Raw genomic sequence first — 72,089 nt, 5'->3', positions numbered from 1 at the left:
TGCTATTGCTGTTGCAATTTTGCTAACTGCCATTTGCTCTTGGCTTCTAACGGCTTCGTCAAGTGCACTCTCCCTCTCCCTCTCTCTCTCTCTCTCTCTCTCTCTGTCTTTCGCTCTCGCTCTCAGCTGCTTGCTCTCTGCTATTGCTGTTGCTGTTGCTGTTGCTGCTTGCATCATAGACAAAGCTTTGTCCCTCTTTTGCAGCCAATGCATCATCCTGCTCTCTCTCTCTCTCTCTGAGTGTGTGTGTGTGTGTGTGTGTCTCGCTCTCTTTGACCCCAACACTCGTCAACTTTTGCAGCGCTGTTGCTTAATCAAACAATGTTGCAGTCATCCCAGTCCCCCTCAACCCTCCCCGCCCCCGTAGCCTGCAGCGAGCAGCGTCCCTTGCGTCCTTCGGTCCGTTCGCTGTTTGGGGCGCGAGTCAACCAACTTTAGAAGGTCATGTGGACTTAGTGCAGCCGAAATATCCTTGGATGATATTGGAATTGCACTCACACATGCAAGTGTGTATATAGGTGAATGTATGTGTATGTGTGTGTGTGTGTATGTGAGTATGCTTCTATGCTTACCTAGAAGTCGCCAAGGGAGCTGAGCCAATTGCCTCGTTGTTTGCCACCTTTTTGTTGTCATAGATACCCACACACACACACACACACACACACACACACACACACATATATATATATATATATACATATATTTATATAGTATATTAAATATACCATACGTATGTGGCATATGCAACGTGAACAACTACCAAAAATTGCTCACTTAACGGAAACTTCGAGCAACATTTGCATTAACTAGCATAACTGTATAAAAGGCCGTCTGCCCACATATTATATTATCGACTATCCTTCTTGAAGGTTCTGTTTTATAACTTCATGATTTTATATTTGCAATATTTTTATCTTATTTCGTTTTTATTTGAATTTCCAACGATTTTAGTTTTAATATAATTTAATGATATTTACAATATTTAAATCTGTCATTAATGATATAATGTACGAATTGTTTTTAGCAAGAAGAACATATATGTATATATAAAGTATCATATATTTACTTGAAATTGTATTCCTTTTTATTGAAATTTTAAATATCGTTAAGCTTAGAGTTTGTTTACCAACATTATCTCTAAAATTAATTTTATTTTGTGTTATTACTGGCTTACTATGAATTTTTAAAACAATATTGTGTATTTAATAAGAATTGTTATCAGGCGAAGGAATTTATATAAACCGGAGTTTTTAGAATATGTAAATTTGCATCAGCAAAAGGAACTTTGAATAAACTCTAAGCTTTTGGAGTGTTTTAATTGGAAAATAGTTAAATCTAAATATTTAAAAATATAATGAATCTAAAAATAACTCTTGATGTTTTTATTGTGTATTTCATTGAAGAATATTATTTTATTCTAAGTGAACTTAAATGGCTTAATTTTAATTCCATTTTTGAATGAGATCAGTTATTTTATGTATGAATAAGGAAATGGGGTATTGCTTCAAACTAGATTTTAAATTAATGCTGATACTATTAGATTTAATGTTTATAGATTATTTCAATACTCGATTTATATATTTTATTTAATTTTTGTACTGTCTTGTTATGATTTTTTAGAAGGATTTTTGGGATATATATATTTCAAGTTAACATTGATAATAATTTTATTGAAATAAAAATGAAATTTATTTCACTCGTTGTAAATATTGCGAGTTTGATGTCGATTAAACATTTCATTCAAGAAAAGTTGTTATCAATTCTCTTGACTATTATAATTATATAGAAAAACATATGAGTGGAGTGTGAGAGAAACATCATAAATATTTATACACGAGCGTGTGTGTGTGTGTGTGTGTGTGTGTGTGTGTGTGTGAGTACTCTATAAAATGCACACAAGTTGCAGTTGCACTCTAATTGCCAGTCATGAGGTTCAACAACTTTCACACAAAAATCCTTGAACGCCATTTGCATAAAAACCCCAACAGCCAGCTGAACAACAGCAACAACAACGACAATAGGCTGGCAGAATAACAACAACAACAACAACAGCGACAGCATTAGCAACAAGATTACGTATACGCCACCATTGCGACAGACGTTGTCGGGGTAGTTGGGCCAGTGCAGACAACGTCGTCTATTAACCGAGCAGCGAGTGGCGAGTGGCGAGTGGCGAGTGGCGAGGTGGCGAGGGGGGTCGAGGGGAGCGAGCTGTGGAGGCGAGGCAGGTCGCGTCGCCGCTTTGTAGAATGTGGTAGAAGAAAAACAAAAAAACAACAAACAACAACAAGAGGCGAGAGTTGACTTAACGGTTGTTGTTGTTGTTGCTGCTATCGTTTTTCTTGCTCCGCCAAAATTCGATCAAATTGGCGTTTTGGTTTTTGCGGCTCGCAACAAATGTCAAGTGGAAAAGCATAAAAGGAGACGCGAGGAGAGCGAGGTGGCGAGACATTCGACATTCGACAGTCGACCACAAACTGAAGCGAAGCTGGAAATCAAACCCGAATTCGAATTCGGATTCGAATTCGCAAATTCGATTTAAAGGCAGCGACACAGCAACGATGACGACGGCGTTGAATGTGAGAGAAGCCCATGACTCTGAGTCTCAGTCTGACTCTGACTCTGAGCCTCAGTCTGAGTCTGAGGTGTGCGATTTTTGTAGTAAAGTGCAAAATGCTGACACTTGATTGTTGCTTTTATTGCTTTTGCTATTGCTATTGCTATTGTTATTGTTAGTGTTATTGCTATTATTGTTTTGTGAGCCACTCGCGTAATGTTTCTGGGTCATAGATATTTGTACATACGACACACAAACACACAAACATACACACACCCTGAAACTCTCACACTCGCTGTGACAAGTTGTTGCAACTTGCAACTCAAATAGGGTTTACAGTGCCTTACCGGCACTGAGGTCGCTGATAATCCCAACTACAAAATATATATCGAGTAGGCCTGCATCAATCTTGGCAACTCGAATAGATTACAGCTGACTTTCAAGTACTCAAGTGCAGTTGGCCCAATTTGCTGTCAGAGCCTTCTGCTGGTAAAGCCATCAACTCTTCAGCTTTGAGGGCTTCTTGCTTTCCACATGATTGTGATATATTCGACTAGTTCAACTCTCTCTATGTTACATACCATATGAATAACAATATGTTGGAGTAATAAAATGCATACAATTCCAGTATTTAGAATACAACCTTCTTTGGTGCTACCAACTTAAATGCTATATGAATAGCCCTTAGAGAAGAATGCATTTCATTGTTACTAAATACATAATTTTTAATGTTTGAATAATTAAATCCATACAGTTCTCATATTTGACAATCTAAATACTATGAAATAATAATGCATTTCATTCCACTATTTAGAATACAACCTTCCAAGGTGCTACCAACCTCCTTATATACTATATGAAAAGCCCTTAGAAAAGAATGCAGTTCATTGTAACTGAATTCTTAATTTTTTATATTTGAACAATAAAATTCATAGAGTTCTAGTACTTAGAATACAATTTTCTCAGGTGCTACCAATATAAATACTAATGCGCTTCAAAATCATATGAATGTCAATATATTGAAAAAATAAAAGGCATTCTCAGGTGCTACCAATGTAGCAACTAGAAGCGAATACAGTTCGTTGATACTGAATTCATCATTTTTTTTTCGGGATTTATCCATAAGAAGCTACTACATATCAGATTAGAGTTGAGCCGTACTCACCTTATAAAACGAAAGTCCAACGCTGCAAAAGAAATGCCTGCGTCATTCCCTCTAAGAACTGCAAGTAGAGTAAGAAGAAGAAACACACAAGATTAGCATAAAGTGTATAATGGGATGGGCTGCATTTTGTGAGGTTATGTGCACCTTATGCAATGCACCGTATGTACATATATAGTATTGGATATGTTGCTATCGGGGGCCTCTGCATAAAAATAATTTATATCGAATTTGGGTGACCATTTGACTTGACTTGTTCCATATTCTTATCTCCGGTTTCTTACACACATCGACCGAAGGCGAGGGAGAAAGAGAGAGAGAGAGAGAGAGAGAGAGAGAGACTGAGCGAGTGCATGAAAAGGGAAGGGAAGTGGAAGGGAACTTTTCAGGTGGTGCTGGCAGCTATCAAGTTTCTACCCGGTGCCGTGTTGCTGCTGCTTTGCTGCGCTTTTCTAAATTCGAATTCGACTGCTCGTTTGGCCTTTTTTTCATTTTTAGGTCAATTTTGACAGTTGCGTCGACAGTCGGACACTAAATGACAGCAGCGGGCAACAGCAACAGCAACAGCAACAACAACAACAACAGAAACTACGGCGGCGGCAATATGAAATCCATAAAGACGAAGATCGATTCGCCCTCTCGTCAGAAGCACAAGAAGCTACAACAACATAATCATCATCATCTCATCATCAGCATTGACAGGCGTCGGGCGCTGGGCCAAGAACTTGAAATTGTGTGTGTTCTTCATGTCCGTCTGTCCAACAGTCTGTGTGTGAGAGAGTGTTTGTGTGTGTGGGTGGATATGCAACTGGCAGCTGTTGCTGCGGCTGCTGCTGAAGCAGCGAGTACAAGGTGTGTGCGTTAAGGCAAATGCTACTCTTGAATACTTTCGACTTATCTGCAAGCGCTCGAAGATCAAAAACACTTTAGTTGGACGTTTGAGACACTGACACAAAATACTAAAGTATTCTATACAAATAACGAATGACAAATAGTATATATTTCTTCTTTAAATCGATAGATAATGTTTTCAAGAATAGCTTCACAGTTATACAAACGATTTCTTACTTATTTTAAAAGGTAAAGAAATTATTTTGGCGACACAATTGTACGTGTAAGTACACAACATTTCTGAGTAATTCAAATTAAATTCTCTTAATTCTATGTAAGAATTAGAACCTATAAAAAGCCATTCTTAAACATTTATTTTCTCTGTAGTGTATTTTCAATGTTATAGTATATTGATATACTAAATATATAATATAAAGTATATTGACATAGTATTACTTTCAAAATATATCATAGAATATAAATGTAGTAGTATACTAAGCATATATATAGTTTATTGATATAGTACTGCATTCAAAATGCATCATAGAATATAAATGTAATAGTATATCGATACACTAAATATATATAGTATATACCATTAAGAAAATAAAACCAAATGTAAGCAGACGTTTCTCCCCATTTAAAAGTATTTCTTAAATTTCTTCTTCAATTTTTATCTAATTGCAATTACATTAGGTATCGCAATTACAATATTTATTATTGTATATACCAAAATTCGCGACTCTAGCTATAAATTTACTTTTGTTGCGTTGAAAAAATTTGAAACAAACCGATCTGCGTGCAAACATAACATGTCGAAAGAAAATTATATCTCTATCTCTAATAGTCCCTGAGATCTAGCTCTTCTTATGAACGGACGGACAGACAGACAGTTGAAACCGATCAAGCATATATAGTATGTACATATATACTTTATGCGGTAGGAGATGAGTCCTTCTGAATGTTACATACATTTCCTAGAGACACAAAGTTATAATAAATGTAATCACAGATCTAAAAATATGGAAAAATAAAGCTTAAAAAAAGGTTAGTAAAAACTCCGCATGTTACTTAAAAATGATCTCGCTTAACAGTAGAATTTAAGCAACACAGGAATATACGAATGTATTGAGATTATATTAAGAACTTTAGCAACGCATTGAAATGAATTCATCTTATAAAGTATTTATATTTTTGAAATTACTTCGAACAAGTGGAGCGTTATTATGATATTTAAATTTGGTGTATGTTCATTTTTGTATTGCCTCATTTTCGTTTCTCATTTTACTATTAAGGATGTAATTATCTTAAAATGCGTCTTCAACTTGATGAAGATGAAGGTCATAAATGAATTTATGTTTTAGTATATATTTTAATTGTGCAGCAATCGATTTTTCTTTTTTTTTTGCTTAAAAGATAGTTTAACTATCATAGAATAGAGAATACCTCATTTTGGATTTAGTGTATTGGCATATCAAAACTTTAAACGCTCCAAAATCTAGGATTACAGTGTAAATCTAGGATTACTCTTAAGAGTAAGAAATTAAGTGAATTTAAACAAGTAAGAAAGTTACAGTGGAATGTGCTCGACAATGAGATACCCGTCATTTTGAATAAAACCGTATTCTACAAATATATCAAAAATATACCACAAAAAAACCTAAAATGTACCCACTATGAATTTTTGATTAAATCATATTCTACAAATATACCACAAAAATACTGAAATATACCGAATGCTATTTTTGGTATATTGATATACCTTAGAATACAATTTTTACCAGATTGTCAGCCAAGGCAGTAGACGTTTTTTACCATTCAAAAGCATTTCTTAAATAATTTCTACAATTTCCCACTGGCACAACAAAAATGTTTATTTCTCTCTGTCTCACTCTCTCTCTCTTTCTCTTCTTTTATTTACAATCTGTCTGTTTAAACAATAAGTAAATTGTACAATTAATATTAAATTTACAGAAATATCAGTTTTCCAATGAGCCCTGCTATTACATTATTATAACATCTGTTCAGTTAGTTGGATTTATGTATCGGGAAGATCAAGTATTGGGTATCTTTTCAGTCTTCTTACTGATAATTGTTTTCTACTAGACTTAAGGATAAATTATGTTCGTGGTCATGGCGTCTATCGGTGTATTTCTTAATAAATTTCTTTATATCTTCTTTTATGGTGGAATATGTGGAATAGAAGAGTGTAAACTATATAGACTAGATAATTCAAGATCGATGTGATCTCACATGAATTTCTCGCAGTGCAAGCAGATGTGTATAGGGCGCGTTATTTATGTTTGCTAGTGACCTATATCCCACACACAGCGACAGCAGAGAGAGAGAGAGAGAGAGAGAGAGAGAGAGAGAGAAAGATAGAGGGGAGAGAGAGAGGACAACAATGGGCAGCACTAATTACCAAAGGTACGTGCTGAGCAATATTGTAGAACGATCGACGCTCGCTCGTTTTCATTTCACTTCTGTTCGCTTCTCTCGTGTGTTATATGGAAATGTTTCTCGACTGTCTGTCTGTGTGTGTGTATGTGTTATCGCTGTATGTGTATGCGTGTGTGTGTGTGCGTGAGTCGGACACCTTCAACACATCCCTGGACGCGTATCAAGTTGAAGGTTTATTTTTGTTTACAATCATTTTCGAGCGGCAGCAGCAACAACAACAACAACAACAACAGCTCAGCTACCCCAACATAGACCGCCGCCTATCTGCGGTCCACCCCTCACCCTCCACCCAGCGCCTTCCATAACCTCTCTCCTCCCCTTCCCCCCTGCCGAATGCCACACGCCCACACATCCAACAAGTAGGTCGCCATCGTCATCCGCAACGTTTCGAAATAGAGAAAAAAAATGAAATAGAAGAAAAAAATATGTTTGTGTGTTTGCTGTTGTTGTTTTCTTTCATTCGTTTTTTCTTTCTATCGTTTTTTTTGTTTTGTATTTGGTGCGTTTTTTACGAGTGCTTTTTATCTTATCGGCCGACAGTCATCGAGTCGAGTCGAAATTCTTTCTTTTTGCTTCTCTCTCCCTCTCACTCTCACTCTCTCTTTCTTTCTTTCTTTCGTTCTTTCTTTCTTGCATGCGTTCTAAGTCAACAACAAATGTTCGAAGCATATTTTGTTTGTCTTGCTCTCCCGCTCTCTGTGTATTTGTTCATATTCTTCGCACCCGGCACAACAACAACAACGACAACAACGACAACAACAAACAAACACAACATTTTGATTAAGTCACATTGACTTCCACACGCCCTGCACTGCCACGCCCCCACGATCAGCTGTGGCGCACTCATACGCCTCGCAACTCGGTTGTAGGGCATCCAGCCAAATGAAATACATAATTTTCTTTCAAAGATAAAAACAAAAACACACGAAAAAACAAAATCGAAAAAAAACGAAGAGAATATAAGAAGAAGCCATTTGAAATCTGGGTCAAACTATTTTACGTACGGAATATATTCCGCTGTCTATCTCGCCTCCCCTCTCTCCCTCTCTCTTCCCGTCTCTGTCGTATATTTGCTCTTGCTTTCTTTTGGCCAGCACAAAAAGACAGCAAACAAAGCGAAAGAGCAAACAAACATATGATCTAACTACAGATCCTTTGTTGTAGTGCTCTCGGAGTACATATTTACCTACTCGCTCACCACCCCCTCACTACCCACATACTATATAGCTGCCATATACGATTGTTGACTGACTGCTTGGCATCTTTCGAGTGTCCCACAAAACTATTCACGATAATGGGAATAACACTCACAACTAACTCGACGTAATTCCCATTTCGGAACTGCTCCCGATTTTGTTAGTGTTTTTCTGCCTTTTTTGCGAATACAAAACACAATTCAGACAACTATCAATATATTCCATATATTCATTGAAAATATGCCACAGATAATTCATTTCACTTTACTATATATTTGTAGTGAGAGAAATGAATACGCATTTTAAACTCTGATTTTATGGTACTTTCTTTTTGTTTGAAACCATTTCAAATATATTTCATGCCAAATTGCTATTTATGTTGTACTTATTAGGAAATCAATTCTATTTATTGTTGATGACTCTCAAGAGACCCATTCGTTTATTTATATATAGTACTATACGATTAACTGGAATCACTTTCAACACAATTCTACAAATGTTTCATTGAGAAAATTGGCAACCGAAATAAAGTTTTTTGTTTTCTTGAAATACGTCAATTTAATTTATGCAATTTAGAAAGGGAAATTAAATGAAATTTAAAAACATAATAATAATTTTTGAACCAATATATTAAATGTTGATTACATAAAAAATAAAGTATAAGTTTGATCTTTGCTTTGATCCATTTCTATTATATTTTATCTGTATCGAAAAGCGTAAATATAGTTTATGTAAGTTTGAATAATTTGATGTAATCATTTCTTGCAGTATTTCATAAATTTGTAGTAAATTAAATCTAAATTACAAAAGATTCGTAGAATATACAAAAATTAGTCGCATGAATACACAACAATGTTCAAATATTAAATGCAAAATATTTGCAATTTATGTACCAGAATTATTAGTTTTTTCTTTGATAGCCAATCAATTTAGTTTACATTTGAACAGAAAACAGTAAAGAGTGTGTGAGAGGAAATATTTTGCGAGACACAAGCTGCGACATCAACGCTAACACTAACACTAACACTAACAATAACACTAACAATAACAACAGTTGCTAACGATACAGTTATCGTCGATAATTTACGATCATGATCGGATGGCGATCAGCAATAAGTTGGACAACGGCGCGTATGCGCAATCTAGCTGTGCATGGCGATTCACTCACTCACTCAAGGATAACTGCCTAAGATCGTTGTTGTAGGTGCTGTGAGACGTTATGATATATGCGCAAAGAATGCGCCATAAAAGCAAGCGCAAATGAATTGCGAATGAAAATGAAATGAAAAAAGTGCAGCAATTGAATGTCGACGATCGTCAGCGGACGAAACGCGGGCGAAGAGGAGAGCGGCCATAAAATGCGCTGGTGACGCGGAGCTGCTCTGAGCTGTGTGGCCCAGACTAATGCTAATGCAATTAACGGTATTTTATGCTAATTTCAACATTGAACTTAACATCTAATCGTAAAACGCAGACGCCGGACGTTCTAAAAGACGCAGACACTGAGCTTAGAACAAGTTCTCATTCTCATTCTCGTTCTCATTCTCTCCTAATTCTCGCTGTTTTTGTTTTCATCGTCGTCGTCGTCGTCGTCGTCGTCGTCGTCGCTGATCGCCGACAGTTGCTGGGAAATTGATATTTATGTGAGGAATGTTGAAACACATGCCACGCCGTCAAGCCGACAAGCCGACAAGACATAGAAACTTGGCTTGGCATCTGTCACTCAACTCAGCCAAACTGAATGCAAAATGGTCACACTGATTGCTGTGTTCAACAGTTTGGTATATTTCGTGCTCTGTGGTGTATTTTGCAGCCAAATATAACATTTTCATCGGTTGAATTATTTTGTGTATCGAAATGTAACATTTGGCACATTTCAGTATTTATTCAGTATATTTGTTTAGTATATATTGTACTGTGTGGTATATTGTGCACGTATTAAACACCAAATACTTGGTATATGTTCAAGAGTTTTATCGGTATATTTAGTTGGCACATTGAGCATGTATCATTTGGTATATTTAAGTATTTTATCGGTATATTTATTTGATATATTTTGCGTATGCAAAAATAGCATATGACATATTTAAGTATTTTTTCGGTATATATATATGGTATATCTCGTATTTTGTGTGAATCAGTGTATATAAATACTAAATATACCATTTGGTATATTAAAGTATTTTTTTTAGTTTATTTGTTTGGTATGTATTGCGCTCTCTGGTATAGTTTGCATGTAATATATAGTATACTATATAGAAAAGTTCTGAAACTCAATATATTTATTTTAGTTTTCAGATTATAAAATGTGAATTTCTTGACAATGAATCGATTGGTGTCGTTATATGAGATATATTATATATATATTATAGTATAATAGGAGATAACGAAATAATGGATTTTAATTAAAACAAGTCTTACAACAAAGCAATTGCTTTAGCTTATTGTTGTCCCTTTCAGTCATTTGCTAAGTTATCGATAAATTGTGCACAAGTGTCATCTCCAGTAATATATCAATCGTATTATTAGAGATGAGAGTTGCACACAATTTATTATTTGATATATTCTTTTAATTCAGTGAGGAACGCATTTGAAGCCAACTTCGTTATTTCCTGCTGAGTTTCCTCTAGCTACTGCTGCTGCTGCTGTTGTTCTTGCTGTTGTGAACTTTGCATTTTGGCAAGGACATTTGCAACCACTAGAGAGGGAGACGAAGAAACAGGAGCTGTGGAGATTGAGGCGGGAAACTGAGCTTGGGTTTGGGTTTGGGTTTGGGTTTGGGGTCGGGGCCGTGCACAGAATCCGTTGAAATTCATAGATTGAACTTGCACTTGGGCACAAAACAAACAAATACACACACACACACACACATACGAAGAGACAGTGGAAATGTGTGGCGAGAGGAAGGTTGAGGAAGGAAAGAGAAAGAAGGAGAAGAAGGGGCAGCGTCGCTTTACAGCCACGAGCAGGACGAGGACACTGCTAAAATGCTGATGGTAGGTCAGGAGCAGCCATCGCCATCGCCATCGCCATCGCCATTTACGAAAGCTTTTGCTTTCCTGACCTGCCTCACGTTGCCGCGCGTTGTGCACTCTGTCTGTGGCACGTACTGCGCAGGAGCCAGCCACAGCTGCCCCCGAAAGCAATTGCTGCTGCTGTTGCTGCAACGAAACGTTTATGCGTGTCGAGTTCGCGATTTTGGGCAAATGTTGGCCACGTGTGGCAGCGTGTGTGCGCTCTGTTCATGGCATCAACGTGTGGCGGCAACGTGGCGTATGCGTGTTATGCAGCAATTTCCAAGGCAACTCGCAACGAGAGTTCAACGCACCTCGCTGCATAACGACGACGAGTCCAAGGACACTTTGCTAAGCAGGACGAGCAGCCCCAAAAGGGTGGGGGCTAAAAGGGGGGGAGGTACGGGTCTGGCTGCATGGCAGTTCGCATGATTTGAGGCAACCGCAATACGCATTCGATGTATTGTTATGACTATGCTGAGACTCGACAACTGTGCCACAACAGCCCCAAAATGGCATTGACAACGACAGGAGAAGAGGTGAAGAGGTGAAGAGGAGGAGGACAAGGAGGAGGGGCAACAATCTGTGTGTGTGTGTGGCAAGTTGTGGCTCAACAGGCGACCTCTGATCACTGCCTCAATTCCAGGCGACTCTTTGCATCTACGATTAATTGGGTCACTCGAATCCCCTTCGATTGCACTCGCAAATCATTCCGATAATTGCTAATCAAATATCCAAATCGATGCGAATTATTCCTGCATATTCAATTAGCTCAGCGGCAATTAAATGGTTTATTTCTAGACTTGCGACTTCAAAGCGAGAACAAAGCGCATCATAATCAACTATTGAGAGTGCGAAGCACTGATTTGAAATATAAATGCTAAATAAGTAGAAGAAAGTAAAATACAACTAACATTCAAGACACTTTTCAATGGCATAATAATTAAACAACTGAAAACGATGATTAACAACAACATTGCCAACAATTTGGAACAGAATAAATGATTCTTGTTTTGATTGTCGCTTTAATAAGCAAGTAAGCTGTCAAATTAATATACCAAAAAAAAAAATACTGAAATATACTGAAGGCTATATTTGGTATGTCGACATACTATTATACTCAAAATATACCAGACAGTATATACATACATAATAATTGTATTGTATTTGAAATATCCCAAATTAGTATACTATAAATATACTAAAATATATACTGAAGTCTGTTTTTAGTATGTCGATATACCATTACATTTAAAATATACCATAGCGTACAAAATAAACTGGCTATTATTAATCAAATATACCAAATATAATACTAATAATAATACTTAAATAAATACCGAAGGCTATTTTTGGTATATCGATGTACTATCACAAACAAAGTATACCATAGAGTACACAAAACTCAACATTATTAACCAAAGCAGCTAAAAAGCGACTGCAGCAGCCGTTTTTTGCCAAATAAAATGATTTCCTACATAAGTTTTACAATTTTGATCTGATCCCAACCACTTTTCAGAAATCTTAATAAACGAAGTTTGTATGTACCAAATTTAGCTTTGCTTGCAATCCAATGTAGACTTTAATATCTATATTATTTTATATAAATTATATAATAAAATATAAAAATATAAAGAAATTCGTTTTGTGTCTTATAAATGTAATGCAATATCAATAATATAATGTTATTATTATTAGTTGAACAACTAACGAGTAAGAAAACAAGACTTTTAGATACTCTCACGGTATTATTGTTAAAATATCTTAAATTAATATACCGTAAAAATACTAAAATATAAATGTTGTACTATAAAAAGAATATGTTGTGATTGTTATTAGTTGCATAATAGTGAACAAGTAAGAAAGTCGAGTGTGCTCGACTATGAGATACCCTAATTCTCTCCCTTTCTCAGTCTCTGTTTTGTGTTTCTCTTCGATCTCCTTCAGCTAGTTGTGTCATCTTGAACTTGATGCAGTCATTATTTGGCCACAATATTTCATAGATATTTTTTACACACATATTTGTCTCTATTAGTTTATCATTACCCTTACCGCTCCCTCTGCCCTTCCTCTCTCTCTCTCTCTCTCTCTCTTTCACAGTTGCTGTTTCGCATTTGAATTGCGCATTGTGCGAATACGCAAAATGTTGTTGTGCTCTTTATGTTTGCTGGGTTTGTCATTGTGCAGGGGCGTGCATACTTCAACCACCCACACACACACACACTTGCACACACACACACACACACACACACACACACACACACACACACGCACACGCACACGTATGGAAGCATAAAGAGACGACGCTAAATAGATGGACGTTTGAATTGCGTCGTGCGTTGAATTCAAGCGCCAAGTGAAAGTTGTTCAATTGTTTATTATGATTATTGTTGCTGTTGCTGTTGCTGTGGCTATTACAATTGCTATTACTTACAGTACTCATTGTTGTTGTTGTAATTGTTGTTGTTGCCAGCAACAATTTCCATTTCAATTTCAATTTCAATTTCTGCGTCTATTTCAATCCCAATAATTATTTCGATAGAATATTACGCATACGACTTGTGGCCAAGTTCAAATGCAACTTCAATGTCCAGTTGCTCTCAAATTTTGTTATTTACACCCTCTTAACACCCCTCACTCTACCTTTTGAGACTTCCTTTGAGCTGCTTTGAGCTTCTTCTTTTGTCGCCTTCTGTCACGCATTTTAAGTTTCAGTTTTTTCATTTATTATTTTCGTTACTTTATTATTTTGCAAATGAAATAAAACTAAAATGAAGACAACGCAAAAATGCAAAATAAATACAGCCGAAAAAGAAATAAATAAAGAAAGAAAAAAAAAACAAAACCTTTGCGCCGCACAAAATTTGCACTTTTTTCACTTTCTCCTTTTGTGCACGCTTTTGACATTTTAATTGCTATTTGCCCATTAAATGCAAAGCGAGAAAAGCGCAAAGCCAGCCCCAACCGGGGAGTTGGCGAGAGAGGGCGGACAGCCGTACAGCCGGACAGACAGACGGACGGACGGACGGACGGACGGACGGACGGACAGAGGGAAGCGCTTGAGTCGCTGTTTGAAGTCAAAGTCGCCGTTTTGTAGCCCATAACTGGGCAGGGCCATGGTCATGTGTGTGTGTGTGTGTGTGTGTGTGTGTGTGTGTGTGTGTGTGTGTGTGTGTATGCGTGTACATACATGTGTGTGTCGTTGTGGCGTCTCCGCTGATCAATTCTGATCTAAATTCACAGCGCAAAAGTTCATTGACTGCGAATGCGCTGCAAATGAATTTGCCACACAATGCACGCCACAAAATGGGGGGCAAATGGGGGCGTGCCCCACGCTCCCTCTTTCGCTGAGTCTTGTGCTCTGCTCTGTGCTCTGCTTTGTGCTGTGTGTGGGGGCGAGTCAAGCTCAGCTTTTGGGCACGCCGCAACTGCAACAACAACAACAACAACTACAGCAATAACAATAGCAGACAAACAGCAGGCGACCAAGAAGCGCAATGTGACCGACTAAGAAATACCCAGCTTCACAACATATTTTTTTTCTTAAATATTTTTCATTCTTAACTTGATCTTCGCTTTTCTTCATTTGTATCTTGCATTCTTTCTTCATCAATATTTAACTTGATCTGTTTCTCTCTCTCTTTCTTCATCAATATTTAACTTGATCTGTATTGCCTCTCCCTCTCACTCTCTGTATTAATATTTAACTTGTACTGTGTCTCTCTTTCGACTTTATCTGTTTCCCATTATTTCTTCATCATTATATCAATCTATCTCTGTTTCTTTCAGTCTTTCTTATTCTACAACTTATTCTGTCTCCCTTTGTCCATCTCTCGATTTATTTCTTCATGTCTAAACTATCTTAACGATCTTTATTTGCTTCTCTTTTGTTTTGGTTGTTCTCTCTCAAAGATCCTTTTTGACTACACACGCTTTTAACTTCTCTCTCTCTCTCTCTTTCTTATCCGCTTCCTACTACAGTCGCATTTAACTTAATAGCTTATTTTACCTTTATTATCTTCCTGCAACTCTTCTGTTTTCTTTCTCTCTTCTCTCCTCTTCCATTTTGTTATCCTTTATCCTTACTTCGATACCACCCCATTGACTGTTCCGCCTTACAGGGTATGTCTTTTACCATTGACGTCGTCTTCTCGGCAAAGTCGCGTCGATCGCAAAAAAAAATGCAAAAGAAATAACAAGAGAAAAAGCAAACAGCAAATAGAGAGAAAAAAGTGGACGGCAATAAATGGTTGCTTGAAATTATGTAACATTTACCCAGTAAACGGCAAAAGCAGCAGGAAACCTAGAAAAACGTTCAATGAAAAGTGAAAAAGCAGCAGCAGCAGCAACAACTGCAAAAAAAAACCGCATCACGAACTCTAAAAGCAACAACTGCAACTGCAACTGCAACTTCGATTGCGACTTCAATTTGCTGCAGTTGTTGAAAGGAAAACTTGTCCAAGGCGGCGCAGCCAGTTTTAGCTTAAGCCCACGTTAGAAGTTGGCAACAGCAACCAGCAACTAGCAGCCAACAACCAGCTACAGCCACAGCAACTCCTGCTACAAGAGCCACATCCAAGTCCAAGTGATTGCAACAATGTTAACGCTGTCAATACCCGGCACGCAGCGAGTCGAGTCGGGTATATCAGATCGCTATATGCCAGCAATTCACAGATTAGTTGCAAACAATACGAAAGAATTCAAATCTCAACTTGATATATCAGAAATAATATCATCCAATCTAGCTCAGCAATTAATTAAGATTGTTACATGTCCAACTTAAAGAGTTACAATAAATGAACAAGTTGATGAAATCACATCTTGCTTAACGGCAGCGAAAAAGTAGTTCACTAACCGAACTAAGCAAAAGTGCCTTAATCTCTTTTTGGTGCATCTAAGTGCAAAAGGTTCAAAATGATAAAGCAGAAAATCTGCATCTTTAATTTGAGCTTTTAATTTATATTTCTGGAAACTTTACTTCATATAAAACAGCTAATAACAATTAAGCTGCCAATATATCGAAAATAATCTTGAGAAATTTTATATTTGTATCCGAAAGATACAAAATACTAAACATTTATTTTGTTTTTATATTAAGTCAAACTTTATACTATATTTCGCATGATATATTTTCACTTCAATAAATCATTTTATTTGACAAAAAAGAGATCAAGTTTTGAGTCTTAATTAATTCTGTTTACAGTCTAGTATAAAGTATATACTGAATATAAAATTTGGTATAGCATTCAGTATTTTTCTCTGCACATTTAGTATATTTTAAGGAAAATTTCGCAATGTTTGGCTGTTATTTTAAAATATTATATAATATTCGGTATAAAGTTCAGTATTTGTTCGGTATATTTATTTAGTATATTTCAAAGAAAATATCACAATTTCTGGCTTTTAATTAAAAGTCGAGTATAGAATATAATATTTGGTATATAATTCAGTATATTATATAATATTTGGTATACAATTCAGTATTATTTCGGTATATTTTAATGAAAATACCAAAAAAGTCGAGTACACACGATTGTCGCTTGCTTACTTGTTATATTATTCGGTTATTCCCGTTCAACTTCAAGCTCGGAATATGATTATGTTATTTGAAAATTGTTTATTCACTGTGGTTTCTAATACACATTTCTAATAAAAAAAGGTCAGTAAAATATAGAAAAGTAGATGAGCATTAAGCGTCATTATGCGGTATATTAGAGTCGATCAGACTCGCCGATTTGGCTTCTCTGCTCTTGCTTTTGGCCGTCGTCGCTTTGTGCGCTGCAAATTCGCTTCCTTGTATGACATAACACAACACTGCCAAACCAAGTGGTGGGCAGCAACAGCAACAGCAACAGCAGCAACAACAGCAACAGCAACAGCAACAGCAACTGCGGCAGCGGCTGCAACTACGATGACAACGTCGATCTTTACCTCCACAACAGACCGTGTGCCACATTCCAGTTTGTTGCTGTTGCTGTTGTTGTTGTTGTTGTTGTTTTCTTTTTAGTTTTTCTTTTGTTGCCGCCTGGAAAATCCCGTTTTTTCCCATTCACTGATTCGATCAGTCGGCGTAATGAAAATGAGAAAAATGGCAACTAACTAACAATGCCAACTGCAACTCGTAGAAAAGCAACAACAACAACAACAACAACAGCAACAGCAACAACAACGGCTGCAATTGGCAACGCTGCAACGTTGCACCAAAGTCGCTGTCATTTGGCGAGTTGCGAGTTGCGAGTTTTACTTTCGTTTTTCACGTAACAATCGCAACAGCAACAGCAACAGCAACAACAACAACAATTATGACGACGACGACGGCAACAGCAAAAGGAAAATGGTGTTAGCAGGCAATGTTACCGCAGTCGACAATCGGTGTGTGGCAAGAGAGGCAACAGAGGCAAGAGAGGGGCACGTTGCACGGGCTTGGCGATCAATTTTAAGCGGTTGCACGATAAGCAGGAAGTGCAACATGGCAAATGTTGCAGACAGACAATTGAGCCGACAGACGGCAGTTACATCGCCGCGTTGTCGCGTTGCAGAGTTGCCAAGCTGCAAAGTTGCAAAGAGTCAGAGCCGCGTTTGCCATTTGACAAATGCATTAAACTTGCACGTTGCACGTTGCATGTTGCACGTTGCATATTGCATATTGTCCAACACACACACACACACACACACACAGCATACAGCAACCCAGCAACTTTTTGTTGTTGCTGCGCTTTGAATGCAAACGAAAGGCAAGCTTATGACAGCAATATGGCACATATAACAGTTGCGGCACATGGTATAACAGCTTTCGATTTTAACAGTTTGGGCATTGAGTATAATACGCTGCAATTATAACAGTCAACACTTTTGAATTGCCATTTGGCATACAATATACTGATAAATCGTATAACAGTTGACATGTATAACAGTACAACGCGAGGATATTTGGATAGTATGACAGTTCTGCTTAAAGAGCATGCCAAAAGAAAATTATTATAGGAAAAGAAATAATACAACAATATAACAGTCAATGATCAACGGCATTATATCACCAAAAGCATATATTTATTTATATGGAACTACAATATTCTATAACAACAAAAAAAAAACATAATCTTAGGGCAATAGCTACAAATTCTTCGAGTTTTATCATAATAATAATAATTATAGGAGTACATACATACATACATATCTGTGCTATATGGACAATCATTATAACATATAACATGTATAGAGAATAAAACATCTCATTGGAGTATTCTCTTTAAGGAATCTACGCAAAAAGAAACTAATTGTATATGGAAATAAGTGAGTATAACAGAATGAGATTGTATAACAGAATAATAGTCATTTTGGAATATTCTTTTTAAGGAGTCTACCACCAAAATAAACGTTTTTTTCATATGAGCGTAACATAAAGAGTTTATATAACAGAAGAGCATCTCTGTTTTTATATAAAAATAGGCATTAAGCTGTGTATAACAGCAGCATACTCGTAACAATGTGTCATCTCATAATAATTATTATTGTTATTATTTTATTAAAACAGCAAAAAACAATTCGTTATTGGTATGAAATGAGTCAAAGCGACTAAGTTATTCATAATTATACAATACAGCAGCAAATCATTCAGTCAATAATGAACTGTTATATGACGAAATCCATATAACATTTTTAATTCTTTTCAATTTTTCGCATCTGTCTCCTTGTATGTTCTTTCTATACAATGACTCAACATTTTTCTCATGCTTCATTGATGAGCAACACATTAATAGGATTCCGTGCATATTAAATGAACAACCCAAGGAATTATGAGGAACATAATTATTGAAATATGAAAATAACTACACAGAAAGACAGAACGTGATAAAATCTAGAATAAAATCTTGAATCAAGATTGTTTCATGTGAATATTGAATGAAGAAGGTTTATTCTTAAATGAAGACTGAAATTCTACAAAAATTCTAAATTGACCAATCTTGAAATTCAAATATTGTTCAATCTATAAATTGAACCGAGAAGATAAAATCTGAAATCACGATCAAACGTTCTAACATTAAGATTGTTTATTTATAAAGATAAGATTGTTTTTTTAAGACCGAAAAAATCTTAAACCAAGATTTGCAATCTAATTTTCAATCCAGATTTTTATTCTCTGAGTATTTATTTCTAAAGACTAATAACAAAAAATAAGGATAAATTTGAGTTTTTGGCGAACATTTGTTAAGATTAGTATTTGCATGCGAAACTAATTTGACTTAATTAACTTAGCATAACATATCGAAATGAACGATAACTTATCGATAATACTAAAACTTGTCAGATGGTAAGATTTGGGAGATGAAACGAAAGTAAAACAAATTGAATTAAATGAAATTGTTATACAGATAATAATATAAAGTTAAAGCTTATATTTAGAAATTAAACCGTTGTTGTTGACCTAGCTGATGAAACGTTTAACTGATTATTGAATGTGAAAAGACTAAGGTCTAAGGATTCGACTGATTTTGAGGCGTGCTGCAGACAGCCTTCTTTCTAATCAGCCGAATTGCATCTTGCAACTTTCACGTTTATGGCCTGGCTTAAATGTTTGCCTTGCCAAAACAGCAACATTGAGTCTCACACATGCAAGCAGAGGTCTAGGGCTTCAACTTCAGCAACAGCAATAGCAACAGCAACATCAACAGCACCTTCGCATTCGCATTCGCATTCGAATTCGCCTTCGCCTCTTTGCCTGTTGACTGTTGGCACAGCCATCTAAGCATCGAAGCAAACGTAACCAAGGCAACAACTTGTGGGCCACACCAAAAGCGGCAACAAACAGCAAACGATCGTCGCGATCGTTAGCCAAAGATAGGCTCAAAAGCGAGAGCGAGACAGAGAGAGAAAGAGAGAGAGAGAGAGAGAAACTGCAAAAAAATATGTAATAAAGTTTGAAAAAAAGGCAAACACGTAAGAATAAAAAGTGGCCAAAGCCAATGGTATGAAAATACTCTGTAAATTTTCATATATGTAGTTATATTTATTTCATGTATCCTAAAATTACTTGAAATGTTGTAGAATTCCAGTAAATTGAAATCGAAGTTGTATACTTTTTATTAAGCTTTTCCAAAGAATTCCCTAATGTGAGTTTATAATATGAATTCGTATATCTATGAATTTTAATGTTTGTACGTATTCTTGAAAATTCAACTTTTATGTGCAAGAAGGAATAAAGAAATATTCAAATTTTGAAATCGATTAACGAGAGGATCAGCAAAGAAATTTGCCAATCATAAAGATATAATTTTCTTTGAACATTGTTTTTATTGATGTAATTCAAATTATATAAAGTAGTTGCATTCAGTTGCAGATACTATCGATACCTATTGCAAATACTATCGATACTTGTTGACAGTGTGCCTAGATGAATAATAGAAAAGTTGCCAGATGCATTTTATATAGTATATGTATATAAAGAAGTTGCATTCAGTTGCAGATACTATCGATACCTATTGCAGATACTATCGATACTGGTTGACAGTGTGCCTAGATGAATAATAGAAAAGTTGTCAGATGCATTTTATATAGTATATGTATATAAAGAAGTTGCATTCAGTTGAATGTTGCAGATCATAAATGGACTCTCACTTCAAAATGGATTGCTTCTAAGTATCGATACTTATTGACAGTGTGGCCAGATGGCGAACAAATCCCAAATTCGTAGAGGGTATTTATTGTTAAAAAAGGAAAAGCTTTAACAAAAACAACGAATTCCCATTATCATTTTGTTGTGGATGAAAAACCGAAACCAGTTTTCCATGAAAGCAAAATGGCAAATAAAGTGAAGCAAAAAAGCGCAGCACAAAAAAAAAAAATTAAGTCACCGTTAAAAGAGGCGACGATCAACTTGCCCCGTTGCGTGTCCAGTTAACGAGGGGAAAGGAAGGGGGAAAGTAGAGGGAGCGCAAGCGGAGGCGGAGGCGGAGGCGGAGGCGGAGGTGAAGAGCAGGCGTCGCTTGGTTACTTCATCGTAGCGGAGAGAGAGAAAGTGCCAGGAAAAACTGCACAGCAAAGCAAGAGGGTCGGAGAGAGGGGGGGAGGGGGGGGAGGGAGGAGAGCTGCCGTTGCAGTTGCAGTTGCTGTTGCTGCAACGATGGCGTGTCATGGCCTCCCGCTTGTTGCCACCGCCAATGTGTGCCGCCTGCAACATTTCCCCATTTCCCATTGCAATTGCGGTGCAGGGGACGCGAGGCGCGGAGACGTGGCACGTTGCACGGTGCGCGTTGCGCTTGTTGCAACTTCAGCCATGATTATGTGGCATTAACTTTAGCTTACGTAACCTCCAATGCAACGCAACGCCAAATGGAAATTGTAAATCATATGATGGTCGACACCGACACCCAGTGCAACATTCCCCCACCACCACCACCACTCCTCTGCTCCATCCGCTGCCTCAGTGCGCGCAGCTTCAAGCTCGAGTGTTGCGCAAATGAAACGAAACAAGGAAAACAACAACAATAACAACAACAACAACGACAACAACGACAACGGGAACAACAACAATGACAAAATCAAAATCAAAGACAACGGCGATCGTCGTCGTTGAACGTGAAAAGCGGAAAACTTTTGCAGCTTTGGCACATAAAAAATAATTTATGCACACGGACAAAGAGCCCATTACAAGAGACGTATCAGTGGAGAGGGGAGAGGGGAGAGGAGAATGCGAACTGACATAAGCTTCGACTTGACAAGGAAATGCGAATACCCTTAATGAGCTGCACCTTGAGCTGCATCAATCAATCAATCAATTGAATTTCCATCTCGATTTTATTAACGCATTTGAATAAAAATAAGAAAATAATTGATATATCTTAAAATACATTTGAGAATCAATTGCAAGTTGATATTAATAGTAAATCCTTAAATAATGTGAATCGATTTCGCTAAGAGAAATACCAATATAGATATTCTTTCACTTTTGAAAATATATTACATGTATATAATTATTATTATTTTGTATTCTTTGGAATATTGAATACGTTTGCCAAACTAAGAACAAAATGATATAATCTGTAGCTTATCTGATATCAAATGAAACATGCTGCGAAGATTAGTCAAAAATAACTGACTTCCAAATTACACCAACTGGTGTTAAGTCGCTTATGAACATAAGAATTAATTACTTATTTTCCCATATAACGATTTTAGAATTCCATTTATTTCAGCCTTACAATTGCATAGTTTATTTACTATTTATATTGAAATACGTAAGATATTAAGTATACGTAACGTTGAGACGAAGAGTTTTCCAATGTGGAAACGTTTATAATATTAAGTATACGTAATATAATATTAAGTATACGTAACAAATATTAGCTATAAATATTGAGTATACGTAATAATCATTTTCATATGAAATGACAATTTTTGCATTTCAAATATGTTATATTCAGTTTACGTAAATTAGAAATCTGTTGTAAAATTGTAAAGAGAAGATCTTGAAATCAGATATTAAGTATATGTTAATTGTATGTATGTATATCATGAGACTTTCCTCCTTAAATGTTGTTTAAATTGATTGCATCTCATTGTACAGAGCACATGAATACAAAATTAATAAAAATAAATGAATATTAAGTATACGCAAATTATAACTATATATCGAGACGATCCTCTATAAATATATTAGATTGTTTTTGCATCCAATACATGAGTACATGAGAGATCTCATTGAAATAGGAATATTAAAATAATATTGGATATTTTTATGTTTCAGTTGTAGACGATCCTCAATGAATGTTTTGCATTGAGTAAAAGTTAAAGCAAAAAACATCCTATGAAGTGGAAATGCACATCGTATATTATGTATACGTAAATTGTATGTTATACAATGAGAAAGATCTCATTGAAATAGGAAATAGCAAACCAATATTATTATATATATTAAATTATATTATTATCCTCAATGAATGTTTCTACTTTTTTCATCCCATATTTGAAATAATTAAATGTAAAACACATTCTTTGAAGAGGAAATGAACATCGTATATTATGTACATGTAAATTGTTATACAATAAGAAGGATCTCATTGAAATAGGAAATGAAAATGTTCCAATATTATTGGATATTTTTATGCTTTTTTATGCGTTGTAGACGATCTTCAATGAATGTTTTTACATTTTTTTCATCATAAAGCAAAAATCATCCTATGAATTTGAAATGCACATCGTATATTATGTATACGTAAATTGTAGGTTATAGTGAGGCGATCCTCAACATATAAAACTCATATAGTATGTGAGCAAAGGGGACGATGCTGGGTGCAGTTTTTCTTGTGCTGCGAGTATCTGGCATATCAAGTGGCAAGTGGCAAGTGGCAAGTGGTGGCACCTTGAGGAGCGAACACTTGGAAGAGTGGCAGCTGGGGGGATAGTCGCGGCTTGTGGGTGTTTGTTAGGTTGTTAGGTTGTTAGGTGTTGCATAAGCTCTGTCTGCCATTGTCTATTACGAAATTTGTGTGTGAGTGTGTGTCTTGCTATCTCGCTCGCACCTTGGCACTTACCTATTTTGTGTGATCCTGCCAAACGATTGCGTGCAATTAACAGTTCCTCAGCCGGGCATTTCTGCAAAGACAACATTGTAGTGATTAGTGAGTGTATGTGTACGTGTGTGGGTGTGGGTGTGTGGGTGTGTCTGTGTGTGTGTTTGTGTACATCACTAAAGTAATACTGCATGCATACTTACGCACAACTACATATATGTACATATATGTATAATGCATGTGCTTAAGTATGTGGTCACATTGCCATAATCATAGTCATAACTACAGCCCAACTCTCCCATCCACTGTCATGCTTCCTCTTACTCACTCTCTCACTCACTCAATCTCTCACACACACACACAATTGCATTCGCATACTAGAACAGCAGCATGGCAAAAAAAAAACCGAATGCATTTCACTCTTGTTTTCGATTTCATTTTCGTTCACTCGCTCGGTCGCTGGGTCGTTGGAGCAGTCATCGCAGTCGACGTCGTCGTCGTCGTCGTCATCGACGTCGTCGCTGTTGACGTCAGCGTCGACGTCGACGCAACCATTGCAATTGCAGCATCGTCTGCGCTCGCCAACGTCATCAACGCAGCAAAGCTTTTCTAAGCTCTCTCGCGTTCGCTCTCTTCACAAGCTCTCTCGCTCTCTCACTCTGCACAATGCAGCGCTGCTGACGTCGTCGTCGCTAGTTTATGTTATTCAATAGTGCACGCTGCTTCGTGCGCTGCATTTGTGTGCGTGTGTGCTGATGTGTGTTTGCTATCTGCCGTCGTCGTCGCCATCGCCATCGCCGTGGTATTGTACGTTGCCTATTGCCACTGCAACGGCTGAAACGACCTCCTACAGGTCTTTGACCTAGTGCGACGACGACGTCGCTCTCGTGCCTCCCTCTCCCTCTCTCTCTCTTCCTCTCTCTTCACTCTTCACTCTCCGCTGTCAGTCGTTTGCTTAGCTTTTCATTTGCACGTTATTATTATTATTTCCTCGCTCACTTGCTCTCACTCGTGCACATTTCGTATGCAGGCTGTCTCACACTCATTCTCTCTCTCTCTCTCTCTCTCGCACACGCTGTTCGTCTAGTCCGTTTTTGTTTTTGTTTTTGACTCGTTTTCGTTGATTCGTTTGCCTAGTTCGTTTGCTTCTTACTGTTTGGCTTTGGCTTTGGCTCTTGTGTGTTCCTAGTGCATGCAATGCACTTCTCTCCCCATCTCCCCATCTGCCCCCTCCCGTCATCACTCCCTCTCATAGGCCTGCTACTATTATTACTCGTATTTGCTTTTCTTTCGAATATTTTCTGTTCTCCTCCTCGGTCTTCGCCTTCGTCACCGTCTCCGTCTCGCTGATAAGGCATCACTGAGTGCAGAGCGCGCCTAATCGATGCGCCTCTCTCTCTCTCTCTCTCTCTCTTGCTATATGAGTAGTGGGGAGTTAGAAGTTTGTGTGTGAGGTGGTGGGTTTTGGTTGCCCGCTGTTTTTGTTGTTTTCGCTGGCTGCCTTAACTAGGTTAGTTTTATTTGATGTCTGGCATTTTATTTCGGCGTCTGTTTGCATTGTCCATGCGGTGGACCTCCGTGTACATACAATGTATGTATCTCCCCCTCCCTCCACCCTTTGGCGCATCCTGTATGTGATTCCACATGTGGATTGCGTGTGGAATGCAATGTGTGGATGGCATGTGGCATGTGGCATGTGGCATGTGGCACGTGGTTGCACGTGGTGCGTTGACATTTCATCGACGTTGACGTCGCGACGTTGAAACTGGCACAGCCTTCGACCATGTAACCACTTGAGGCGACTGATATAAACTCACTTACACACACACACACACACACACACACACACATACATACACATGTACAAACATGCACAGACATGCATAGACATGCATTGAAATCTCTGCATTGCTCTATAAACTTTTAACCCAATTCTTATGCCTTATTTACAGAGACAGCCACGTTTTTATTGTATGCCACTTACTCTCTGTCTCTGTCTCTCTCTCTCTTTCTCTCTCTCCCTCTCCCTCTTCATCTCATTCCTGCTTCTATGAGGGAGTCATCCTCCTTGGATTCGCTCGCTTTGCCTTTCCCGTTATTTATGTGCTATTCATTTTCGAGCGTATTTTTATCAGAAGCAACAAAAGCATTGGAGGGCGAGTTGAGCAAGAAGAAGCAGACGAAACAGAAGAAGCTGAAGCAGAAACAGATGCAGATGCAGATGCAGATGCAGAAGAAGAAGAAGACTAACAGAGGGGCGAATAACCACAAAATCACAAGGAACGGAACAAACAAAGCCCAGATCAAAAGGTAACAGTGAAAAGGCAACAGGATAACAGCACTCAGGCAATAAGCACACAGAAAAAAAAACAAAACAAAACCATTCAGACCATCCTATTCAGAAGAACAAGTTGAGCATCCACTCGACTATGCGATACCCTGCTCTTAGCCAGAGACTTTACAAAATAAATGAATATTACAATTTGATTACGTTTTTGGTACATTTTGGTATAAAACATACTAGAATGAATTATGTTGACGGAAATCGAATATGTCATTTTGTTGATCAGAAAATGTAGAATAACTGTTTACAATTATTTTAGTATTTTAATTGTTATTACAATAATTTCTTTACTATGTATGTAAGAATATAATTTAAACTACATTTTTTTTGTAATAAATTTTCCCATTTACAATATGAGCAGGATTCGAAAAACTTAATATTTATTTAAATGATTTCGTTGTAAACTTCTATCATCATCATCGGAAATTGGAAAATGTTAAAATTTGTTTTAAAAACAAATAAATAAAGCAAAATGATGCGGTATTCTAATTTAAATATACCGAATTTGAATAACTAAAAATACTGAAATGTACGAAAATGTATATACCGTGTATAGATATAGCAAGTTGCAAACAGTCAACAAAATTATAGCTAGATCGTGATATATCAATATACTATTATATACAAAATATACCATAAAGATTAAAATATACCAGAAGTAGATAAGTCTCTTATAGTCTTTAAGATCTAAAGGTTTACATGGATAAACGATGCCGCTGATCAAGAATATATACTTAATAGGGTCGGAGATGTCTCATTCATCGTATGGGAAGCAGGTGAAACATATGTTTTAATGCAATATCAACAAATAATATTGCATTAAACAATTCTGAAATTATGAAGTCATCTGAATTTGATTTATAAAGCAATAAACATTCAATACAAAATGCGATTCTCTAAATTTGTAAGTTGTCAATTTCAATTTCGGTGGCAAACATTGCACAAATTGTCATAAAGAGTTTTCTTTACTTATCAAACAGCAGACAGAAAGAGTTGGAAAAGAGTTGAGACGAGGACAAAGACGAAGACGAAAACGAAGAAGAAAACGAAGTCAATGCAGAGTAGCCGAAAAATCCTCGACCTTTGCATCTTGGCTCAGCATTTAACCAACAAAGCAGCCAAAAGCAGCGGCAATTGCAATTGCAACTGCAACAATTTCCATGGCGAATTTGTGTGGCAAGCAAGCAAAAAGTCAATGACTTTGCCACAAGCAACATACACAAAAAGGAAAAAAAGGAAAAACAAAAACAAAATAGAAAAAATAAACAGAGAAACAGAAAAACTGCATAAACATGATGTGTCTGTGTCTGTGTGTGTGTGTGTGTGTGTGTGTGTGTGTGTGTGTGTGTGTGTGTGAGTTGCATCTATATGTGGACTGGGGCATGAGCTAGCTGCACATGCATCGCACTGTGTGCAACAACAACTGCTGCAACAACGACTCTCGAGTGCCAACTACTGCCCTACATTCAAGGCAACGACTCTGAGATAAGCGCACACACACACACACACACACACGAGACACACACATGGCTACTGCCACCAGACACTTCTATGAGGCCCCCAGCGGTTCTGCCCCCACTCCCCCCTTCCCCCCTCCCCTTCGTTCACCCCTCTTCTGTACACAGCTGTACACAAAACAACAGCGCAACAGAGCAACAAAAATGCCGCTTCAAGTTCCAGAGTCTGTTCCGTATGTGTCCGCTGTGTGTGTGAGTGTGTGCGAGTGCGCGAGTGTGTGTGTGTAGACATTCTAAGCGGTCATAGTCCCAGTAAACTTTCGCCTGCCGCATTTGACGGCTGTCGTGGGCGTTTTGGCCAGCTAAAGAGCGCAAAGCAACCCATCAAAACCACCCAAAAAGCAACCCCAACTAACTGCAACTGCAACTGCAACTGCAACTGCACCCTACAACTTTCCCATCCCCATCCCTATCACCAACCCCAACTCTCAGTCATTGCTTTACCTGCAATTTAAATGCCAAGCAGATCATGAGCACGACTCACAGTTACCCTGTCTTCAAATTCGGGGACTCTATCTGATATCATTTTTATAATATATTTCTTCATTTTGGTCTTTATTAAATAAATGGAAACAAGAAGAAAGCTACAGTCGAGTGTGCTCGACATACTCGTTATCCATTTTTAATCAAAAGCCAGACAGTGTAGTATTATTGTAAAAAATATAACAAATTAATATACCAAAATATACTAAAATATACAGTGAATCGTACATATATGTATGTATGTATATATAAATACCCGCTACACATTCTCAATCAAAATGTTAAAATATACCAAATTAATATATCAAAATATACTAAAATTCACATAGAAATACCCGCTACCTATTTTCCATCAAAACCACAACAGAGCGGTAATATTGTTAAAATATACTAAATTAATATACCAAAATGTACAGTGAATCGTACATATATGTATATGTGTATATATAAATACCCGCTACCCATTCTCAATCAAAATCAATACAGTGCAGTATTATTGTAAAAAATATAACAAATTAATATACCAAAATATACTAAAATATACAGTGAATCGTACATATATGTATGTATGTATATATAAATACCCGCTACCCATTCTCAATCAAAATCAATACAGTGCAGTATTATTGTTAAAATATACCAAATTAATATACCAAAATATACTAAAATGTACAGTGAATCGTACATATATGTATATATGTATATATAAATACCCGCTACCCATTCTCAATCAAAATGTTAAAATATACCAAATTAATATACAAAAATATACTAAAATTTACAATGGTTGTCTATAGAAATACCCGCTACTTATTTTCCATCAAAAGCAAAAGAGTGCGATATTATTTTGTTGCAACATACAAAATAATATACCAAAAAAATACTAAAATTTTGCGTGAATCTTACATACACATACATATATAGACACTGTGTAAGGAATATAGAATTTTTAAAGAAAACTATTTTTTACTATAGAAAATATAATATAAAAATTATTATTATTCAAGAGATTATTTTATTTTTATGTTCATTTAACTAACATAATTGGAAGTATTTCAAAACTAATTCTGATTATCAAAAAGTAGCTTTCATTTCTTGAGTTCTATACGCATTTGCATACGAATTATTTAATTTCAATTTTGATTCTATAGATAGTCCATCTTATCTTTCCATTCTTATTTTTTACACAACATTTGATTTATTTTATATTTTTCGTAGTTTATTCTTTAAAGAATTTTATGTACATTGCAGATTTAATTTATGCTCACATATTTATTTACGACTACAGTCTATGTTGAAAACGAGTGTTAAAAATTTCCGAAATAAGTTTAATTTTGAAGAAAAAAAAAGTCAAAGAAATAGTTTTAAACGAATGCAAATTGTGCTTGTAATAATTCTAATAAAAACATTCCTTGAAATATATTTACTTATAATATAATTGGAATTCGAAGTGTTATGCCATAAATGTAACTTCGTTGAATGTTTTAAATAAAGGATATTTGAAAGTTTAATTCATTGACTGAACAATAATAACCCACTTTTGTCACTTTTTCTTTACGAACGACAAACTGCGTGAGAATTGTGAATTATTAATGCAGCTTCGAATATGGCAAAAAGTAACGCCTTCTTGTTGACTTCTATGGCAAGTTAAAGTATGTTTGTTCCATTTACATAGCGTATGCGATAGATGCAATTATTTGTCAACGAGTTGTAATGATAGACCTTCTTCATCGACCATAAGAGTCCTCAATTCGGATCGCTCTTTCGATTCAATCACTAGATTTAATATCTGGCAAATTACGAAATTAACTAGAAGTACTTGTACTTGAATTGGCTGAATAACAATTGTCCTTAATGAAGCCATTTTCTTAGATACTATATGTAGTTCAAATGAAGGCATGCTGGAAGGGTATTTAATATTCGAAAGAAAGACGAACGTTAGAAAGAGTCAACTGATCTGCCCAACAGAACTATCTTCTATATAAAATGGAAATATTTTATTTTCTCTTCTTCCTTCTCTCTCCTAACGCCAAGCTTTGGGATTCTAAATTGTAAATTAAACATATTATTTTGAGTTTTAAGTCAAAGTTTGTTTGTTTTCTTTGCTTTTTGTTTTGTTTTGCGAAATAAGTATGTCTTTTGTTTTTTTTAATTCTTTTCGTTTGTAAACTACAGTAAAACGTAAGAAACTACTAAATGTCTCCCGAAGAAAACAAATATATAGTATATATGTAAGGTTGGTTATATGGATATATGGACAATTGTTAATATGTACAAAACTTCAGTTTGGATAACTTAAAGAATACTGCATTCTCTTGATGATTGCCATTGTTATGAGTGAAGACTGCTCCTGATTCTGTTATACTTTATACTTCTGTTATACTACTTCACACGACTGCTGATCTTCTTCCATCTTCTAATGATCTACTACTGATGACTGGTGAAACTGACTATCGATTAGATATATACCAAGTGTAACCTTTTTCTGACCAATTTAAAGTTAAAATTATTGAATTTAATTAAGGCTTTTACATATTGTTTCTTTTTAATCTTTCCATTATGTGATTTTACGATTTCTGAATCTTGTAAAAAATCAAATATGTATAAAACAAACATTTAAATATAAGCCTTAGCTAGCAATCCCTTCTTTTAGTTATACTATTTTGTATAATAATTCAACACGTAAATAAATAAATAATATAATTTAACCAAAATGAATTATTGAACAACATCATAACATTTGTTGCAGAGTATTTCTTTTTTTATGGGATGTAAAATACTATTTACTATATTTAAATACTATTTTATTTAGCTAATAACTTTAACCATAATGATAAAATGTTCGTTTCAATAGCAAATTTGACTTTCAATGTTTGTCTATCACATCTGTTCTTTACTGTAGTATTATGTTATGTCAATTTATCCCAGATTTCCTATGTCAAATCTTTGTAAAATCTGTTATCTAGGATTACGTACATAGTGCGAATAGAGTTTCTTGTGTCTAGTTTTGCTTCCTGGTTTCGTGTTGCAAGTTTCGTGATTCGAATTTCGGTTTCATTTTCGGTTTACGATTCGTGTCGAGTTTCAAATTTCGGCATTGTATTACATTTAATTGCGTTTACTCGCACTTTGAACTTGCTTTCCACAATGCAACTCATTCGCTCTCTCTCTCTCTCTCTCTCTCACACTCGCTTGCTGTCTCTGTCTGTGGCGTGCTTTACATTTACATTTTTGTGGTGTTGAGCGTTAAATTTCACTAAACTTGAATTGAAAATTTTCATGATCAACGGCATCAACGATGCCATGTAATCTTCCCCCCTCCACCAAAAAAAAAAAAGCATCTGAGACAACAACAGTCGAAAGGGGCAATACTTAACAGAGCGAATGCTGTGAGGGAGAAGGGGAGGGGAGAGGGGACACAAAAGACAGGGGTGGGGCGAAAAGGGAAAGATATGGAGTAAAAGTGAACGGGCAAGTTCAAGTTTATTTTCTGAAGAAACCAAAAAAAAAATTAAAAAAAACACGCACACACACCATAGAGAAAAAGAAAGAAATAAAGAAAGAAGAAAGAAGAAAGAAAGAAACAACAACGCACGAATTAAGCTACCAAAAAAAAAAGATAAAAAAAAATGAGGAAGAAGCAGCTGCAGAAAGACAGCAAACAAACACACACAACACAACACAAAAAAAGGGCGACAGAATAACATGCGACACAAAGCGCGAAGCGAGGGAGGAGAATGATGATGGGAGGAGGTCTCCAAAAATGAAGTCTGCAGCGGAAGATGGCGAGTGAAGGCGGAAGGTGAAGGAAGGTGTGACTGAAGTCAGAGCGAGAGGCAAAGTGTAAGCGAGTGGGAGTTGAGGAGGAAGAGGAAGAGGAAGAAGATGACGAAGGCAGAGGCATCTGCAGCTGACACAAACACACTCACACACACTCACTCAGTTGCCTGCATGTTGACCCCCAAAAAAAAAGAAGAGAAAAAAGCAGCAGCCAATTTGGAAACTGTGTGTGGAACCGGTTTCAATTTTCGACTCGAACTCGAACTCGAACTCAAACTCGCTGCTGACGCTGGGTCGCTACCCTCAGCGAACCATAAAAACCAAACACCGAACACCGAAAACCAAAAACGGAACAAAACAAAAACTAAATACAAAAAAATGAAAATAAACAAACAAAACTAACAAACAAACATAAAACAGTTAAGAGACTAAACAAATAGTTAGCACAGCACTCAATGCCCTTTGAGCAAATTACAATTCGAGTTTCAATAAAATCATTATCAGCTTTTGCTCGCAGCACAACAACATCAAAATTCAAGCAAATCACTAAACAACAGCGAATTGAAAGTCAACTTCATATCAAAACAACACCCGACAAATATAACATTTATTCACTTAATAAAATAAGTAAATAAAAAATTATAAACTGAGATTTGAATTTAGTATTTGAAATTTACGCACTTGTATTTTCCAAATTTCATATAAATTATCGAAAATCAAATGTAAATTCTTCACTAAAAAGTTTCACTTATTATTTATAAATATTTTTTAAATTAGAATATATGTATAAACAAAATAGATTTGCATAAATTATAATGATTTCGACCAAATGAAAATTCATCATAGTTTCAATAGCTCTTTTTATAGATCAATCCATATTTAATGGCGTTTTTAGAAATGTAAGATCATTGAATACAATTTATTTTTCAAATATTTCGATTGTAATTATTTTTGAATTTGATTGGAGTAGCAATAGATTTGATCGCTAATTCCTATGCTTAAACTTTATGTTATTTTGCAGCATTTAAAAAAAATATATAAGAACTCTAAATATATAGTATTATATACATGCGATATCTGTGTATTATCAACTAAGATCTTGAAGAGATTCTTCAAGTGCCCTACATTAACAGATTGAAGTTTTATATGATTTCCGGCAGAGCTTTTGAAACTTGCAACAATTGCAGGGTATTACAAAGTGCGACTTGTGCAATTGTATCAGATGCCCTTTACACTTTCTACTTGGGGGTCGACCGGCAAAGTCGTTACAGCTCTCACTCTTTTACTCTCTCTTCCTCTCTTTCCCTCTCACTCAGTCGGACTCATACTCGCTCTCTCTGCGGTGCGTATTGTTTGTAGGGTATTGCCAAGTGGCGCTCTTCATACCGCTTTTCGGTCACTTGAACTTCCAGTTTTTTTTGGGAGTGAATTGACATCCAACAAAGGCTGCGAAAAAGGGCGTCAAGCTTGACCATTAAGCGTTCATTGACATTGAAGCGAGGCGGGGCGTGGCAGAGGGCGGCAGATGGCGAGGCGACATTTGAATGCGCTACCCATGTGTGTGTGTGTGTGTGTGTGTGTGTGTGTGTGTGTAAGGAACTGTCAGTGGAAATGGTCATCATTCATATTTCAAAAAGAAAGCGGCAAAAGAGAGCGGGATCGCATGCAGGGAGAGTGAGAGAAGAGATGGGGGAGGGGTGGGGAAAGGGGGAGGAAGGGAATACGGGGAGTCAGCTGTTAAGCTGTCTGTCGATCTGCGTCAAACAATTTGGATGGCAAGGCTTGCCGGCCAGGTAATCGAATGAGCGAGCGAGTGAGCAAGACAGCAACATTCATGTAGTTGAACTTTTTCAAGTACAGTACTTCAGCTTGGAGCTGCGACGTCGTCGTAATTGATGTGAAAGTGAAATTTTGTTTCGCTTACATTTTGTTGTTTTGTTTGCTTTGTTTTACATTTTGCTTATCTGTTTTACTTTATGCGTTATGTTGCTTTAAGGGGCGTGGCAGCCAACAGATCGACGGGGAAGGTGAGGGGGGAAAGAGTGACCATAACCTTAAGTCACACACAACACGACTTGGCCGGCCAAAGTCAGAGCGGTGATCATCATTCGCTCTGACTTTGGCCTTTTCAAGTCGCAATCGCAATCGTTGTTGCAGTTTCAGTCGCAGTCGCAGTCGCAGTCGATGTCGCAGTCGCAGTCGATGTGGACGTCAGTTAATCACGCAAGTCATGAGTTGCTTGTTTCTTCGCATTTCTTCGCTGTGACCCAAAGAACACGTGCTGACTACATAGCACTCACTGGCAGCGACGTCAGCAGCAGCGGCAGCTGTAGCAGCAGTGCTGCCACTGCCAGCGTCAACGTTGACGTCAACGCCAACGCCAACGCCAATGCCGAAGCCAAAGCGAGTGCGTGTCGGTGTGCATGCGTGTGTGTGAGTGCGTGTATGTGTAGTCGACGTCGTCGTCGTCGTCGTCGCAACGGGTTCAATGGCTGACCCAATTTCGGGCAAAGCGTCGAATGAGTGGCAAGAAGCAGACAAGAGCGAAGCACGCACTGTGAAGTGAAGTAGAGTGAAGTGTACTGTGAAGTGAAGTGGAGTGTGGAGTGTGGAGAGAGCAACACAACAGTGGAGAGCAGAGCAGTACGATGGGGTGAGTCGCGGTGTGGTGTAGTGTGGTGTGGTGTGCTGTGGTGTGGTGGTGTGAAGTTAAGCAAAGTGTTGGTGTTGGTGTCGAACGGGAATAGTTGTGAAAGCCAAATACTAGCTATAAGTGAGCGAGCGAAAGAGCAACAACCAAGAATGGGAGAGAGAGCAGAACACACAAAAAGTGCCACAGGAAGAATGCAGAGAGCATAAAGTTCAGTGTGCAATGACGAAACGTTTGCCGATCAAAAGCTCTACGCTCCACGCTCTATGCTCTCTCGCTCTTCCACTCTCTCCCGCTCTCTTTGGCTTGCGCTCTGTTTGCATTTGCTTCTATGCTTAAGCTGCTGTTACATTTTTGTTGTTGTTGTCTTTGTTGTTGTTGTTTTTGCTACTGCTGTTTATGCTATCGCTTTTGTTGTTGCTTAGGTTTTATACCCGCTCCACAACGAGTAGGAGAGTAGCATACACCAGCAAGTTATAAAAAGTATATATAAATATAAATATAAATATAAATATAAATATAAATATAAATATTTGCAAAGCAATATTGTTGCGAAATGAAAAATGGAACTAACTTTTATTTTAACTTTCAAATGATATATTTACTTATTGTTTAATAAAATAAAAATGAATTTGGAATGTTAGCGGAAGAACTTTCGAACATTTTTAGTATATTTTAATACTATCTATATGTATGTATGTACATATATGCGGATATCTCGTAGTTTCAAAAGTTACAATATTTTTAGTACATTTTAATACTATGTTAACTATACATGCAGGTATCTCGCAGCCGAGTTCACTCATTTTTGTTAGCTTTCTTACTCATTGTTGTTGCTGTATTTTGCTTGATTGACATTCATGTGATTGTTTCGCTGTCGCTTTTGTGTGTTGTGCTGTGTTTTGTTTTGTTGTACTGTGCTGTGCTGTGTTGTGGGTTCGTTGTTACTTTTATGTAATTTCATTTATTTTCACTCTTTCCGTATGCGCGGCTCTTACTTCGTACTTGTTCACTTTCTTTACCTGGCCCTGGGCCGTCGAGTGCGACAGAGACGGCGCTAGGCTGTCTGAGCCAGACAACGAGCTTCAACGCAAAGCAATTGGCAATGCAATAATTTCTCAATGTTATACGCACTTCATGTCTGTGTGTGTGTGTGTTTTTATTTGTGTGTACTCAAATGTTATTGCTTGACCGTCAACTGCGTCGCTGCGTTCAGCAACGTTTGCCTGTGGCGTATACGTAATGTGTGCAATGTGCAAATTACGCATACGCCCCCTTGGCCACACACACACACATACACACAGACAGAGAAAGAGTCAGCATTGAATGCGGCCAAACAAACACGCAAAACAACATCACAAATCGAAATTGGCAAAAACACAAACACAACAAATTGCATTGAGCATCATCATCATCATCATCATCATCATCATCATCATCATCATCATCATCATCATCATCATCATCATCATCATCATGAGCTTAATCATCATCATCATGCAACCTCTCCCACTACCATGCCCCCCTCCCACTCCTTGTACTCATCGTTCTCCTCATCATCATCCACAACATCAGCTCACAATTTGTCGATTACGTGAAAGTTTATTGAACTTTCGATTTCGCTAACAAATTTCAATTCAAAGGTGGCGCACAATTGCACGCGAATACAAATGTGATTACACACACATCTATCTTGAGTGTGTGTGTGTGTGTCTATAGTTTGCTCAGTGAGTCGCTCGGTCAACGAGTCAATGGCGGCTGTTGTCTGCTCGTTTTTGTCAGTCGACAAACCGCATCAAATGCAATACAATACACACACACACACACACACACACACACACATACACTCACATCACATGAACACAGCAACGTCACCGACGCCAAAATACCCTATAACTATTTTCAAGCATGTCTTCCTATTGATATTCATATTTTATTAACATATTTCAATTACAACAAAGATGTGTGAAACGTCAGGCAAATATTTAAATCCTTTACTTAAAAAACAAATGTTAAAAAGATCCTTTGATTTCAACTCGTTTACTAACTTGCAGTTAATCAAAACTGTCTACCAAAAACCAATATCCAAATTGGAGAACACTTTTTTATGCCACTATAGAAGACCAGTTTCCGGTTAATTTGCCAATCTTAATAATCTTTCTTCCATTTCAATAAATGTAAAAATAATTCCTTTCTTGTTTCAGTTTAGTTATAGGTTGGAAAGGTATTATAAATTGTGTGCAGAAGGAGACATTTTCGATTCCATAAAAAATATATATATTATATTTTTAATCATAACTACTATAGTAATTATCGTATATACCAAAACTCGCAACTCTAGCTTTAAAATTACGCTTGTTATTCGATTTTTTTGATTTGCGGGGACGGAAGTAGGCGTGGCAAAAATTTGAAACAAACTTGATCTGCATGCAAACATAACAAATAGTGTCGAAAAAAATTAGAGCTCTATCTCTTATAGTCTCTGAGATCCAGTGTTTCATACGGACGGACGGACAGACGGATAGACAGACAGACGGACAGACGGACATGGCTATATCGTCTCGGCTGTTGACGCTGATCAAGAATATATATACTTTATAGGGTCGGAGATGCCTCCTTCTACCTGTTACATACATTTCCTGCCGGCACAAAGTTATGATTTTGCTATTTTTTTATACCCGCTACCCATAGGGTAGAAGGGTATTCTACCCTATGGGTAGCGGGTATAAAAAAATAGCAAAATCATATAATACTGTTATATAGAGTTTAAGCGATTTAAAAAAGGATTTTTTAATAATAATATTTTAATAATAATACATTCTAAGGAATGAACAAAGAATCGAAATAGATTGTCAAGGCATGTTACATGAAATAAATGCAGAGAATTGCTCAAAACAAATATTCTTTTGATATCGTAATTTATATGAGTTAAGCAAAAAGCGGAAAATCCATACATATAAATACAATAAAATTAATAAATATTAGCCGAATAAAATAAATCTCCAAATGCATAATTATCATGTTTTTCTTTGCTTTCAATTTTGGGTTTTAGAAAAGTTTTTTTCTAAGCGACAAGATTTTTGGTTTTGTACTGTATTCCAAAAAACAAAATATAATAGTAAATCCACAAAAAAAAAAATATTATAAATTGATAGTAAGACGCCAGAACAAAATCGAATCAGGCAAAATAATAAGGATTGAGTTGGATTTATTATTCATTTGCATTTCATAGTTCGCTTCTCATGCATTGCTGGCAGGTAAAACTTCAAACAACTTGGAACAGATGTTAAGTATACGACCCTTTGTCGTGTTGTTTGCTGTTTGTTGTTTGTTGAGCCTTCTTTCTATGCAATTTTAGTTGCTGCTCATTGTTGTTGTGGCTTTTGTTGCTTTTGTTGCTTTTGTTGCTTTTGATTTGGCTTGGCACTTTCCATTGCATAAGCAAAAGTTGATGAGAGCCGCTGAAAGTGGGTGAAGATGCTGGCGGCGAAGGGAAGCGGAAGGGGCTGAGGTGAGGTGAGTGTGAGTGTGAGTGTGAGTGTGAGTGTGAGTGTGCAAACACTTGAAAGATGGCCAAATGGACACTTCAGTCTCCCTCCTTCCACTCGCCTCCATTCGCTTCCTCTTCCCACCGTCCACTTTGCAAATTTACTTCCTTGTTTGCATTGGCAACAACAATTTGCCGTCGTTTACCACGCACACCCTTCTATCTCTCTTTCGCTGACTCTATATTCCTCTGTAGCTATCCCCAATGGCCTCGACAGCAAACCGACTCGGCCTTCCTGATGCAACAACAACAGCAACAGCAACAACAACAACAATAACAACACCCACAAGGAACGCTTGCAACGTTGACTCTATTTAGGAGGAGAAGGAGGAAAGGGCGGGGAGGGAACGTTGTCTGCCTCTAACCACCAACTGTACACCTTTGTCAAGTCTGTGTGCGTGTGTGTGTGTGTATATGTGGCTTGTCATGTTGCACATATGCACGCAACAATGAAAACAACACAGCAACTCGTCATCATCATCAACATCGTCTCTCTCTTTCACTCGGTCTCGCTCTTGGTCTCTGCCTCTTGCCTCTCCCATACACACACTGTGCTTCGTCTTCCTTCTCTCTCTCTCTCTCTCTCTCTCTCTCTCTCTCTCTCTCGCTGTCGCTCTCGCTCTCTCTGCACTGCAATTGGCGTCACTTGCGTCGACTTCGTGCTGCAGTTTGCATCATCACCTTGTGCCGTTGTCAGGGCATTGGCACAGTTTCTCTGCTTCTGCTTCTGCTTCTTCTTCTATAGCGAGATACACACACACACATTCATTTTGTATATATACTATATGTGTGTACGTCTGTCTGTCCGCCTGGTTGTGTCTGCATTCGCATTTGTTTTCCTTCATTTGCTGTGCTTGGATTTTCCTCTTTCCTTTTCGTTGTCGTTCTTCTTGCTCTTCTTCATGCTGTTTTTGTCAAAAGGGTATTTATTGCTGGCCAGCACTATTAAGTTCAACATTATACCCGGCAATCATCCCCCGACAAGGGCATATCAATGCAGCGATGAGCGACAACACTCGCTCACTCCCACAAATTCCTAGTACACTGAGCGAAACTAATAAGCTTAACAAGCTTGCCATAAACAAAATTCAAAAGTTTATACAAATTCTGAATCTTAAAAAAGTGTTCTAATATTAAGTCAATCTTCGATTATCGTTTTGAGATGAAAGACTCTTGTTTTAATAACGAAAATTACTTAAACTGAATAATCTATTATTTGTTTTTTTGCTTCTGTAAAAATTAGAATCAAACTCCTAAGCTTAACAAATTTTATCAAGTAAAAATATTCAAAACTTATGTTATATAAGATTTGAATTACGTTTAGTTCAATCTTCATTTACTATCTCTGGGTTGTTAAGGTTATAAATATATATAAATATAAATAAATATATTATAAATATTATAAAAAAATCTTCAAAATGTCTTTTAATATCTTCGATTATCATTTTGAGATGAAGGAATCTTGTTTTAATATCGAAAACTGCTGAAGCCGAATAATCTTATACTTGTTTTTTTAGTAATAAGGTAAACCATAAAAACATAAAAATTATTAAACATGCACTTTCAATCGAATGTTGTAATCGTCTTCTGCTTAAAAATATTAATTGCAAATGTAGTTTTGTGTCTATTATAAAATAAATTAATAAAAAAAAAGATCATTTTGATTCGATCAATCTAAATCGATAATGTTTTATCCTGGGTTCCAATTTCCTTTCTTTTAGAATCTAGAATCCTACAAATAATTTCATTTCTATCTAACATATCTATCTATAAATATTCTCGAATCAAAAACTTTATTGAATAATATATATTCTGTGTTTAATTTTGTTTTGGTAAACTTGGTTGTCTCTACAAATAATTAATCACCAGAAAGCATATATAGACGTGTTACATTCATCTAACCATCCGCCATCATGAAGACCCAATTCTTTAAAGCTAGAGCAGATAATACTATAAAATTTCATATTCATAGCAGCTATAGTATTATAGTATTCGGTTTAAGTTGTTGCCTCAATCTTGAGGATAAAAATTCCTACCTATGTATGTATATTATTAGTAGATTCATTAAGAATCGGGAAACTCACAGTTCAACACTGTAGTTACAATATAATCCGTTCCAATTTGAATCTTAAAATCTAATGCAATCCTCATATAAACTCACAAACAACTTTTTTCATTTAGTTATCTTATTAGAAATTGATAAAATTGTTTAATCATCTATAGACTTACAAACTATATTTGTGAAAGTGCATTTAAAAATTAATTTCGTCTTGATGTTGATAATAATATTAACTAACAAGCTAAAAGTAATAAAATAGAATTTCGATTTCGAAACTCCGACGATTTTGCATAATACAGCTGGTGATGGGGATGTGGAAGACTTACCGGTTTAACAGCTGTTGATGAGGCGACGTCTAACGCTGCGATTCCAACTTCGCGAAGTTGGAGATGGGATGGGCTGCAAGAGAGGAGAAGACGTGTGAAGAACACTGATTAAACGGCTGAAAGTTATGAAGGAAGCCACAGGTGACAGAGAAAGAGACAGTGAATATGCTGCCTCTGCATGGGATCATGAGATAGAGAGAGAGAGAGAGGGGAATAGACACGGAGGGTTGACCACGTCACGACCCTGGGTTTATTTTTGGCGCTGCTGGCAAAGCTGTGTACCCGGGCTGCCAATCTACGCGGCAGGCAAACAGGGCTGCCAGATGCCAGATACCAGATGCCAGACTGGACCCTCGCCAGGGCAGCGCAATGGGCATAGGCATGGGCATGGGCATTGGCAGCGAAGAGGGAGGAGGGAGGAGGCAGCGCTGCTATGTTGAAAATCAATGTCTATGTCTGCGGGACCACAAAAGCTTTTGAGGGTCGCGGTGAGGGACGTTTGCATTATTGTTGTCGCTTTGCTTATCGCTGTTATTACAAATGCAATTCGTTCGAAGCTTTTTCGTGCACACGCACACGCTCTCTTGCAGAAAGCTTTTGCATGCACGCTCTCTCTCTCTCTCTCTCTCCTCGTCAATGATTGCGAAAAGGAAAACGTCGCGTCGCTAACGCGACCTGCCGCCTGCACTGTGCTATTGGGATAGGTCCAAGTCCAGGCTGTCTGCATGTGTGCGTGCTTGTCTGTGTGGCTGTGTGTGTTTGAGTCTGTGTGCGTGCAAGTTTTGTTGTTTTGCTTTGTAATTGCGGCTGGCGCTCGCAGTGCTAAAAATAGCAAATGATTGCAGTTGCATTTGCCGCTGACTCGCTCTGTCACTCTGTCGCTCTGTCGGTTAGTCAGTCAGTCAGTTAGTCAGTTAGTTTGTTCCTCCTCCTCCTCTCTCTCTCTCTCTTCCCCTGACATACACTCTCACTCACTCTAATCCCACCTGGCCATGCACTTTGCTTTGGCTTTGCTCGCCTTTTTCGCTTGCATTTTTATTTATTTTTATTTCGCTGCTACACAACAACAACTACACACATTTACTGTTCGCGGCTGCTAAGAATTGCTCACACACACAAGCAGACTATCGCACACCCGCCTCCCCGCCCCTCTGCCATGGACTACACAATTTTGTTTTCATGCAAAAAAGGTTGAAGACCTTTCACCTACTTTTGTCGCATCGAACGACGCACAGTAGCTCCAAATGCACGTTTTCGATGCGAAAATCATAATATTCTAGCCATAGAGAAAAGTTCTGTCTTCATTGTACTTATAGTTTATCAAAATTATAATTTGTGCGAAAAATATATAAATATAAATTAAAACATTTTAAACGCTACTATTTGAATGAGTTTGGTTTGTAGTCTTTGAAGAATTCCATTCCAATAAGAAATATTCAAAATGTTTGCATCTCACATATGTATTTGGCGCTACTGTGCGACGTCGCCATCGTCATCGGCACAGGGCGAAGACGAGAGAGAGAGAGCGAGAGAGCCGAAGTTGAGTTGAGTCGAGCCAAGGCAAGCCAAAGACAAACAACAACAATAACTGCTTAAAAGCACAACTAGCAAATACCCTTTCCAAGCAATACAAGCACAGTGAAAGCTCTTAATCCGCTATCCGAAAATATAATTTAAGTATGTTTTGAGTAACATTTACTCTGTTATTTCATATGTTCTTCATAATTATCAATTTTAATTGTTATTAAATTAGAGCTGCATTCCTCAATGTCTAATGTCTAATGTGATCGTTATTACATGTTCTCATTCATATTTCATATAATCTTTACCAATAACTGCACTCACATACAGTTATGCACTCATCTGCAATAAGCAATTCATATAAAAATAATTAAAGTTTCTTTTATTTTAAACAGGTGTAGCAAACTAGCCAAATCAGATCGGCTTATTAAAGGAATAACTAAAATAGGATGCAATGTGTTAAAGTTACAACATATCGAGAAAATAATATAGTAAAGCCACTAAACGGCTGCATATATTCACATAATTGACTTTATTCCTATGTACATACATATGTATGTAGTCTAAAACATTCAATACCTAAATTCAAAACAAAGTACAACATTTTGGCAGGCGAAATGATGCGACCCATTGAAAGAGTGTCTAAACTGAAACCGAAACAGATGCAACGCCATCGGCAGTAGCAGTCGAATATGACGTGTTGGACGAGGAGAGATGATGGTGGGGAGAGTCAACTGAGTTACATGTGTAAATGTCTGAATGTTGCCTTATGTTACCGTGTGTGTGTGTGTGTGTGTGTGTGTGTGTGTGTGCGTGTGCTCGTATATTTAGCACATTTAGTTTGTTCGATTTGCAAGTTGTTGTTGATTGTTGTACATATGTAGTTGCGTATTGAATGCATGATCGCATAATATTCGATATACTGTTTTCTTTCCCACCCTCTCTCTCTCACTCTTTCTCTCTTTCTTTCTTCGCCCCCTTTCACATCCTTCGACGACTCTTTTTGAGACGCTTGCTTTGCGAGATTATTTTGCGTTTTGTTCTTTCTTTGTCTCTGTTGACAGAGTTGTTGTTTTTGCTGGTGTTTTTGTTTTTTGCAAAGCCAATCACAAATTATTTGGGTCAATTATAAATATTAAACGCAATTAGCAATGAAATTTCAATTTCATTATCACCAACGCCAGCAGCGACGCCAACGCCAACAGCAACGGCAACGGCGACGGCAGCGACGTCAGTGTTGGTTTCGAGAAAAAATATTTTGTTGACAACGACAAGCAGCGTGAATGATAAGCTGCACAACAGCGATGAGTGTGAGCGAGACAGCATGATTGGGTTCGGCGATGAGCTGGGCACGAAGAGAGGGGAAAAGGGAGCAAACGTCGCCGTCGTCATCGTTTGTTCTCGCGCAATGTCAAGATTATTGTGACCTTAATTTTTGGACACTGTCAAAAATTGCGTTAAACATCGAAATGTATGTAAACACCAACACCAACACCAACAACAAAAAGAAATAACAGTTAGTTCGATAAGCAGAGTGAGTTCAAAAGCAGCAATAAGACAAGGAGGAAGAGAAAGAGGCGAAAAGGAGAAGAGGAATAGGAAAACAATCCTTGACAAATGCCAGATGGCTTATCGCAAAATTTGTAGCATTCAGTTGTTACACCCTTCCCCCCTCCATTCACCGAGCCTTCCGTTAACAACTACAACGGCAACTGCTGCTCTTATTATTATTTTTACGTGCACGCCAAATGTCAAAAGCAGAAAGGCAATTGCAACAACAAAAAATCTTCTATTACACACAAAGACACACTCGCACACATTTGATTGTCTTTGACTTGGAAATGACCTTAAACTAGGTTAAAGCTCGCTAAAGTTGCCCAAGTTAGGTCGAGCAATTGCAATTGAGTGTGACCAGAGTGGGGGTTGTGCTTTTTTCTATGCAAACAGCATACAAGTACATTTATATATGTATGTAAATGTGTGTGTGTGGGCATGCTGTACTTAAGTTCAGAAATTTCTGTGCACCTAAGCGTGACAGAGAGAGAAAGGGATAGAGAAAGAGAGGGAGGGAGTGAAAACCTCATGAATATTTGAGTAGGATGAGCAATGAATATGCAGGAAACGATCCTATGCAATGCAATAAACAGTTGAAGAAATAGAATGTAGCAAGCTATTCTAATTACCCACACATAAATACATATACTTACACATACATGTTGCATGAGTGTAATTATTTTCTATTTGCCAAGAGAAAGTAAAACCAAAAAAACTCGTCGCACGCAGACACACACACACACACGCATATACATACATCACTCATTGCTCATCAAATTTGACAGCTACGCTTCGTTTTCTATTGTGACCCTTGCTCTCGCCCACTCTCTTGACTTACCATTGTCATTGCGTAGGCGTTGAGCCAACTGCGCAGCGAGAGAGAGAGAGGGAAAAAGAGAGCGTAAGCTAAACGAGCATAACTACACATAACAAGGGCCAAGCAAGCAACTCACTTCATTGCTATGTGAAGCTCAGCTTAACGCAAAAACACACACATACACACACACACACTGAGAGTGCACCAACGCAAGAGAGTATAACTGTGAGATAGTGAGAGAGAGAGAGAGCAGAGCAACGGCGGGCAAAAGGTGAATGACATGTTGCTCATAGACTTGGCCATTCGCTCGGAGCACAATTCGGCTTTGACTTCGTTCATATCGACAATGCAGAGCGCAATGCTGTTGTTGCTGTTGCTGTTCTCAGCTAAAATTGAAGCGACAAGCGACGAACTTTCAAATAAATAGAAAAATACAAAAACAACGACAACGACAACACAGAACGAACGCAAAGCTTTCTGCGCCCACAAAAGCTTTCGTTTGGTTTTTTCGTCGTCGTTACATTTGCTGCTCGTTCGGTAAAACACGAGGCGACGCGACGCGAGGCGAAGCAACGTTCGGCAAACGGCAATGACAGTGTAGCGATGCCTCGTACTTTACATTCTGCCTCTTAGTAGGTCAACAAAATTCCGGACAATGGCCTTTCGCTTTCGTCTGAACGTCTGCGATGCGTCGCTGTCGTTATTGCTGTTGCTGCTGCTGCTGCTGCTGTCACTGCCGACGTCGCTGCAACTGCAGCTAGAAGCAAAGCTAGCGACGGCGCCAACTGCGCGGCAGCGCATCGAGCATGAAAAAAATGTAAATAGAAGCGACGCGAAGGCGACCGATGGCCACCCAACCGACCCCCCCTTTAGGCACACACACACACACACTTGTAGACGTAATCACATGCAAGTTTGTTTGCAGTGGCGACGACGATGAACATGAAGATATTTGACAGTCGCTGCCGCTGCAGCGCTGCAGTTTGTTGTTGTTGTTGTTGGTGTTGTTAGTGCTGCTTTGACGATGGCGTAATAGACATGTCCGCCTCCCGCTGCGGCAGCGACAGCAACAGCAACAGCGGCAGCGTCTGCGTCTGTAGCAATGACTGTGCCTGCGGCTGTGGCTGCAACTTAGCTACAATAACAACAACAACAACAACAACAACTATTGCTGAGGCTGCTATTGATTGCCAGCTGGAAGCTCGTTTACCATGTGCCATGTGTGATGTGCGATGTGGCATGAGGTATGTGGCATGTGGCATGTGGCATGCTGTTATGCACCCATCCCCCCACTCCCTACTATTGCTGGTGAGCCAACATTTCAGCAAACTGAAGATGCTCAATTGTCCAGCATAATCGATCTTAACTTGAACCTCAATGCATCAACAAGAAATACAACAAAAACAAAGCGGACAAACAACATCAAGAGAAATGGAAAAATATTTCAACAACAACAATAACAGTACATAACACTCAAACCTCATACATCAGAATAATACTAAATATTGAACTGCGACACATTTTCAATTTAAAAACTCGAAATATTTGAATAGAAAATAAATAAATCACTGCTCTAAGGAGGAAATATTATATTTACCAAAGACTAAATTTGGTATATTGATATAGTACTATAATAAAAATATATCATAGAGTACAAAATATACCAGATTCTTTGTCTGCCAAAGAAACTAAGAATCGTAGTAAGTAGGCGTTTTTACCATTTCTTAAATAACTTCGACAATTTTAGGCAATCAAATGTTCAAAAATCATGTAAACTATGGGTGCGATATATATATATATATAATATATATATATATATTTATATATAGCTTATAGGGTCGGAGATGCCTCCTTCTGACTGTTACATACATTCAATGGAGGCAAAAAGGTATAATATAGAAATAAATAAAAAACCAAACCAATCTAAATTAAGAATAGCCCAGATTTTTTTTATATATTTTGTTGTTGATAATATAACTAATGATAATTACTTATCACTAAATGTAGTAAAAATTAAATTGGAATGTTGCATCTTAAGCAGTTATCTTACTGAAAATTATTTAGCGGAGGAATTAATGAAATTGGTTAAATATTAAATCTTGTCTCTGTATAGTCTATAAATCTATATATACAGCGTATATCAAATTGTGTACTCCATCGAAATTCCTATAAAGTTGTTATCTGAATAACTGAATGCGCTAATTAAAACATAAAATAGTCAAATAATACATAAGTGAATCTTAATTATACTTTTGGTCTTGAAACTATAAGATTTCTTCTTTTTCTTCTTAATAAGAACTTGGAAAATGTTCTTGAAATCAAGATAAGTTTTCTAACATTAGGATTTTCATGTTCTTGGCGCACTTTTGGTAGCAAAATTCTTAGAATTATAACCAATAAATTGATGTTAGAAATTTTGTTTCTGTGTAACTAATGTTATTTGAAAGTAGATAATGACAATGAAGATACGAATTTCGAATATTTTAAAACAAGTAAAATGATATATTTTCAAATGAAAATAAAATTTGTTAATTATAGTAAATAGCTCGATAAGAAGAGAATAAAAGCTGCATAGATAATTGGCAAGATGATAATCAAAGTAAATCAATGTAAATGTAAACAATATTATTTGTAAGATTGATGAAAACAAGGTAAGTTAAATGAACTAGAAATTAAATATTTAGGCAGCGACAAATTTAAATGAATAAAACGAATAGTGAAAAAGAAATAAATCAATTGAAATCAAATGCGGACAATTAACGGTATTTTGGGATTTCAATAGAGATAGCGAGGCATATTAATTAATGGAGAGATTCGAGCCGAGATTTATTGTGGACATAGAACTGCATGATATCATGTTGAGCACAACCTCCCTATCCTACCCTCCCTCCCCTCCGCCACCCCCTCGGGCTGCTGTCTGAGGCATGACTACATATAGAGAGCTGTGGCTGCCATTGTGGGTGTCGAAGGACGAAGAAGAGCATATAGAGGAGGAGGAGGAGGTGCATCCTCAGTGTATGTAGGTTAAAGGGCAGCGTTCGTTGCACTCGCCGACTGAAGGACAGCCTGCTAGATGAAGGGAGGAGGGGGGGTGACATACAGTGAGCTGGGGTGGCCTTACATCGAAACGAAGCAAAACTAAGCGAAACGAAACGAAACGAAACATATGCGAATCCTTGACGATGACGATGACGATGACGATGACGACGATGCAAAGTCGAAGTCACGTACTTTGGAGTGTGCTCGAAAAGGCGGCGACACGGCAAGCCAAGCGAAGGCAAAGCCAAAGCGAAACTAAACTAAACTAACCAACAGCTACCAGGCAACCAGCTGCAGACAAGCTTGCAACACATCGTGCCCCCGTCACTCCTCTCTCTTTCCTCATACTACCAGCAAAAGCCACGCCGCAAAAAGCAACTGCATATTTATGAGCACACACACACACACACACACACAAACACATGTGTATGTATGTGTTTGTTTTGCCATGGCTGCTGAAGGTTGTTGGCACAGATTTGCGCTTGTCATGCCAGCCAAAGGAACCAAAGGAGCGAGAGTCCATTGTACCCTGCGAAGGATGCGCACTGAAATCCTTCATCCTGCCAAGTCAGCAAACAACCTTGGCGACATTTATATGAATGCATGTACTTATTTATTGCGATTGCGATTGCGATTTTGTAATTTATCGATAAAGATTTTAATTGCACACACTTACACTTACCCGTTGCCTCTGATGCGATTGTTGCTACTTTTGCTGCTGCTTCTGAATCGATCTCTGGTTCGTAAGATAGACGCGATTGTTGATGATGTATTTATTGTTTTGATTTTTGGTAGATAACTGCCAATATTCACATTGACTCGATGGACGCGGGCAATACGGGTGCTGCAAAACAAACAAACAAAACATGCCAATTTTATATTTAGTACAAATTCGTTTTAAATACAATTTATTTTTCGAATGTCTACGCTTGACTTGTGTCCTGGCTAAGCTCAGCAATTGTTGTTGGCACACGCTGCGCACAGATGGCGCCACAATCAACGCGTAATGCAGCCATCACTGCAATAGATGGCGCCAGCGCAAAAAGCTTTTGCTCGCGCGCAACTGGCGACCATGTGCGCAAGTAACATGCATAGCCAAGACACAAACCACCAACTTCAGTGCCAGAAATAGCAGCAACGGCTAAACAGCAATAAATATTATGAAATATGTATGTGCATGCATATATGCACATGCAACTGTATGTGTGTGTGTATATATTGTTATAAATGAAATACTTCCTGTATAAGAGTTTTTCTGCCTTATTGCTAATATAATGTTGTTTGGAGTCATTCGCTGTTGCTTGCTTTGCCAAAGCGCGCCAACTGTTGTCTCTCTCTCTCTCTCTTAAATATGTACGTGCTCTCTTAAAGCGGCTCGCTCTTTGTCGTGGGAATTGAGCTGTCTCTTGTGTTGACTGTCTGTTTTGAAGTTGCTTTTGTTGTTGTGTTTGTGTGTCAATCGGTTTCATTAACCCGGCGAACTCGACGTCAACGTCAACGCCACCGTCGACTGCGGCAGCGCAAAAGGTCAACACAGTACGTTTCACAGCGCAAACATAAACACACGCTGTCTGCATATGTATGTGTGTGTGTGTGTGTGTGCACTTGGGGCACAACTTGTGTGCCGCCTGTCGCAACTTGAACTCTAAAATGTCACCTAATACCAACAACGGTGCATGTAAAGCGTCCCCCTGCCCCCCTTTCCTTTGTAACGGGCACCTGCTGCACCCTTTGACCCCACGTCCGCTGCAGTGCAACAGAAATGCGGAAGAATCTCACAATTGCACAAATAAAACGAAACGAAATGAAAACAACAAAATTACAGTACTCCCCCCTTTTCCCCTTTCCCCTTTATACTTCTCACCAGCACACACAATAACAGCAACAACAGCAAATAATAATAGACAACAAACTTGCAGCAAGTGCTGCGCACACAGCGCATTTCCCGCTAAAAATGTCGTGTGTTAGCAGCAGCTAGTAAATATTGATCAACTTCAATTTATGCTTTTCTCTTTTAACACTGCTATTTCAATGAAAATCATAATGCATCCCTTTTGTTATTATCCCTATTTGCGTAAATATTGAGTTAGCAATATTGAAAAAATTGTTGAATTATTTCAAAATAAATACTAAGCTGTTATAACTTAATTTTGTCTCGATGTTACGTTTATTTATTAATTTTAAACGCATAGGTCGTAATCACTGCTATTTCAAAGTTCACATCTGCACATATGTACAAGAAATGTTTAGTTAAAAGAATTCTTTTCTTTTAAATACTTTATTACAGTGCATATCCCTTTACTTCTTTGATTTATTAACTAAATATTTCAATAAAGAATTTTCAAGCAAATTCGAAAACTTCAATTTGATGAAATAAATCACTGATCTATTATTACATTTTAATATGAAGTCAACGAATCGAAATCCTTACTTCAATTGTAACTTGTAAACTTGTGTATTGTTTATCATTCCCCAACACTTTTATTGGTTCATCAATCTTTCAGTCACATGGCATAACATTTAAATACTTTCTTTTGCCCCGTTTTGCAATCTATTTTGCTCTCTAATCGCGCTAAACTTTAACGATTACTTTAACAACAAAAACGAAAACGAAAAGTATGTAAATTACTTAATCAACATTTCCATGGCACATGTGCGTGTACACGATAAAAATGAATCAAGATAACAAATACTAATTAATAGATTAATTCAGCCAATATGAATATACATAATTATACGGCAGAATAGAAAGACTATGAAAGTGTTTCTCGACTATGAAAGTGCGAGTTTCCTGCCAACAGATCAATATATGAAGAGCATTTGCATTTCAGATCAAATAAATACAAGTAGAAAAATCGAAAATAAAAACGTTTTTACGCCATTCATTTAGAAAATGAAAAAAAAATTAAAAACCAAATATTTAATTTTAGGAACTACATATATGATAACTTAAAAAATGTTTAAATGTTATCACAAATTTGGGTAATTTAATAAACATTCTGATGAAGTTTAAAATATTAAGAAAAAAAGTTCAATATGTTTTTCCTAACGGCATGAGGTCATTTTTGCATGGTGGAATTCTAATAACTCATTTGCCTAACTTTCAACAGTTCCTATTACAATAAATGTGTTAAATACTAAGAAAGTGCAACAATTATTTTAATGAGTAACTTAGAAGAAATTAATTTTCTTATGTATAAAGTTCAAGGATAAGATCACTGCTGATTACATCAAATAAAAAATTATTAGAATTGAAATATCTAATAACTTATTCTTATGATCATATCGTACAAATCAAATAAAAGATCATCATCATTAAGAGATCTAATAATTTGTTAATATGATCATATCATAAGCTAAGATTTGTATTATCCATTTACTAAATTCACATTATATTTGGGACTTTAATTGAAACAACTGATTTGTTACTTAAGTTCATCAATAAAGAATAATATAATGTATATTATTCTTGGCTTCATTAATCGAGTTGAGCAATAAAATAATGTTCGCTGCATTGTGTTTGCATAAATTTAATTTAAAATGCTAAATAAATGCACTTGCTGGTGAAATTAGAAACCTACTTTATTATTATACCCTCTACCCGTAACCGTATTATTTAAAAATTTCGGTGCAATCAGAAAAAAACTATAAGTTGTATACGTTATGACAGAAAACGGGTCTTAGTTGCATTGGTTACAACTTATGGCATATTTTGAAAATGGTACTATATCGATATACCAAATATAGCCTTCGATAGAGTTTTGTATTTTTTTGTTATAACAATTGAATATATTCAAAAATAATACCGCACTGTTTTACTCTTAAAATTCGAAGTAATAATAATAAGTAGCGGGTGTGTCACAGTCGAGCACATTCAACTGTAGCTTTCTTACTTGCTATTTTCAAAGAATGAATGCTTTCATTTAGGCTGTAGTTTGATGACATGTCATTAATCACCACTCACCAGTCAAGACAAACAACTTTATGTATACAAAATATAGATACAAAAACAGAAAAAAAGGATTTTGAACATATCAAAATAAGTAGAAATACGAAAATGTTCCTTATTAAACAATAAGGTAATAATAATAATAACTAAATGTAGAAATTAGTTACTGTATTAACGAAGAAGAATCTTCAGTAAAAAGCAGATGAAACCATGATGGAATCAAGTCCATGTTAAACCTCAATCCGACAAAAATCATGAAATTTGTACAAATATAATAAGTTCAGAAGAAGGCTCAATATCTTTTATGACAGACGTATTTCTTTATAATAACAAATAATAGGATTTTTTAGACCACATTGCTCTTAAATTTGAAATTTCTTAAAAATAAGTATTGTATAGAGTTGAAGAATTGGATAAATTAAACGATTGCATTTTAAAGATTGTGGCATGGGAACTATGAACTGTTCTCTGGCTTCGTCTTGTTCTTGTTGCTGGCATTGCTTTTGGCATCGTTTTGTTTGTCAACAGTTGGTAGCACCGCGGCTCAGAGTCGCTTGCATTTGGCCTTGTTGTTGTCGTTGTTGCACTCCGTGTGTGTGTGTGTGTGTGCGTGTGTGTGTGTGCATAACAGAGCACAATACAAACAAAGGTAACCCCGGCGAGCCGACAGTCCTACAACCGTCCTCTGCCACACACACTCTCATACACACACACACACACACAGCGCAGGTACCGAGAGCAGAGGGAATGCCCGAAGAAGACATGCAAAATAAAAATAGATTTTTCTCGGTATATAGGATAACGACCAGGAACGACCCCAAAGCCAAAGCTCTCAGCTCGCACGGCCAACGACCGGCAAAAACACACGCACACACAAACGACGCAACGCTAACCACTCCACTCCGCTCTTATCTGCTCTGCTCTGCCCCACTCGCCAACACAATCAACCATTTTGCCTCTCGCTCGCGTCTACACAAATCAGATGCCAATGTGTCCCTATGCATGAGCAATGTGAGAGAAAGGGAGCGAGAGCGTGGCAAAGAGAGCGTGCTCTTGGCTCTCTTTGGCCTTTCGTGTGCTTGCTCCCTTAAGCCCTGCGTGCAAGCGTGCGTGTGTGTTTATCTGATTGCCTAACTGTATGTGTGTGTGTGTGTGTGTGTGTGTGTGTGTGTGTGTGTGTTTTGTCCCTCTTTAGGTCCTACCGCACAGCAATTGAAAGAGCGAGAGCTGTTGTGCGTTTGTTGTAGGGGTTGCTGACCTCTTCTCAGGGTCGCCAAAGGTTGTTCAACCCAAAAAGGAAGCAGCGCTCAATGTATGCCGTTTGCCGTTGCCGTGCCACAGCAGTGGCTGCTAAAGTGCCAGATAGAGAGCGGCAGGGTGAACGAGGGAGACAGAGAGAGAGAGAGAGAGAGCGGGGGTGCAACAGAGGAGGCTCCACGCCTGTTTGTGTCCGTGTATTTATGTGTGTGTGTGTGTGTGTGTGTGTGTGTGTGTGTGTGTGTGTGTGTGTGTGTGTGTGTGTGTGTGTGTGTGTTTGGGCGCCAAATGTGTGCTGGTCGTTGCCCTCGCCTACCTACAATCCCTCCACCACCCGCCTGTCGCTCTCTCGCTCGTGCCGTGACGTAATGCCGCAACAGGGCATTTCCCGTACTTCGTGTCTCTCCCTCTCTTCATCTACTTCTACTTCTACCTCTTCTTCTTCTTCTTGTTTTTACATTTTTTGCGCGCGTTTTCAAAGTTGCAACTCAGCAGGGACTTCAACTGGGGTGCAACTCTTGCTGTTGTTCTTATTGCTGCTCTTCTTGTTCCCCTTCTCGCTCTTATTGCACTCTGTGTGCATAGTTTGATATTGTCTGAGGTTAGGGTTGAACGCGCGAACGAGCATTGCCTCTGCCTCTGCTTCTTATTGCTCTTGTTCCTGTTCTTCTTGGCCCTGTTCCGAACAGTTGCCGTTTATCTAACTGTGCCCATTCCTCCCTCCTAAGTCCTGTTTCCATTGTCTTTTCATGCATGCATTCCTATGTATCTCATCTCAACTCTCGACCCTCTTTACATCGCTGTTATTCGCCGTCTTTATTTCTATTTCGATTCTGTTCATCTAAACATTATCTATTTATTTAATATTCATGTAAGCTAAATACTTAAAATTTAAAGCAGCCCCGTTAAGTTTCATTTTTTACTAATCACATGAATTTCATTTGTCTTGGTCCCTCATTCCAAACAAATTTCATTACATATTATCATACGATATAATTTCATCCTGTTATTGTTTAACACACTTTTTATACCCGCTACCCATAGGGTAGAAGGGTATTATAACTTTGTGCCGGCAGGAAATGTATGTAACAGGTAAAAGGAGGCATCTCCGACCCTATAAAGTATATATATTCTTGATCAGCATCAACAGCCGAGACGATCTAGCCATGTCCGTCTGTCCGTCTGTGTGTCTGTCCGTCCGTCCGTATGAAACACTGGATCTCAGAGACTATAAGAGATAGAGCTATAATTTTTTTTTGCACGCAGATCAAGTTTGTTTCAAATTTTTGCCACGCCCACTTCCGCCCCCGCAAATCAAAAAAAATCGAATAACAAGCTTAATTTTGGTATATATAATAATAACTATAGTAGTTCTGATTCCTGAAAATTTGGTTGCGATCAGATAAAAATTGTCGAAGTTATTAAAGAAATACTTTTGTATGGGCAAAAACGCCTACTTACAAGGGGTCTGAGTTGCTTTGGCTGACAATCTGGTATATTGAGCCGTCTATGGTATATTTTGAATACGGTACTATATCGATATACCACATATACCATTTGGTATATTTTTAGTATTTTTGCAGTATATTTGGCATATTTTGAGAATAATACCGCAAAATATATTGCTTTTATTCAAAATGGGTAGCGGGTATCTCACAGTCGAGTACACTCGACTGTAGCTTTCTTACTTGTTATATATTTTTTCTTGTAATGCTTCAATCATTTAACGATAATTATCGGTTCACTTTCGTCACGTTTTTTTTTAATTTTTATCTTTTTCACATTTTAATACGATTGTAAAAATGTTATTACTAAAGTTTGCCTTTTATAGAAATGTTTATTTAATTTGTCTATTTTTTGCAAATTATATCTATATATATCTATTGAACATCTATTCCTTCCAAGTCATTTTTAATTGCTGTATTTTGTGTTTTTAGGAATAATACTTACTGATTGTGATTAAATATTTAAAATTCTAATGGAATAAATATATATTGAATGCAGTATATATAATTATTTTTGAATATCTCCTGTAGCTCTATGAACTCATTTTTATTCAAAATATATCATGTTTTATTGGTAAATCTTATATATTTTCCGAAAGCTTAACTCCATATTGAATTAAACCTCATGTTTAAGTCGCTGTTATTGGGACTCTTAAGAAAAAACATTGCATTTTATTCCTAACATAAGCTTTCATTGGTAAACCCGTGAGTTAAGTAAGCCAGTCAATCAGAAAAAGACTTATTCCATTGTTATCAACTTATCTGTTAACAATAAAATAGTGGTTAACATTTTTGCTGTTTTTGCCCGATTTACGGCAAAACTCAATGTTGCAGTTGTATTTACGTCTTGTTATTCAACGTTGCTTGATTTTTGGAGCAACAACAACCGCCAACAAGCTGCTGTGAAGCATTATGTCTTGCAAAATATCGATGAAAATGATTCAGCAAATCTTAATAACAGATTTTCTTAAGTAGTTGTGCAATAGCTTGCATCTTCGTTCGAAATTGAGTTTCTTAAGATGATGCTCCACGCGAAAAGCCTGGCCGTAAACGCTTAAAGTATACTAAGGCAGGACCAAGATTAAAGTGAAAATAAGCATTTGAACTAATCAATGAAATGAAATGTTTCTACAATTTTAATTGCCACATAATGTGAGTATGAGGTATGTCCATTAAATTGTACAAACGTAAGTGGAAGTGGGCGTGGCAAAAATTTGAAACAAACTTCATCTGCATGCAAACATAAAAAATGCTGTAGGAAAATATAGCTCTATCTCTTATAGTCTCTGAGATCTAAGTGTTCATACGGACAGACAGACATGGCTAGATCGTCTCGGCTGTTGATACTGATCAAGAATATATGTATATACTTTATAGGGTCGGAGATGCCTCCTTCTACCGGTTACATATGTACATTTCCTGCCGGCACAAAGTTATAATACCCTTCTACCCTATGGGTAGCGGGTATAATAAACTAACAAGAGGTGATATAGCTCTTTTTGAATCTCCTGATATATAATGGTAATAAGGTAAAAGAAGGCGGTACAAATTACAAAATTTGGGACTTTTTGCACATAATAACTTAAATTCTTCTTTCTATTCATATTTCTCTATATCTCTATTCCTATATCTCTATTCCTATATATCTATTCCTATATATCTGTTCCTATATATCTGTTCCTATATCTCTATTCCTATTTATCTATTCCTATATCTCTATTCCTATATCTCTATTCCTATGTCTGTATTCATACAAGTATATCTCTATTTTTATATCTATATTCCTATATATCTGTTCCTATATATCTATTCCTATATCTCTATTTCTATTCCTATTCCTATTCCTTTACTGATTCCTTATTGTCTCGCCCTTCAATCTCATTGGGATCCCATCACTGTGACTGTGACTTTGATAGTGACTCGAACAAATCTAGGAACGCTCGGCAACAGATTGACTGACTATATCGCTGTCGCAGTCGCACTTACTGTTGCTGGCGCTCTTTAGTTGGTTTAGTTGTTTCTGTCTTTTACTTGGGCGCTGGACAGCAGCAGTCTTTAGTTGTGTCGTATCAATAAAAGCGTCGCTGATGTTGGCGCGTGCTTCTTTTATCGGTCATTAGCCTGCCCGCAATGCAAGCTGGAGAGGGAGAGGGAGAGCGAGAGAGTTGGCAATGGCTACGGCGTAAGGAAAGAAAGGGAGAGGAGAGAGATGGGAGGGATAAGGCAAATGTTGAGCCTATGTGTTGAGCGCCATCTAGTGGCCATCAATGCGTCACACTGCGTAGTGTTCGCTATCAATCACACATGACGCTGACGTTAGCGTCGATGTCGACTGCGACGCTGGCTACGACGCCCACAAACAGAAAGGAAAAAGCCATGACCGTGAAGTTTAACGCCCTCTGGGGGCGATGCCACACACACACATTCACACATAGAGAGACCACAACACAGTCGTATCAGAGTTGTTGCTGTGGCAATTGCTGTTACTATTGTTATTGTCTTGCCGCCCACTAGTAGTGTGTGCGTGAGTGTGCGTGCTCTCTCCTCTCTCCCCACCCCCACAACACTACACAGCAACAGCACCAGCAACAGCCACTTGCCTTTGCCCTTCGCTTGCCATTGTTGTCATCTTCTTCGTCATCAGCGTCGCTGCCGCTGTCGACGCTAGCTTCGCAGTCGTCGTTTCTTTTTTTTGTGGTTTGACATTGAACTCGAAATTGACGCGCGCCGCTGGGCAAAAGTGCTGCCCATGCTCGCGCTCTTTTTTCCTTTTGCACTTGTAGCCCCTTCCACTCCTCACCACTCCCCACCCACGTTATCAAGTCACCATCAATGCTAGCGCCTGTGCCTTGGCCTCTCTTTTCATCTTCTTATGCGTCTTCTTGCAAACTCACATTGCTGCTGCTGTTCCCATATACGCACACACACACACGCACATACTTAAGGCATGCGGGCGCTCTTCTTCCCTACTCTCTCTTTCGCTCTCTCGCAAGCAGCTCTGCTTATTAGCAATTTCATTTTGACTATGGGGCCACATTTGCTTTTTCTTCTTCATGTTGTCGCTGTAGTTGTAGTTGTTATTAGATTTGTTGTATTTGTTGTTGTTGCTTTTGCTGTTGTTTTTTGCCGTTTGCTTCCTCCACAGTTGTGGACGCTGCAAGTTCACTGAACTTTCGGGTAGAAAGCGCAACAAAAACAAAAAATAAAACCTTTTTTCGGGCTTTCGGGTTTTTTGGGCTTTGGCTTTTACTACCGTGATTTCTATGCGTGTGTGTATGTGTGTGTGTTAAGTCTATGTACTCGTGTGCGTGTGTGTGTGTGTGCGGAACTATCAACGTGATAATTCGCGAGTGAACGCCTTAGGAAAGTGAAGCTCAAACTTCGCTTCTCAACACTCTCCACTCTCTCTCTCTCCACTCTCCACACTCCATCCCTTCTTTATTTTGTTGTGTTTACTTAACTGATTTACACAGTTTTTATTGCCGCTAGCAGTTGTGTGACCCCAAGACGAACTCTTCTCACGTCACGCATAGCTAGAGCTCCATTTGACCCCGCCAACTTCCTCCGATTCCCACCTCTTGGAGTTTACGGTAAATGGCTTTACTTCCCCACCACACACACACACACACACTTGCCACATACATTGGCATTGAACGGTCTTTGGCAAGTGACCCAAAAGTTGAAGTCCACGCAGATTGGATCTCTTAATGTCGAGAGAATACGACAACTGGCATTATTCGATGTATCCATCTATCGAACTAAATTTTTTCTCTTGGCTGTTAATTATCGATCTTTCATTTATTTTAACAAAGATCAGTTTGTGTTTAGATTCTTTTAATTCCATTCTCTCGATATCTGTCTGCTGAGTTAATCTTAATTCTCAATCAGTAATTTCATCTCTATCTTTCCGATATAAATACTATTTTCTATAATTGTATGAATTCTTTCGCTCTGTATTTTCCTGATACTAGATATAAGTAATTTCTTATCTTATCCTTACTTAAATTAGTAGGTTTCCTCTCTCTTCATATTGAGTCTTCAAACAATTCATAGCCATTAAATCAGTATCAAATCAGAAACAAATCATATATAATCCTTTCTCTTTTTACGCCAAATCGATTCATTTTTATTTCATTTTCTCAACTTCTTAAATACATGAATCTGTCTACCTACCTATGTACATTTTCTACTACAAAGCCATTAAATAACGCATTTGTTGTTCCGCTATTTATGAATGCACAAGGAGTGCGAATATGTGAACAATGTGTTATATTTAAATGTGCATTTCCTCATTAGTCAGTCTTCACAATTAGTCAGCATTCATGCTAAGGATGTTATTAATTTTGCAAAAGATTCATTGTCGGAAAAAAATGGATCGAACCATTATAAAACAGTTATATGAAGATTTAAAATTATTGAAAATCAGCTAACATATAAAATGACAATAATTTTTGCAAATCATGTTAATATGCATTACCTAACATATGTTAGCTAGAAATTAACATTTTAGTTGATAACCTATTTGGTTCGATCGTGGTTTTATTATATTAAAAGATTCCAACGAACTTCCCTAAAGCGGACACTGACAGTACGTGTTTATTGACCTTGGTTCTTAACAAAAATGAGTCGAAGGAGAACAAAGACACCTTCTGATGTGCAATATTATTATTCATCTGAATTATGAATATATGTACATAATGTATATTGAGGTGATTCACCTATCTTAGAGAGAATATCGTAACCATAATTAATTTTAATATTCGGTTTTATATTCATATTTATTTCTATATATTTTGTGTATTAAATATTTCTGCACTACAAATAGAATTTATTACAACTAATAGAAAATCGACAAGAGAAACTTTGAAATATTTTACTTTTAGATCTTGTAGAATAATTGAAATTATTATTATTATTAAGTCACAAATATTTGTAAGAAGTATAATTCCCAAATCTGATCTCTAGCTGAATATCGATGATCGAAATAGCAACCGTCAATCAATGATTCCGATCTTAAGTTTAAGTTTCAACAATTCAACAAGTTTTTGAGCTAATCCCATATGTTATAAGTAATATTGTATGTTGTGTATATGAATGCGATTATTATACTAAATTCGAAACGAATGTAAATATTTTAGTGATGGCATCTTAAAATGAGATTCATAAATCACGACAAAGACTAAACTAATAACAACAATAATAGCAATAGTAATAGCAATAACAATAACAAGAGCAGCAAGCGAGCGAGCGAGCGAGCGAAGTGGACAACAACAAGAACGAGAACAAGAACAACAACCAATTTTATGAAAGTCACAGTCAAGGTCAACATGCGTGTAAAGACAGACACACACACAAACACACAGACAGCGAGCGCAATGTTGGCAGCCCCAAAAAGAAAGAGCGATAAATGCATACATACAAATAATCATATGCTGATTGCGTGTGTCTGTGTGTGGGTGTGAATGAGAATGTGAGAGTGCGATCGAGAAATGTGTGTTAGAGTGTATGTCTGTTTTCTTCTTCACGCTTGCTTTCACGCACTCGACGCGACTGTAAAGAATTCGCATAGCGACAGACGAGGACAGCAAGAGTGGGAATCGTGTGTGCGATAGAAGTGTGAGTGCGAGTGCGAGGGCGATGGTGGGAGCGAGTGTGGGTGCGGTGTGATCACTTGTTTGTGTACATGTATTTGCCGACAAGGAAGTGCAGTGCAACAGCACAACAGAGCACATTGCCATTTTGGCATCAGCAAACATCGACAAATAAATGAAATCAACGTAATTTCGCTTTGGCCCAGCCACAAAGCCGTCTCAGCCGTGAAAAATGACTCACTTGCTCCCCAACAGCAGCAGCAGCCATACACACTTGCAAGCAAACAGGCATACACACAGATACTCATACATAGTCGCACACACACACACACACTGCAGATGTTCTCTCATAAGCACACATACATATGTATGTACACATACACAGGCGCACATGCAAGTCGCACAAAAGGAAAACAAATGGCTAGGTCGGTCGTTCACCTGCGTTCGCTTTGGCTTTCAAGCTTAAGAGAGCGCTTCGCAGCCAAACGAAAGAGAGCCGCATCGCATCGCATACATATGTACGAATCGTGTGCGCGCCCCCACAGATGATTGCCACGGGACGTGTGTGTCTGTGTTTGTGTTTTTGATTTGTATTTGTGTACACAGGCCGGCCGGCCGTTCATTGCTCTCGAATGTTAGGTTCTCTCTCTCAGTCTCTGTGTCTCTCTTTCCCGTACATTGAGTATTTCATAACGCTTCTGGTTTTGCTTGTTGTTGTATTCGTGTCAATGTTCTATCGCATTTTGTGTTGTTGCTTTCGCTCTTGTTTAGGGTTTAATGACATTGCCGGTTTTCTGTTTTCTGTTTTATTTTTTTTTGCGCTCGGTCGTTCGTTTGCCTGCCTGCCTGCCTGCTTGTTTATTTATTCTTGCAAGGCAAATAGCAGCAGCAGCGACGTCGCAGCAGCAGCAAACTACACACACATATTCACTTTGGTGTATTTAATGTTGGATACAGCCGTAGGGCCGGTGTATAGTAGAAGCTTGCCCAAACATGCCCAAATACATCATACTTTAAGCAAAATATTAACACCATTGCTAATTGTAAGCAAAGGAAGAAAAGAGAAAGGCACTTGAGATTATTATAAGAAATTAAGTGTTAGTCCAAATGCGTTATCAAAATCATATCTACATTTAATCTGTAACATTTGGACCTTAGCTTCAAATTAAAGTATCTCACATTGGCTTAACAACAGCATAAGCGACAAATTTGTAGGGTGCACGACGCGACGTCAGCAGCAGCGCAGCAGCAGCAGCGTTGCTGACGCCGCCAACTCACGACAACGCTGCAACTTTTTCAGTATTTTCAATATTGCATACCCTGTAAACATTTTGCATAAAGCGTGATCACTCATTTGTCTTATAACAATGTATTATAATAATTTATTTATTTTTATTCAAATTCAGAATGATAAAAAGATTTAAAATTAAAATTTAATGATAATTTATCTAATTCGATGTTTAATGTTTTTTGTAGTTCCCCATTTTTTGTTTATGCTTTCAAACCGTAAAAAAAAACAAATCAAACTATATTTAAAGGCTTTAAAACATTTGATTTACTTGTTTGTCATATAATTAACTAACACTAACCAAATTTATTTGTATTCAGTACGCTGAGTATTCCTCATTTCGGAATGTTTACAGGGCATTTTGTCGCCAGCCTTGCGAACAGCTGTCATTTGTTTTACTTGTTTTACTTTTCAGTTGGTGTTGTTGTTATTGTTGTTGCTGCGGCTGCTGTCGGTCGCTCGTTGGTTTCGTCGCTTCGCTTCCTCGTATTCAACGACGACGACGATGACGATGACGATGACGCTGTCGCTGCCGCTGCCGCCGTCGACGTCGCTGCTGAAGCTTTATATTTTGTTTTTGTTTTAGCGCTCGCACAAATGTGTGTTAGCGGCGGTCATTCACACCGAACGTGCCCTTTCGAGAGTAGTGCGCGATAGTCGCTCTCTCGCATACGCTCTCTCTCACTCACTCTGCGTCTCTCTTTGGTCGTAAGAGCAAGAGTGCGTGAATACAACAGAGTTGATGTGTGCTTGCATGTGTGTGTGCGTAGTAGCAATGGCAGCGGTAACCGCAAAACGCAACTTCGCATTGTGCTGTGGGAATTTACATTGAATATTGCGTGCATTTGTGTGTGCGTGTGTGTGTGTGTGTGTGTGTGTGTGAAAGTTTGTATTTTTAAATGTTTAATTGAATATTACAATCATTACGGCAATTGCTCAATACTGGTGATGATTGAGCAGGTGGATGCCAAACTGCATCCTAAGGAATTTGTCAGACGCTAAGCGATTGACGTCACTTCTGCTGAATTACGCAATTACGTTACAATGGGTGACTAATTTAAGCATATCTTAAAAGCACACGCATACACACATACATACATACATATGTATGTACATATATACATAAATATGTACATAAATATACTCTATGGGCATGCAGACGAATGGAAAAAACGTAAAGCGTTGGGCACCGTGGAGTAGTGTAAAAGTAAAAGGTCATTGAACGAACATTGTACCTATTTCTGCTATTTACACACAGACACACACACTAACATAACCATCACGTAGGCGATTGTTATTACTACTCACACACACATTTATAGATTTATATGTATTTGCACAAACTAAAACAACAACCATGCAATGAATCAAGCCAAGCCAAGCAAAGTACTTTGCCTTTTACACACACACATTCGCCGCACTAAGCGAAAAATGGAGAAATTGGAGAAATGGAAATGGTGAAATGCTGAGCTGAAATGAAATGGAATAATGGGCAAGGGCAAGTGGAAAGCGTCGTCGTCGTCGTCGTCGTCAGCGTCAACGTCAACGCGTCAACGACAGCGACAGACGAGTGAGTGAGCAAGAGCGCAATAGCAAATAGACGAGTGACAAGTGAGAGCGCGTCGGCAAAGCTGTTGAAAGAGCGAGACAAAAGATGAGGATCAGCACAGCACAGATTCCTGCACATTACAATGCGTATGTGTGAGTGCGTGTGTGTTTATGTGTGCTCTATGAATCTGTAAGCACATTCCACAACTTTTGTGGATCACAAGAGGGAGATCGGGGGGAGATTAGACTGCTGACCGATCGCCACGCTCTCGACTAAACTCTTCATTGCAACAATCCAAAATAACAACACAACAACAAAGTGCTAGAAAACGGCCAACACGACAATAATAATAAGTTGACTTCAACTTGATACCAAAGGCATATCGAATTCTTGCCCCATGACTCATGTCTTTGTCGCGCAATTGTAATCGATACTTGACACTTGGCAAATTATCGATTACAAAGCGTAAATACCTTTCGATGCCATTGAATTAAATTTGTTTGCAAAAAGCTTCAACAGCTGATCGCACAATTTAGCAAAGTTCGATTTTATTTTAAGTGCGAAGCAAATGCATTGTAATGATCGGATTCTGCAGATAAATATTGAAATATGCATAGATAACTTTGGCATAATAATAGAGAAAATAATAATAATAATAATAATAATAATAATAATAAAAATAATAATAATAATAAAAATAATAATAATAATAATAATAATAATAATAATAATAATAATAATAATAATAATAATAATAATAATAATAATAATAATATATATATAATAATATAATAATAATAATAATAATAATAATAATAATATATATAATAATAATAATATCATGATAATGAGTTCTGCCAATGGAATGATGGTCACCATAAACAACAAATCTAGTTCTCTGTTGGCTGTCGATGATCGTAGATTATAGTATATTCCTCTCTATCGACAGTTCTAACTTTCGACACAACAGGCAAAGACAACTCTCTAGGAGAAGCGTTACTTCGCAACATTTTGGATCTGGGATCTAAAACGCAATCAGTTGCAGCTGCGCCAAAGGAAAATTCTACGTATTTATCGTATCAGAGGGAATAAATTCGTAATAAAGTCACACAAGTAAATCCAAACACCAATCAGAATGATTGATTGTAATATGAATAATGATTTTAAGAACCAGAACAAAGTTCGTTGATTGTGGACAATTTAGAAAGCGTTCGCAAGAAACCAAATGTGTGTAATATACATTATTGTTAAGAATATTAGAGAATTGAGTGAATAAATTCGATGAAATGGTTAAAATATATTGATAATCATCGAAAATGTCAGAATGTTTAATGTATTTAATAATGAATAAACGAAGTTGTGAAATAAGCAATAAAAACAAAATATTTCGGTATTATTTTTAAAATATGCCGCATATACCGAATAAATACTGAAATATGCCAAAGTTTATATTTGTTATACTTATGTATATACTATAACATTTTAAAATATACCATAAAGTATGAAATTAGCCAGACTTTAAATTGCTTCTTAAATAATTTGTACACTTTTAATATTATCGTAACCGAATTTTCAGGAATTATAAAGAATGTAGTTATGATTGTATGTATCAAAATTGACTCTAGCTTAATAATTCTAGAATTTTACAAAATGAAACAAATATTGGCATATATAATATTTTATAGAAATCATTCAATTGTCATAAACTTCTCAACAAATAAATTTATTGCATTATTGCCATTAAGTAATAAATTAGGAAAATAAAAATATAAACGCAATTCTTAAGCAGCGAAATTCTTTTTGTTTGAATTTATACTGTAATTATATAATAATTTTTACAGTTTGTATAAACGCAAGTAGTTGAATGAATATAGTTGACAAATTAACAATAAAAACAAAACATTGTTGTATTATTTTTAATATATTCCGAAAAAAAAACAATAAAATAATATTGATAAAACAGATTGTTAATCAAAGAGTTCAGCAGTCATATAAAATTGTTTGTTGAATAACTTCTAATTATAAATATTTTTTAAATGGAACAAAACTTGTGTTTTATTTTTTTAAGAGCCAATCATTTAATTGGCATAAAATTTTTAATAAATTAGGCAATTAAAAATATAAACGTAATTCTTCTATTTTCTTTGAATTTATATCTTATATAAATAATAATCTTTACAGTTTGAAATTTGAATAAATTCAACGAAAGTCGAAAGCAATTGAAATCTAGAAACAGCAGAGCAAATTGCATCTCAGGTAGTTGCTGCATTATTATAGTATATAGTAAAGAAGAAGAAGAAGTAGAAGAACAAGAGTGGAGTTAGAGTGCTGCGGAGGCGGCAACTTGGGTCGAGAGGAAGGCAGTAATCTAACTAACGATGTAACTACGGACACTTTATCGAGGCGCTGACCTCTCCATGGGAGTGTGTGTGTGTGTGTGTGTGTGTGTGTGTGTGTGTTGACAGACTAGATATATGTGCGTGTGTGTGGGTGTGTTATGCTGCAAAGCATTGTCACTCTGCTATCAAATAGCAATGACAACAGCAGCAACCGCAACAGCAACAGCAGAAGCAGAAGCAGCGGCAACAATGGCGATAAGCGTGCACAGTCGATTGGGATCAAGCAAGTACGAGTAAGTCCACATGTGTTAGTGTGTGTCTCTGTGTGTGTGTATATATATTATACCCAGGAGAAAGAGTATTTATTACAACTTAAAATCAAGTGCAAACATATGTATATAGACAAACACTTCAACCTGCATGAAGAAATATTCCTTCCCTTAGGAAATGAAACCAACAAACCTACATCATTTGATCTATTATTATACGAACTGTGTAACTAAATTGAAAAACTGTATATAGACTGTAAAATATCCATTCCAACTCTATAGTAAAGCATAACTGAGGCATAAGTTATGTTAATAAATTAACAAACAAAAATACAGTTACTAAGTATATAAGTAAGTATACTAAGTATACTTCCCGGACTCCATTTATTTATTTTATTTAAATTCGACATAGAAAAATTACTCTAGTTATATTCAAATAGAAGTGAAAATGCTATTATATATATTTGAAATAAAATGGTATTGTGTCGTTAATAGTTTAAAAAAAAAATCAAAATAAAACTTCAATCTTTATTAAAATCCAGATGAACCACTCTTCGACATTATTCATTTAAGAATTGACATTTTGGCATTCCTATTTGTATTATTCAAATTTGAGTTGTCAAGATACAAATTGTATAAGTTATTTAAGAAATTGTGTCAGTTTTCAGTTACTTTAACTTGTTTAACAATGTGGTATATTCTGCACTCGATGGTATATTGTAAATGTGAAAGTATATCGAGGTGTTTTCGCATATTAATTCGGTATATTTATGGAATAATACCGCATTAAATTTGCTTTTATTGAAAATGGGTAGCGAGTATCTCTTTATTTCTTATTTATTGTAATAAACATTGAATCAATAACTACTTAGAATTTGCGCACTTTAAAATAAATTGAGTAATGATTTATTTTTTAATTTAAAGCTATTTTTCAACTGGCTCTGGTCACACTTGAAAGGTGAACCGTCTGTTTCGTAGTTAAGCAGAGTCTGCTTAACTGAAAGTCTGCTTGCTTTTCCTATATGCGATAAAGTATGTATTAAATCATGGCACATAACTTCAGGGCGATAAGCGGTTACTATTGCTGCTCTCTGAGTCTCTGAGTGTGTGTATCTCTGTGTGTGTGTGTGTGTGTGTGTGTGTGTGTGTGTGAGCAGGTGTATAGTTTTAGCAGTGAGAAGCGAGTGAATAAACGCGGACATGCATTAAATAAACGTCAAGTTCATTGGCATTGATTAAAATGCAAAGCGAAATGAAACAACAACAGAAAAAAGCAAGATAACGACAACGTATACGTAATATTGTAAATGTGCTCTCTCTCTCTCTCTCTTTCTCTCTCGCCCGCTCGGTCGCGCTCGCTTTGCTGGCTGCTTCAAGGGATGGGAAGTGCAAAACTCCAGCTTACAGCTTACAGCTGCCCTTGCCCTTGTCCCTAGCTCTATATCTTCATAACATCTTCTTGGCTCGCATCCCCCGTTTGTTGAGATGAAGATGTGACCATTGTTGTTGTTATTCTTTGTTGCTTAAAAGGGCTCTGAACTGTAGGCAGAAGAAGGAAAAGCAGAAGCAGAAGCAGCTGAAGTGCTTTTGGGTAGCAATCGAATCGAATTCGAATTCGAATTCGAATCGCAGTCGCAGTCGCAGTCCCAAAGATATATCATCGAAATCGAACCTTGTCACTGTGCATGGGCATTTCCTACTCCTCTCTCGCTCGCTCTCTCGCACACACATACACTCATAATTGCCTGCTGTGTGTGAGTGTGTGTGTGTCTGTGTGACAGTCTCTTGCGCTCTCTTCCTCCCTCGAACTGTGGCGTTGAGTGCTCTCCTCGCATGCATGTAAAATGGGGGTTACATGACATTGAAACCAATTTTGAAGGTTCAACCTTTTGTCGCTCACACACACACGCACACACATACAGGGAGGCACACACACACACACACACACACACGTGCACAGCTGTGTGCATTAGAGCAGCATCCACATTAAATTCATGCACACGTATTTATTTATTTGCGCTGCCCTTGTTACTACATTCAATTTTCGGAAATTTCATTTAAATCGAAGCAAACCAAAAGAAGGCAAAAAAAAACAGAACAGAACAGAACAGAAAAGCAAGAAAAAGAAAAGAGAAGCAAACATAATTCTTATTCGCTGGCTTTGTTCTTCGTTGCTTTGCCAGCATTTTACGACCATGCCCACCGCCTTTGCTTGGGCTTATCGTGCGTTCGCCAACCCACCCGCTACACGCACATACACACACACACACACACAGCCGTAGAGAGAAGAAGAAGCAGACGCTTGCAAAGCTATCAGGAAGAAGACGAGCAGCGACCAAGTCAAGCAACTTTATCAACGACAGCCACATACTCTTTTTCCCTATGCAAAATGTCAAGTGTGACCAAAGTGTGCAAAATCATTCATTTCCATTACTTAGTAGATCATTTTTATTATTAAAATTAATATTCAATATCCGAAAAGTTACATATGAGCTCATTTTTTGTTGTCTTTATTAAAGAGTAGCTCTTGTTCTTCATTCTCTCTAAAAGTTAAATATTTATTAAGTGTCTTGAACTCATTGCACCTTACGAAATAACCATTAATATACAATAAATGAAATATGAATACATAAATGCATATATTTTACTAATATAAAAATATGCAAGTAGAAATCATATTCACAAATGGGAAAATCTAGTTACTATGTAATTTCAATTATGATTACAATTTCAAATAAATAACGAATAATAAAGAATTTATTGGGAAGACTATTAACCATTAAAATAGTCATAATGCAAATAACACATCGAATTCTTTTTTTGAGTAACATTTAAACCATATTTCATTTCATTTCATTTTAATTTGAAGATTCTGATTGGGCTTGTTAAAAAACCCAAACACAACCCATTCCAAATCTTCTTTGAACATATAACACAGCCACATGTTTGCTTTGATAGAAATAGATATATGTGTTTTAAAGATATGACAATATTACCACTCGAAATTGTTGTAAATTTTGGTATAACAAGTATAATAATAATTATTGCACAATTATCAAGGGCTCAAAGGGTTAGATCGCAATCTCAATCTGTGTCAAATTGCATCACACACAGACACACACACACGCACATAGTTGCATAGCAAAAGTTTGGAGCAGAAGAAAAGAGCATTCAGAATGTACATACAAACAGAAAAAAGAAAGAAGAAAAAAAACGTTGAAGAAAAAGCGAACAACAACAACAACAACGGGCAAGTCAACAGTCGATTGTTTATCAATGTGTAAATAAACTCGCATTTGTATGTGTATGCGTGTATGCGTGTATGCGTATCTATGTGTGTCTCTGTCTCTCTGTGTGTGTGTGCTTGTAGCGTTGCCCAAAAATTTCAATAGCAAAGGTCAATGAACTCGCGCCGTGCCAGTGCCTGACGTTGTATGACGATTGCTCTCGCGCTCTCTCGCTCTCGCTCTCGCCTGCTTACTCACACTCACTGCTGAGCTCTTAGCAGCATGCATGACTGTCTCTGCTGGCATGAGTGTGTGTGTGTGTGTTTGTGTTCCGCATTGCGCGCTCTCTTCGCATCGTTTAGCGTTGCTCTTTAGCTTTGACTATGTGGCTGGCTCTCTTTGACGTTGTGAACGCTGCTTCCTCGTTGCGTTTCATTCATAAACAGAGAGCGCCGCGCGGCCAGATATCGGCCAGGCCAACGAACCGAAGGGCCGTTCGCGGTTAACATGTGCTTTGACCCCTCAGACCCCCTCCCATTCCTACCTACCTACCTCCCTCCCTCCCTATTCTCACGGGAAACACAGAGCACATTCAACCACCATTGAAGCAGCAGCAGTATGTTGAACCTTAAACCGTTACTTTACATCGAGTTGCATTTTGTAAATTCAAGTGGCAATTTGGATTAATTTTTCACTGTTTTACTGTTTTTACTAGTACTTACATTAGCTGTCGACGTCCTTGCAGCGGCGACATTTTTGTGGCCGAATGGCGCTCATTTAATATGATCCTCTATTGAGCTTTGCTGCCGCTGCCGCTGCTGCTGCTGCTGCTGCTGCTGTTCGTATGATGAAGGCGTAATCCATGCTCTGTCGCTCTGCCAGCGAGCGCTACAAAGTTGAGCTTTAATCGTTACACCTCTGCTGCAGTTGTAGTTGTTGCTTTTGATGTTGCTGTTGCTCTTGTTCTTGTTGTTCTCTTAAGTGTTATCTCGCTCAATTGCAATGCAATGCGTTGGGCTTTAAGCTTGTGTGTATGTGTGTGTTTGTGTGTGTGTGTGTGTGTGTGGGCTTCGATTCAAGATGCAGCAGTTGATGTTTTCTTTTGTTTGTTTTGATTTAATCCGTTGCAGTTATTATTTACACATTCTCTATACATATTGTGATTTATGTATAACATATTATATAGACACTTATTGCATATGTGTGTACATATATACTTGCACTATATATTTAACATGTACCTAATTATTAATAACATTTACAACTCCGCTTCCAATTGCGATGTTGTTGTTGTTGTTGTTGTTGTTGTTGTTGTTGATGATGATGATGAACACATTGGCGGGGTATCGCTGATGCTTAACTTTATCGTGGGCTTATTTTATTAAAGCGCTGTTTGGCTTAATTTTTGCAGTTGCACATTTCTTCTTTTTTTGATTCTTTCTTTTTTTCTTTTTTATGGGTTTTGCATTTCTTTTACTTTTTTTCCTTTTTGCTTTTCTCACGTCACTTTGCAAATACAAAATCTGCAACAGAAACAACCACAAGAACAAAAATATTACGCTTTGGTTTTGTTTGATCGCAATTTGTTGTTGACGCTGCCGCTGCTGGCAATGCGTAGAGTGGAGCGAGAGGGGGAGAACTGTTAGTGCTAAGAGCGGAAGAGTGATAGAGAGAAAGAAGCAGCACAACAACAAATTGCATTAGTTAGCGATTGCACAATTGGGACGAAACTCTGCGGTTATCGTTGTCGTCATCGTCATCGTCATCGCCATCGCCATCGACAGGCGTCCTTTGATTGGCGTATTGGCGCCTATTCCACACAACGGGCACTTGACACAAAACTATTGCACTATTTGGCCCAACAAAAAACAAAAACAAAAACAAATCACACTTTGTTAATCAGAAATCATATGTACATCTATTTATGTGTATATTTATGTACATATGTATATGTATCATTTTATTTGCAGCACATTTGAAATTCGTCAAAAAAAAGGCAACAAAAAAATTATAACCAACTGTCAAATATCGTCGTTATCCGGGCGCGAATCGACAACAGCTCGCGGCGAGTGAAATTTGAAGAATGAGAGAGAAATTTTGGTTCGTTTTCTTGTTTCGTTTCGCTTGTACTTCGTTTCATCTTTGACGTCGGCTGGCCGAGGCCGAAGCTACATACACGACGCGCTTAAAAGCAGGCTACAAAAATCCCATCAACGACTGTTACATCTGTTACTGACACTGTTAAGTCTTACATGTCTCTCTTAGAATGCACATTTACTCTTGCCAACATGTTAATGTTATGATACTGTTGTTACACCGACAAAGTTTGCATTATATTTTATTTGTAGTTCTCAAACCTAATACTTGTATAATTATAATTAATTTGTTTTGTGTCAACTACAAATACATAAAAGCTACTAATACGAAAAGTGCTTGCTCAACGAACATTGTTAGTTTAGTATGAACTTTCGTCAAGATTGGATGAGTATTTCTCTTATTTTTTTTATATATTGTGAAAAGTTTGAATTATGTTCAGCCAATACACAAACCATCTTTGAAATTTTACAAAAAGGGTTCAAGACTAGCTAACAGCTGACTAACAATTTATCAAATTGAAGTGTTAACTATTGTTAATGAAATTATTATTCTTCCTGCACTGACTGAGTTATTAATATTTTCTTAATATCCAACAAATCTTTTCACACACAGGTGGACAAATTAAATAAAAACCGAAGTGCGGACGTATCTCAGCAAGCATATCGGTATATTATCGATATCGATAAAATACGATTATCATGACAATCAGCTGATTAATAAAGTTCAAATTTTTATGCTTTACAATTATTTTAAATTATAACTGTTGCTAGTTTCCAATTCTAGCGAAATAACAAATGGCAACAACCAGAATTTGCTAGAAATATTCTAGACCTCTGCAGCTACATATAACTCGAGATAAATGTATCTTAGTATTTTGCTACCAGCTAACGAAAATAAGAATTTCAAAACTCTTTTATGGTCCCTTCTTGATGTGCAGGGGCAGTTGCCTTGTTTTAATGTGGTGCAAACTTGAGTTTTTCGCTTTACAGAGCTGCTAAAAGCCCCAACAGTTGGCTATTTAGTACTTACTATACGTAAGCAACTCTCATTTCTACTAAAACTTTACATATGTACATACATAGTTCGAAATAGTTTGATAGCATTTTTGTCTCTTCATACAAAAAGCATTAATTTATTATTAAATTCAAATTAATTCGTTACAGATATATATTATAGATAGTAAAAACTTAAGAAGCGCTTTAAATGTTGGGTACAAACTTCACTCCCAAAATGCATTCAATTGCATATATTATTCGATTGGAATTAATTCTTCATCCAAAGGAGTTAATTCCAATTGTATAATGAATCCACAAAGTGGTTTTTGTATTTTGTGTTCCGGTATAAGTTGCAGTCCAATGTGCGTAAAGTAACGACGGATCTGATAAGACAAAGATAAAGATAAATTAAGAAACACTCATAGTAGAAGCTTATTGACTACTAACTCACCAGCTCTCGTTCAGTATAAGCGTAGAAGACTGTCAAAGGAGCACGGCGATAGTGCATGACGGTGCACATAAGACGTCGGCTTGATGAAAAAAAGTCCAGACCAAGATTCATCCTTGTTATATCCAGGATCTGCAGCGATGGGCTTTTGGCTACAATTTTCCAGAGGCGTGTCTCATTTAAGCAGCTCCAGCGGTCGAGATTCAGTC

General features: G+C 37.3%; 1 protein-coding gene and 1 long non-coding RNA gene across 2 annotated transcripts in view; both read right to left on the bottom strand.

Moving 5' to 3' along the window:
• Positions 1 to 23,791: 23,791 nt before the first annotated feature.
• LOC132796095 (uncharacterized) lies at positions 23,792 to 48,135 on the bottom strand. The gene is made up of 3 exons (XR_009633498.1): positions 48,043 to 48,135; positions 40,436 to 40,508; positions 23,792 to 23,811 (listed from the first exon to the last, which is right to left on the bottom strand). It is a non-coding gene; the product is annotated as an uncharacterized LOC132796095 (long non-coding RNA).
• A 23,449-nt stretch (positions 48,136 to 71,584) lies between these two features.
• Positions 71,585 to 72,089, bottom strand: part of LOC132796464 (uncharacterized) — a 1,330-nt gene continuing 825 nt past the window's right edge. The window contains exons 1-2 of the mRNA XM_060807640.1: positions 71,884 to 72,089; positions 71,585 to 71,815 (exon numbers count right to left, since the gene is read on the bottom strand). The exon at positions 71,884 to 72,089 is cut by the window's right edge and continues 825 nt beyond it. Of these exons, the coding sequence (XP_060663623.1) occupies positions 71,687 to 71,815; positions 71,884 to 72,089 (335 nt within the window). The 3' untranslated portion in view covers positions 71,585 to 71,686. The remainder of the gene's footprint in view (positions 71,816 to 71,883) is intronic.

This window comes from Drosophila nasuta, chromosome X (assembly GCF_023558535.2).
Source record: "Drosophila nasuta strain 15112-1781.00 chromosome X, ASM2355853v1, whole genome shotgun sequence".
In the NCBI taxonomy this organism is placed as follows: domain Eukaryota; kingdom Metazoa; phylum Arthropoda; class Insecta; order Diptera; family Drosophilidae; genus Drosophila; species Drosophila nasuta.
The sequence above is the reverse complement of the archived record's forward strand: the minus strand, read 5'-3'. Positions and strand labels throughout refer to the sequence as shown.